The 72,089-nt window shown below is 35.1% G+C and overlaps 4 protein-coding genes across 8 annotated transcripts; 1 reads left to right on the top strand and 3 right to left on the bottom strand.

The window, feature by feature from the left end:
• Window positions 1–1,809: 1,809 nt before the first annotated feature.
• Window positions 1,810–2,502, bottom strand: LOC142639642 (putative mitochondrial protein AtMg00310). The gene has a single exon (XM_075813791.1). It carries the CDS (start codon window positions 2,500–2,502, stop codon window positions 1,810–1,812), a length of 693 nt encoding a protein of 230 aa, XP_075669906.1.
• A 3,581-nt stretch (window positions 2,503–6,083) lies between these two features.
• On the top strand, window positions 6,084–10,339 carry LOC142640884 (beta-glucuronosyltransferase GlcAT14A). 2 transcript variants are annotated; one of them, XM_075815198.1, is made up of 5 exons: window positions 6,084–6,305; window positions 7,169–7,863; window positions 7,988–8,063; window positions 8,182–8,297; window positions 9,367–10,339. In XM_075815198.1, the coding sequence occupies exons 2-5, from the start codon at window positions 7,299–7,301 to the stop codon at window positions 9,864–9,866; spliced, it is 1,257 nt and encodes a 418-aa protein (XP_075671313.1). In that variant the 5' UTR covers window positions 6,084–6,305; window positions 7,169–7,298; the 3' UTR covers window positions 9,867–10,339. The 2 variants fall into 2 exon arrangements, with proteins under 2 accessions (XP_075671313.1, XP_075671312.1); XM_075815197.1 differs by having other exon boundaries at window positions 6,216–6,305; window positions 7,128–7,863.
• Window positions 10,340–13,582: 3,243 nt separating this feature from the next.
• On the bottom strand, window positions 13,583–30,838 carry LOC142639114 (protein SPA1-RELATED 3). Of its 4 annotated transcripts, none has more exons than XR_012845128.1 (8): window positions 30,712–30,838; window positions 29,315–30,382; window positions 28,989–29,146; window positions 27,175–28,147; window positions 26,783–26,975; window positions 26,386–26,697; window positions 24,212–24,271; window positions 13,583–14,112 (listed from the first exon to the last, which is right to left on the bottom strand). XR_012845128.1 is itself a non-coding variant. In XM_075813211.1 (8 exons), the coding sequence occupies exons 2-8, from the start codon at window positions 30,221–30,223 to the stop codon at window positions 13,924–13,926; spliced, it is 2,748 nt and encodes a 915-aa protein (XP_075669326.1). In that variant the 5' UTR covers window positions 30,224–30,382; window positions 30,712–30,838; the 3' UTR covers window positions 13,583–13,923. The 4 variants fall into 4 exon arrangements, 3 of the variants coding, with proteins under 3 accessions (XP_075669326.1, XP_075669327.1, XP_075669329.1); XM_075813211.1 differs by having other exon boundaries at window positions 26,829–26,975; XM_075813212.1 differs by having other exon boundaries at window positions 26,829–26,975; window positions 30,552–30,771.
• Window positions 30,839–49,161: 18,323 nt separating this feature from the next.
• On the bottom strand, window positions 49,162–59,964 carry LOC142639235 (putative serine/threonine-protein kinase At1g54610). The gene is made up of 8 exons (XM_075813375.1): window positions 58,714–59,964; window positions 56,341–56,625; window positions 55,758–56,075; window positions 54,745–54,972; window positions 54,357–54,457; window positions 53,405–53,519; window positions 50,083–50,553; window positions 49,162–49,677 (listed from the first exon to the last, which is right to left on the bottom strand). Exons 1-8 carry the CDS (start codon window positions 59,119–59,121, stop codon window positions 49,471–49,473), a joined length of 2,133 nt encoding a protein of 710 aa, XP_075669490.1. The 5' UTR covers window positions 59,122–59,964; the 3' UTR covers window positions 49,162–49,470.
• Between the last annotated feature and the right edge of the window lie 12,125 nt (window positions 59,965–72,089).

The following is a 72,089-nucleotide window of genomic DNA, read 5'->3' as shown; positions in this document are numbered from 1 at the left end:
TCAACACGAAATTAGCAGGTTATGGGTTGAGGCTTAATGTGTTTGTATTATATTCAGGCTGACACGACTGACCCGTTTAATAAACGAGTCGGGTTAGTTTCCAACCCATAAAATATGTTTGACCCGTTAATTAAATGATATTTTACTAAAATTCCCTTTAAACCCTAGATATATAAACTTATTAGTTTTTTTGGTTTATGTTCCTTAACATATTTGTGATTGATTATATGTGATATTGAGATATGTTTTAATTTTAAATGATTATTTGTGATGTATTTACTTGTTAGTTCTAAATTTTATATTAAAATTTTTTTTTTGTTTTTTTATAATTTAAATCAATTTGGTTAATACTAAAATTTGTGTGTGTGTGTGTGTGTATATATATATATATTTTGCTTTGATAAAATCTGATAAATAGATCAATATGATTGACCTGTTTAATAAACAGGCTGTGTTAGGGTTGATTAATCTTGTCTCGTTTGATAAATTTTGATAAATGGATCGATATGACTGATCCATTTAATAAATAGGTGTTAGCGTTGATGAATTTTGACTCGTTTAATAAACGTGTCGGGTTAGTGTTGACTTATATAATCGAATACTCATTCATAGATACTACACCAATTACACACGCAAACACAATTACCACCCCACATTTTACTACTTTTTTTTTTGAAAATGGGTATGATTTTCATTAAACCAGAAAAAGAAATACAGACAAAGCAGGTCTGCATAGGCAGAACCCAAGACTAAACATTATGATACATCTAATTGAATTAACAAAGAGAGAAAAGGAGGAGCAATACACCTTGAAGCGGGGCCATAATCTCCACTAAATCTGCAGAATAGCATGCTTTTAAGGGCTTGCAGTGAGTTGCAATTGCCTGGCCAGAACAGTCCCTGATAATGACTCCAACACTAGAATTCCCTCCTTGATCTGCTATTGACCCATCAACATTTACCTTGAAAATTCCTGGTGGTTGGGGGGCCCATTTGGCAGTAAGAGGTCTTGGTTGGAAGAAGTCCCAGTCAACTACATTGCTGAAATCTTCCACTACACTCTTAGCCAATTGCTAAACTTGCTGGTGGGGGAGGCAAATATCCTCATGGACTACCTTATTCCTGTTATACCATATGGCCTAAGCAATGCTAAAGAACAGCTCCAGATCTTGCAGAGAGTGATGGGAGATGATGAACATGGCTAAATCAATGAAAGACCACCGAACCTCCTGTGAGCCTAATGGATTTTCAGGCCATTGATTCCAGACAAGGTTGAGAAGTCGCAGTTGAGAAGGGCATGTTTAATACTCTCAGGGGCTTTTCCACAGATTGGATATCTGTCATTGTTGCTAATTCCTCTATTGCAAATAGCTTCCATGGTGGGGAGACCATTGGCGCAAGCCCACCAGGCAAAGATCTTAACCTTGGCAGGAAGATGAAGATGCCAAAGTCTCTTCCAAAGAGCTTTAAATGGGTCCCCCGAAGAGCATTCACCATCCATCTTTGCTTCAATCAAGTTATAGGCTATTTGGTATGCGTTTTTCACAGTAAATTCTCCTTGGTTATTGCCCAACCAGATTATCTTGTCCTCAGGCATGCTATGAGTCAAAGGAATCCTTAGAATAGTGTCAGCTTCAAAGGGGAGGAATGTTGCTCTGACCAAGTTGACATTCCACCACTTTGTGATAGGATCAATAAGAGCAAAAACCATGGGAAATTCAGGAATGCCGTTTGGGGGGGAGATGACCTTATAAGTGGATGGGGTAGGCAGCCACCTGTCATCCCAAATGTGAATCAGCTTCCCATTGCCTACTCACCAATGATATCCATCTTTATGACTTCAAGGTTGCTGTGTATACTTCTCCAGGAGTAAGAAGGTGAACACCCAAGTTTAGCACTCAGAACATCACTTGTGGGAAAGTACTTTGATCTAAGGTCCCGAGCAACTAGGGAAGTTGGGTTTGATAGGATTCTCCATGCTTGCTTTGGGAGCATGGCTTGATTGAAAGCTCTCAAATTCCGGAACCCCATGCCTCCATATACTTTGGAGATACACATTCTTTTCCAGCTAACCCAACTCATTTTTGCTTCATTTTGCTTCTGACCCCACCAAAAGCTTCGCATCATACTTTCCAAATCATCACATAAACTTTGTGGAAGTTGGAAGCAGCTCATAGTATACACCGGGATCACTTGGGCCACTGCTTTGATGAGGACTTCCTTCCCACCCATTGAAAGGAGTTTACCTTTCCAACCAGCTAATTTCCACCCAATCCTTTCTTTTAAAATGGAGAAAACCTGAGTCTTAGACCTTCCAATGAAAGAAGGGAGCCCCAAGTATTTTGTGTGCTTCGAGTCTTGCATTGGCCCTAGAATGTCCAAGATTTCCTCCTTAGCATTTTGGCTTGTGTTTGGGCTGAAAAAAACTGAGGATTTGTCGGTATTGATTTTTTGGCCCGAGGCTTCTTCATATCTACAGAAGATCCGCTTTAATTCCGGCATTCTTCAGGGCTTGCTTTGCAGAAGATGATGCTATCATCCACAAAGAAAAGATGGGTCACTCTTGGGCAGCCCCGCGCAATTGAGATACCAGTCAAGTATTGATTTCAGGTAGCTTTATGGATGAGGGCAGAGAGACCTTTAGCACAGAGAAGGAAAAGGCTGGGGGAGAGGGGATCACCTTATTGTAACCCACGGGTTGGTTTGATATTTCCATAAGCAACACCATTTATGAGAACTGAATATGAGACTGAAGTTATACATTTCATAATCAAATTTATCCATCTAGTACTGCAACCCATTCTTTCCATCACACCTTGAATGAAACACCATTCCACCCTATCAAAAGCCTTACTTATGTCGAGCTTGGCTGCCATAAAGCCCTCATTTGCTGCAGATTTATGGTTTAGAAAATGCATTAGTTCAAAAGCCACAATCACATTGTCAGTGATGAGATGGTCTGAGATGAAAGCACTCTGGTTCTCAGTGATGATATGTGGTAGGAGGGCTTTTAGTCTGTTGGCCAAAGTTTTTGAAATGAGCTTATACACCACATTACATAAACTAATGGGGAGGAAGTCAGTCATTTTCTTTGGGCTGTTTGTTTTTGGAATGAGCGATATATTGGTTTTGTTTATTTCAGCCACAAATACATTATTATTGAGAACATTGAGGACCATGTTAGTGATACCATTACCCACAATATTCCAATATTTCTGATAAAATAAAGCAGACATACCGTCGGGGCTAGGGGCTTTGGTAGGGTGCATCTGTTTGAGAGATGAGACTACCTCTTCTGTGGTGAAGGCTCGGTCCAAGCTTTCATTCATGTCATCAGTTACTCTTAAGGGTATGGTTGCAATTACTTCATCAATTTGTGTTGGGTGGGTTGTTGCATAGATGTTCTCAAAATAATTAATGGCTGCATGGGCTATGCTGTCCTTTTCCTCACACCAGTTACCATGTTCATCCCAAATTCCAATAATGGTGTTCTGCTTACGCCTCTCTGAAGCCTGAGCATGAAAGAATTTTGTATTCTTGTCCCCTTCCTTGAGCCAATGTGCTTTGGCTTGTTGACCCCAATAGAGTTCCTCATCATCCAACAGGGAGTTAATTCCTCTCTTTAATCTATTGATTTCACTACTTAGGACACCATCTTTGTTACTCCGAGTTAGACTGTTCAAAACATTCCTTTTTGCCTGAATTTTTTTCGGGATTTGTCCATATGCTTCTAAACTCCAAGTCCTAAGGTCAGCAGCACATCGATTGAGATTCTCCATAACTCCTTCCGAAGAGCTTAATGGCCTGTTTGGGAGTTTAGAGAAGGAGGAGAGTAGAGGGAAGTAGAGGGGAGGGGAGTAGTGGGGAGGAGAGTAGAGAAGAATGATTACCCTCCACCTTGTTTGGATGTTTTTATAATTAGTAAGGGGGAAGGGAGTAATTAGCTCTTCCCCTTGTTTTTAACATTGTAATTTTATAAATATAATAAGGGTAAATTAGGTAATTTACTTTATCAATAATTTTATGTGCTCTACTCTCCCTCCAAATCTCTCCAATTTGGGGGAATTAAAAATGAGGGGGTTGGAAGTAGTTGAAACCCCTCCAAACCCCTCCCCCTCCTTCCTTAAAAAACTTCCAAACAAGGTAATTGAATTACTCCCCTTCCCTCTACTCTACTCCCCCTCCTTTTTTAAACATCCAAACAGGCCATAAATCTGATCCCATGCCCCAGGAAGATTCTATAACAGCTTTACAATCATTATTCTTTGCTCACATTGCTACGAAATGGAAGTGTTTTTCATTGGTATATACTTTTTTTTTTGGTTGAGAAGATTGCATATTACTACATGATTATCATAAAACGTGTACGGTAATTAGACCACGCATTACGATGACTATGAGTGCATAGAAGAGAAACACACGGTTCTGTCATGTGTGTACATTGTGCAGCTTCTCTTTTCTTGTCCCGATGATGAGGACATCTACAGTACCTTTACAAAATATTATTGAAATTTTCCTGGATCATCGTGAACTTATATCCATTGTCCCAAAAAAAAAAAAAAAAAGGTTAAAAGTTGCCTAATTATTATTGAAAAATTAAAAAAAGTTAAAAGTGGCCTATTAGTCTCTTCTTCTTCTTCTTCTTCTTCTTCTAATTTTTTTTTTATATTTTCCTTTAATCAATTTGATATATATAATTTTTTTTGAGAAGGTATTAGTCCCCTCTTATCCTCTGCAAAAAAGAAAAAAAATGTATATATATATTGGACACTCCTAATGATATTGTTGATATATATATATATATATATATATCATTTATTCAATTAGGCATCTCGTTTGCTTCCGTTAGGAGACTGCTGTTTTTTATTTTTTATTTTTTATTTTTTATTTATTTTTTTTTATAGAAGATAGAATTATACTCTAGCCTAATCTAAGTGTATATGTGTGTGAAACTCCCTCTTGGAAACTTGAACCCCGACCCTTACCCCCCACACTCCACAAACACTTATACTTGTGGAGTGACCATTGCACTAAGGGTGTGTGGTGTTTTGAGTGTTTTGGCGAGTCATTTTAATTGCAACTTTGAGAATCGTAACATAAAAAAAAAAAATAATAATTGTATGAATTATTATTGTATGTGAATGGATTGGACTACCATCCTTTCTTTTAAGGCACAATTTCATATATATAATTTTTTATTTTATAGGTAAAGATAAGAAATATAGTAAAAATCCAATATTTCTAATTTTTATAAACCTTTTTTTATTTATAAATAGTTATTAGCATATTAGACTTTGAGCAAGACCTAGTTACAATACTTAAGTGTTATTTCTGAGGATTCCCTCTTAAGATTTTGCCATGTGGATTTTTTACTCATAGGATGAAAATGTAATTTTTAGTTAAATAGTCATATGGCAAAATCTTAAAAGAGGAATTTAAGTAACAGCACTATGGTACTGTACGCCTAAGTTTTGTTGACTTTAGTAAATATACTAATGGATGAAAAATTCAACCTAAAAATGCATAAACAAGTGAAAATTCTATTAATATAAGTTATATAACTGTTGGACATATGTTAACCCCCCAACCCCACTTTTTGGTATCTCAATTATAGTCTTTGCCATCATTGATTGCTTACCTACATTCACAAAACTGATCACAACCCATTGATCTAAACTACTTCTGCTTTGTTGATAAAATAAAATACATATATGTATGTATCTTATCAAACAAAAAAAAAATACATATATGTACTTCTGTTTTGGTGGCACCATTATACAATATAAAATAAAACCAAAAAAATAAGAAAGCCAAAAAAAAAAAAAAAAAAAAACACAAAACACAAAACATAAACACACACGCAAAACGTATAAACGGTTTTTTTTTTTTTTTTGGGTCAAACGTCAAAGAAGCCCTAACGTAACAGAAACGCCTATGTTCATGTCAAGTGATATCATATGTTTATTTTATTTAAAAAAAAAAAAAGAAGTGATATGAATGATATCATATGATATGTGAATGAGAGAATATGAGAGATCGCTTTAACTAATAAAATAAACCACTTCTCTGATCTCTCTCTCACTGACACAATACACGTCCTCTTTTCCACAAAAGCACAAAAATACTATTTTCTTAAAATTCCATTTTTTTTTTAAAATTTTTTTTAGAAAATATATATAAATAAGTTTCTCTCTCTAAGTCCTGCTTTTGTTTTTTTTTTTTTTTTTTTGGAAGTATATTATTCTCTGTGTTTTTCTAAACGTGCACAAACGCTCTGAAAGTCTCTCTGCATCGTCAAAAAAAAGGTTTTTTCTTCCCTCACAACCTCTTTCTTTGTGTCTGTCTGTCTGTCTGTCCGTCTGTTTCTATGTCTGTCTGTTTGTGTATATCTATATATATATATATATATATGTCTGTCTTCTCATCTCACTTAAATCTGTTGTGGTATTGGTGGTTTTAGTTATATTGGGTTGCCTTTTATTTCACTGATTTTTGTGTTTTCTATTTTATTTTTCAGCTATTTACTCAGCTGTGTTGGTATGTGATATTTTAATCCATTGCATATATTTTGAGATTCTTTTGGTGGAATGATTTGAAGCCTTGATTTTCTGATCTGGGTTCTGTTTCATGAACGTTTATTTTTCTCCTTTTGTTTTTTTTTTATACGAATGATTTTTTCTTCTGATTTGACGCAATAAATGAATTTTCTATATATATTTTAGGTTGAATATGAAGTTTGTGGTTAGGATTTGTTCCCTAAAATAACAAGTTTCTTTTTTTAAAAATAAAAACTCGTCATTTTCAAGGGAGTTAACCGGGAAGGAATTTTTATTAAATTTTTAGTTCATGGACAGCAAAGAATTTGGACAATTTTTTTTTTTTTGTTCGATTTTCTTGATGTGCCATACCTGTCTCTTGTAATATATTCTATTCTATTCTATTTTATCTCCCTTTCTCTATCTATATTGCTTATGCCTTTAGCTTATGTGTGTTTGTATATATATATATATATACATATTGTTTGTTTGTCGGTTATTGGTTACGATTCTTGAGCTAGCTCCAATTTCTTCTTTTTACCTGTAATTTATATAGCAGCCTTTGTTTAATGTTTGGTTTTGATTCAACAGCTAGTCTTTAAAGTCCAAATTTTTGGAATAGTTTTGAAGAGGGTCTTGATCCAAATATCAACACCTTGATTGAATAGTCACTCGCTATTCTGTTCTGATACATGTATCTGGTGAGTAAGGAGATTTGCAACATGAGAAATAGTTGATTGGAACCCATGATATGGTTTGGTAATGGGGTCCCTAAACATGGAGAAGAAGTGGATATTTCCCCTTGTCATAAGCTCTCTCATATGCATATTCCTTCTGGCCACTACCTTCAACATGGGTCTTGTTTTTTCACTCAATTCAATCATTTCAATTTTTCCTTCTCGCATAGCTACAAATCAATCAAGCTCGGCTTTTGCTGAATCAAAGGTTACACAATCTCCACCCCCTCCTGCTGGCCCAACGATTCCTCGTTTTGCTTATTTGGTTTCTGGGTCAAAAGGTGATTTGGATAAGCTTTGGAGAACTCTTCATGCTCTATATCATCCACGGAACCAATATGTTGTTCATTTGGATCTTGAGTCACCAGCAGAGGAGAGGTTGGAGCTTGCCTCCCGAGTGGAAAAAGAGCCAATTTTTATTGAGGTTGGGAATGTTTACATGATCACCAAAGCTAATATGGTCACTTACAGAGGACCCACCATGGTTGCTAATACTCTTCATGCTTGTGCCATTCTTCTCAAGAGGAGTAAGGATTGGGATTGGTTTATCAATCTCAGTGCCTCTGATTATCCTCTTGTGACACAAGATGGTTAGTATATATCATTCAACTTGTGACAGAGTTATGTTGTTATCAATGCTGATTATCTAATTGTTATTCTTTTGGGTAAGGAATGTGATATTTTGTATTAAATGGTTTAGTTAATTTTTTGCAGATCTTCTTTACACATTTTCGAATTTAGATCGAAACCTGAATTTCATTGAGCACACAAGCCAGCTAGGATGGAAAGAGTGAGCTCTCTCTCTCTCGCTCTAACGCGCACACTCAAAAACGCAGACAAACATGCAACACAATGTAATGTTCATAGGCATGATAACAAAGCACTCTATCTTTGGTTGTGTTTTGCAGGGACAAACGTGCAATGCCTTTGATGGTAGATCCTGGACTATACAAGACAACCAAATCAGATGTCTTCTGGGTCAATCCTCGGAGAACTTTGCCAACAGCTTTTAAATTATTTACAGGTTAGATTTCACCCATATTTCTTTAGCTGTGTGATATCCTCTATGATTCTCCATGTGTAATTCTTTACTAATATATATTTCGAAGATTTGCATTTTTTAGGACAGAAAACCATTGAAACTCTACTTATCAACAAAAAAAAAAAAACCATTGAAACTCTGTGTATCATAATTTCATTCAAATTTGCTTATTTATTGGATTTTTTTTGCTTTTGGAAATTTATCAGTTCTAGAAGAGTTTGGAAAGTAGATTGTGTCCTACTGGCAACTAGAATTCTATTTTTTTGGCACTTTGGAGGACTTCATTTAGAAATACAAACTATAGTGAAAATGTATGTTCTACTTAGTTCACACTTCTTGGTTTTTACATTTAAAGCATCTCTTTTTTATAATTCCCTAGAAGTAGGAAATATAAAAAATTTTAGGAGTAATGTCAGGGGTGTTCTTTGTATTAGTTGAATTCAAACATTGTAGTGGCACTAATTTGATAGTTTCTTCTATTTGTTTCAAATAATTCTAACCATCAGCTATATATTGTCATTTGGTCCTAGCAGTACACAACCATCTGGTTTTCATATATAAGCTCATGAAAACTCTTATTTGGTTTCTTTAACAAACCAACTGTGTCAATTCCAATCATCCATATAGTCAGATTCATTATAACCCTTGTGGTTTTGAATGCAACTATTGTTTTGCTCAAAACAAAATTTTGAAACTTTGGCAATAATTAATGGACCAGCAGCAGCAGCTCTCACACTGAAAGTCCAAAATATCTGCATTCGTTTATCAGCCATTCTGACCTTAAGGATTTTTTATTTATTGCTAAGTTACGCACACACCTAATAGATCTTGAACCCACAACTTCACCCTCCACCTTTTTCTTACAAGGGAAGGAGTTGCGATTTGAGCTAGATTTCATTGGCAATAACATTCCTCCTCTTCTCTTTTTTTCCCCAAAACAAGAAAAGTATGAAGAGAATTGGTGTCAAGTCACAATCTTTTTCCTTCTGGTGCCTAGTTTAATGCCCAAACTTGTCGTCTAACACTAAGTAACATGTTTTTTTTGTTGCAGGTTCAGCATGGATGGTTCTGTCACGTTCATTCGTAGAGTATTGCATCTGGGGTTGGGATAATTTACCTAGGACCCTTCTCATGTATTACACAAACTTCGTGTCTTCTCCTGAGGGCTACTTTCAGACTGTTGTTTGCAATGTGCCTGAGTTTGCTAAAACTGCAGTCAACCATGACTTGCATTACATTTCTTGGGACAACCCCCCCAGACAGCACCCTCACACCCTTACCCTTAATGACACAAGCAAGATGATTGCTAGCAGTGCTGCATTTGGTCGAAAATTCAAAACAGATGACCCAGTCCTGGATAAGATTGATAAGGATCTATTGAAGCGGAAGAATGGGAGCTTCACCCCAGGTGCTTGGTGCTCTGGCAACCCGAAATGTTCCAAGGTTGGGAACATGAACAAGCTCAAACCAGGCAAGGGAGCTCAAAGGCTTCACCGCCTTGTAACTAGGTTGACATTGACAGCTAAGTTGGGGAAAAATCAGTGTAAATAGATTTTGTGGAACTTTCTTGCTTGCAGATGGGAAAAGATTTTAAAGAAGAAAAGATAATAATAAGAAAGAAGATCTATTTACAGGCACAACAGTTGAATGGAAATTTCTACTGAGGGGAAGATTTCTGAGGCTGTAAGTGCAGTTATGGACTCATTCTTGTTAAACTTGAAGGCATATTAGTGTAGGTATGAGCATAGCCATTCATTGTTGCCATGGTCAGCCAAAGATGGCACCCAGTCATCCTTCCTTTGGTAGGCTCTGATTACGTTGAACATGTATACTTATTTACCACAAAAATTTTCTCAAAATTTTTTCTCCACTTCTCTATGACACTTCTAATCTTTTGGCTTAATGATATTTGAGATCTTCTTTTTGTTACAGACTCCAGAATTTGTATCTGTAATTTTGCTGGTAACGGTCAGAATTAGAAACTCAATTGATTACTATAAAGAGAAACATTCTACCTTGTTTCCCTCGGCGTTTTAAAGCTCAATTTCAATATATATAAAATCGATTACTTACTATTCCATTTGTATGCACTAGTGCAGAAATAATGTCAAGTACATACACATCTGTTGCATATGTTTGAATGTATGTATATTTTAACTTGTATTTAATGTTTGTTATAAAAATCAAATGAGAATTCAATGCAAAATTATCTGTGAAATCTTGAACAAAAAAATGTTTCCAATTACAATAATATAGCAGTACTGTTATATATGCTTCCCGTTTCAGAGAGAGAGAGAGACTATGGAAAATGTAAATGGGAACATGAATTTGGTGGACTTAACGTGTGGGTGGAGTGCATGAAAAGACTGATATTTGGCTTCAGTTATGAACTCAACCTGCATCATATTATTCCAAAGGAAAATGATCTCCTAGTAGTAATATTTGTGCTATTTTGTGCACATCAGCCACAGCCTGTCTTATTTGGGTTCGGACTATTTATTTGGTCAGATATTGATCATAAGAAAGAACAAATGGAGCCTGCGTCTTTGAGCGTGGATGTCATATATAGCACAGAAACAATAGGAAACTGAAGCAATTCCTATGGAGCTGCTACACCTGAGCCAGCTTTACATTTGACATTATAGTCTAGTAATTTGAAAACCATTGATGCTGTAGAAATCAAACAATGGAATTCTGAGACCAGGGTCCTGGACCCTATAATAAGATAATGCAAGTCCAGAATTCCATCATCTTCTACTAAATAGCTTTCCATATTTTGAAACATAATATGTGCCAAATGGAGAATTTGCCAAACCTGATTACTTAGATGTCTTTTAACCTTGGTTGTGTTGTTTCTCTTTTAAGTATTTATTCTTTAGCTTTCGAATATGTCTCTAATATATATCTTAGTTTTCCCAAAACTCTTGTTCAACTGCAAAGAGTTCTAAATTTTGCATGTTGCTTTGCTTTTAATAGAGATGTCCACACACTACAACTTTAAAATTGATATAATGCAAGTTTTGTGATTAAAAATTTTATAACGCTAATCAATTGTTAGTATGACCAGATTTTTTTTTTTGGAGAGTTTCAGCAAAAGAGTTTTAAGGAAAACACCCTTGCGTGTGTGAGAGTTTGGTTCTCATTAGAGAAAGGAATTTATTTTGTTCACGTTTAAGGGGTTGCTTTATTAGTTAATTGAGCTTTTCTTTTAGGACTTTTATAGTGCAAACGTAATTTCTTCACCAGTTTGATTCCTCAGCTTTAATATGACAAGAACCTGTGCTTTTTGAGTGACCACTCTTTTACTGCATAATCTCTCACTGCTTCATAGTCTTGCATCAAGGAAACCTCACGTGCTTGAAAGAATTTGGAGATTTGTGGGATTCTCCAAATTAGAAAAGACTATTTGGAGATAATTCTGATTTTTATAGCAATGACAATAGTAGAAAATCTGTTTCTAACAATTCACAATATGGGTAAAATATAGTTAACACCCTTGAGATTTGAGCTAATAACAGCTAGGTCCAAGACTTTTTAAAACTGACTAATTTGGTTCCTAAACCCAACTAGGTCCCTAAACCGTTACCCATTTTTCTACTATTTGTCATGATGATTAGGGACCAAATTGGTCAGTTTTAAACTTGGCTAACATTAGCCCAAACCTCAAGGGAGTTGACTACTTTTCAGTTTTCACCCTTCATAATAGATTCCTACACAGACAATCAGACATGGCTCAAGTGCGAACCGGAATTTAGAACCCCAACAAGCAAAGAATTGTACTCACGAACATTGATATTGACCCTATTTCGGATGCTGAAACTAGTGAAAGTTGCTATTACAGAAGATATTCCAGTAATTGTAATAGTAGGATTCTGGTCTTGGGATTTTGCATGTCCCCATGGGAATTAATTGATTAATTGTTTTATAAGCCTCTCTAGTCTCTAGCTACTTGGTTTATTCTTCTCCCACAATGATCATCTTACTGTACTGTTCATATAACATCATTAGAAAAACAAGAACTTTGAATTGTTCCAGAATTATCTACGATTTTTTTATTATTGATCTGACCCTTAGTGGACTAAGAATGGGAGACTCAAAATAGTAAGCTCCACTTCATGAGACGTTTCAAAAACGATTATGATGGCCCTTGAGATTACTTTGTGTAATTATTTAGTCAATAAAATAGCAACTAAAAAGACAAAAAGGTGCTACTGATTCCATTAAAGTAGGTAATAAACATGTATGCAACTTGTATCCATTTCCCTTAAAAAAACGTGAGAGGTGTGGGATTCTAACTGAGAAGAGCAATAGTAAGTATTATTTTAGTATGAAACAACAAAAGACGCTAGATGAAAAATAGAGGAAAAGTACAGAATCCCTTAAAATGTTATTAATACAATACTAGTACTAGTGCACATTTCTTTAGAAGGAGAGAGTGTTAATTTCTTCAAAACTTAAAAGTGTAACTGCCCTTTTTTATTTTATGCTATTGGTATATATCATTTCACTAAATTTCTATAAGAATCTTTTTACAAAAGTTTAACCATGGTTAGCAAAAAAATAACAGATAAATTTAGAATAAAAATGCAAAAAAAAAAAAAAAAAAAAAAATATATATATATATATATATATATATATATATATATATATATATTAAGCACCAAAAACACTTAGAATGGCAAATCTCTTCATAATCCATTGAAAAAAAAAATCATACTTAATATTTTAAAATAAACTTTAATTAAAATTTTAAAACAATAAATTTTAATTATGAAATTGAGGATAATTTTTTAAACCTGCCTTTTGCCACACAACAATTTTAATATTAATTTAACAAAATTTAATCAACCGATATCAAGAAAGGGCATTCTCAAAAAACAAAGTCACAAAATGAGAAGTATTTGTTCCTTTCAAATTTGAAGTAGAATGTCATTTTCTCAAATATAATATTAAAGGAAGGGAGTATAATTACTCCAATAAAAATTACTTCTTTAAGAGAAGGATTTGGCATTGTGAAATCCACTCTATAAAGTGAGTGGCGTGATATATTTACCGATGACATCAAATAAATAAAATTTACTTCGAGCTTACAAGGCAAGAACAGTGCAGACCTTTTCTTTAGGTTAAAATATTGCAAACCTTGCATAAAGTGTAGCACTTAAGACTTTACTTTGTTTTATATTAACTTTTAACAATGCAGTGTGGCATCACAGCAAAACTGCAAAAGGCAGCCCCATCAAGCAGAAAATTAAGAAAAAAATGGTGCATTTTGAAGATCGGTGATGTAAATTTATATCATATCATTATGAACTGTAAGCATTACAAAAATATACAAGAATTCTGATTTTTATCCCTTCCCTTCCCTTTGAATATTTTTATCTACATACATCTGAACAAGACCATTCTCACTCTTCACGTAAACTGCATCCGCTAAAATCTAATGCCAAAAATTTCTTATATTGCTCGCAATCATCGAGCTCCTATAACATTTCAAAGCCAGTCTTAGCTACACAAGCTTCTCTGGCTCAAGATTCGTTCACATCATCTTTCTGCCCCACAACTTCTATCCACTTTCCGAGAATATTGAACGATTTGAAAAATAGCCAAATCAAACCATCTCCAAAATTTTGATATTCCCTGTGGAATTTGCAGCAACTAAGGTTGAGGTCTGGCCACGCCAACAAACAGAAGAGATGAACTGTGCAGCATCATCCATTTCATGGCCGGAAAGTGGGTCTGTGTTGTGATACTTGAATGACAATGCTGGCATGGGGAAAGCTTTGTGGTAGATGAACACCTGAGCCATAAAGAATATGAACATAACTAGCTGTAAATTAGCAAAATTCAAGAGTAAACCGCATGGACAAGTATGTCTCTATTATTGGACTCACGCGATACATAAGAATATATAATTATTTTGTAATTGTGATATAATGTATAATTTCTTCTCTAAAATTTGTTAAAGATAATTTGTTCTCCAGGCCTAAAAATTAAATAATTTCTAAAATTATTTTTCATCTTTCTATTTCTATCAATATATAATTTTTTTATTTTATTTTGGGTGTGTTTGATTAATATTACTTCTTTATGAGGTGGTCCATATTCTTTGAAATTATGTTATATTGTGCTATATGTATATATTTTCTGTACAACTAAATTTTTTAAGTTTCAAATAAATTATTCAAATTCCTTATTTTCTTAACGAAGATTATCATGATAATTAAAACTCATAACATATTACTTTTTAATATTACTCAAATAATTGATAGGCACATAATTAATAGTAAAGATTGTGTTTCAATATAAATTCAAATTATATTCTTATATACTATCATCATAATGCAATAGGATAACATCTATGAAATCAAAGAAAAAATAATAATAGCTTAAAAATAAAAAACTAAATTGTATCAACCCAAAGTAGAGTTCTAAAGAACAAAAAAATTAATCAACCTAAAGTAGAGATGTAAGATAAAAAAAAATCCACCAAAAAATGAAAACATTTGAGAGAGAAAAAAATGTGAGAAAACTATGCATAGAATGGTAAAAAGAATTACAAATTTATAGTAGGTGAATGGGAATAAGAAGAGCCAGAAATAATGTAAGATAATGGGGTAGAGGAGGAGTGATATTAAGATAGTAGTGTGCAGACGGAAAGGTAAAAGAAAAGGAAAAAGTTAGAAGAAGTGTACAATAAGTTGGGAATTAATAAGTAGACAAAGAAATAAATAAGAGAGAGTGAGTTTGAAATAGGTGGTTACTCTCCTTTATATATATGAAAATGATTTTTTTTTTTTTTTGGAGAAAGTATGAAAAGAAAAATTGGTTACTCTCCTTTCATAGCAAAGAAAAAAGAGTCTTTTTTTTTTTTTTAACTTAGCATAATTATTAAAAAATCTTTTTTAAAAAAAAGACTAAAAATCTCAAAATACAAGTTTTTTCTCTTTTTGATTTTGATTTTCTTTCTATTTTGAAGACACTTCTTTTGTGGCCGGTGGAGGGGGAATAAAACCCGTATTAGCATCCAGAAAAATGATAGTTTGGTAGTAATTGGGAACAGAGAAGTGGAAATCTTGACAGAGAAACTGAGAGTATTGAGTTAGGTGTCACAGTTTGGAACAACTTCAATCTTCAATTGAGTAAGAACCCAATACCAATGCAACAGAAGCAAACAAGGTAGCATATACCGACCTAGTTAGTAGTTAGTATACGTGATCATGATTGATGCTTAGGCGTATATAGATTAGGAGCTGCAAAGTGGAAAGGTGACAAAATCCAACATATAATCGTTAGGGAAAACTTTTTTCACAAAGTGATAAGTAGTAAATTGTAGGTGAAAAAAAGAAAAAAAAGAAAAAAAAAGATGGCTCTATGTAAAAGTGATTGTTCACCACTCACAATCAACCACTTCATTAAGTTGTGGCAAAAGTTGTGTTCCTAGACTTATTGTTTCTTAAATAAAATGCCTCACTCTTCCCCTATTGTTTCAAACTTAATACAACTATTGAAGATAAATTTCTTATTACTTCACAAATTTATCTATTCAAGACTTATTGTGAAGTCCAAATTAAGTAAAGTCATGTGATTTTAAAGGTCTATTTATATGTGTCCTAGGGTTATTACAATTCTTAATTTGGATTGTTACTTAACAAGTTATGGTCATTTTCTAATTAATGGATAAAACTGTAATTTTAAAAATATTTCATGAATTTAAGAAATTATATTAAAAATTTGCTTGACTAAAGGATTTTCTAGGAGATCGTAAGAGTATTTTATTAGTTGCTAGTTCATTTTCTTATTAGGTTTTTAGTTTACAAATCAAAAACTAGGAGTTTAGTACAAGTATCAATCCTTATATATATTTGTAGTCAATGCACTTGAGGAATATATACAGTTGATTAGTAAAAATATTGAGTGTTTTCAATGTTTGGGCACTTTGGCCTCTTATTGTTCTTTTTCTCTCTACTCTTCTTTCTTTTCTTCTTCTCTTTCTTGTGGTATTGTTCACAACTACTATTTATACAACAATGAACACTATAAATATCTCTTTTTATTTTTTTCTTACAACCCCGACTTAAGTGCTTCCTATTACCTCTCAAAACCTAAAAGTAAAAACCTACGTGTTGTCTATCAAATTGTCATGCAGGAAGTGCAAAGAAAATTTTATTTAATTTTGGAAGCCAAATGTGTTTCTACTATTGGTCCATTGGATTTTATTTAAGTTCTTGTTAGTTAATTATCTTATGACTATTCTATTTAATTTCATAGAGTCAATAATTTGGTTTCCTAAGTCAAATATTGTATTGCTATGAAGACAAGTTTATAATGAATTAATTCAATGGGAATTGTTTCCAATGGTTTGGTGCTGATTTTAGTCAACCCTAGTGTTGATTCCTATGTTTTGATCCCACTAGGTGTTTTATAGAGTTCCTATTGTTATTTTTCTATTCACTTGTTCTTATTTTATATTAGCATAAGGCTATTCTTGAAATTGTGCTATATTGCTCTAAAGTCTGAACCTTTCCTCTCTCTGTCGCTCTCCATTATCCTCTTCCCCTCTATTCTCTCTCAACCCTAATTCTTCATATTTCATAATTCAACTTGGTATCAGAGCATCCCAATTCAACCCTAATAACCACTAAAAACATCTAGAAGTAGTTTTGAGATAACAAATGGTGCAGAACGTCAACACCGGTACGGACCTCCATCCGGAGACTACCTATTCTCTCATGATAATTATTGTGATTTTGTGAAAATTTCTGGAGCCATTTAGAGTGACTTTTGGGATCTGTAATTTTGGAGATTTTTTTGCTGTTTTTGTTGGGTTGTTGAAGTTTAACTTGTTTGGGGGATTGAGTTTTTGGAGTGGTTGGTTGCTATTTTGAATCTTTAGCTTAATATGACTAAAAGGAAAATTTTAAATATGTGCTAAGGGAAAAACATCATTTTTCAAGGATGATGATATGCCTAAATCTATTACTTCGAACAAATTGAATGGTACAAATTATCTTAGCTTGGGCACATGCTGTGAAAATCTTCTTACAGGAGAAACGAATGTTGAAATATTTGGTGGATAACCACCCCCCCTATACGAAAGATTCAACTTATGAGGACTGGATGAGTGGGGATTCAGTACTTATGGGATGTTGTGGCATATAATGGAACCTCACATTCCTACTACAGTTGAATTTTGTGACTTGTATAAGAAGATTTGGGACTTTACAGCAAGATCCTTTTTGCGTCAAAGCAATGTTTCTTGTGTTAATGAGAAAATTTTCACTACTAAGCAATTTGGAAAATGGTTGCCCTAGTACTGTAATACTCTAAAAAAATTAGTGGGATCCATTATTGCAGTATCAATCTTTTATTATTGATTGGAACAACAAAAGAATCGTTGGGAAAACTTCGTGATTGCTTCTTTGCCATCTGATTAAGACTCTGACTTACGTGCGTTCAAAGATCAAATCCTTGCTAGCAAAGATCAAATCCTTGCTAGCGAGACCTTACCTACCCCTACTAATGTCTACCTCAACTATCGTGCTCCTCTTGGGGACAAAACCCCACTATCACTTCCTTGGAGTCTTTTGCTTTAGTCTTCAGTAGTGGAGGTTGTGGTAATTCTTCCTGTGGTTTTTATGGTGGTTGTGGAGGCCTTGATTTTCATGGTGGTCGTTGTACTTATGGACATGGTGACAAGAAGTGTGATCATTGTGGCAATACCAATCATATTGAGCCTTATTGTTAGGTGAAATATGGCAAGCCAGATTATGTGAATCGGTCGTTAATGGTGCTACAAAGCCACAACCTACTTCTACTCCATCTAGGCACATCACTTCGAGTTTCAGTTCTTATAATGCACTCACTACTTAGCTTAGTCAGCACTTCCCTCTTCTTATGTTGCTACATTAGTTGATCCAAAGTAATGTTGCATTTGTGGCTCATTCCTCTCCATCCTGTTTCATTGATTCCGACGCTAACATATATCTAGTATACTATCTCTCTTCTTTAATGTACTTGCTATTGAAAATCATATTTTTTTAACTAATGGTTCTCTTTGATGTACTTGCTATTAAACATCACATTTTTTAACTAATGGTTCTTCTCGGCCTGTCTTCAAGAAAGGTTTGTTCTTCACCCCCACTAAGTCATTATCTCTACCATCTAACTGGAAAGCATGGGTGTGCCGATTGGGTCAGCGCACCCGAGTCCAGTACGCACAGATGCACTGTGCTACCATGGACACAGCTGCATGCGGATCCGTGACCGATTTTTTTTTTTTTTTTTTTCATTTTCTGATTCAGTCCGAAATAAGCCCCGAATCGGTCCAATATGGGCCGAAATAAGTGTTTAACAAAAGAATTGTCAAAACACACCGTTTTAACATCGTAGTTTAAAGAAAAATCCCTAAACTCATCTCAAACTCTCTTTGACTCTCTCCCGTCCCTTCTCCTCTCTCTCTCTCTCTCTAAACCACAGCTCTCCACTCCCTCCAACTCTCCTTTGCCTCACTGACCCAAGCTCATTCTCGCAGCTCTTCATAAAATCTCAAACCTTGGTCTCAAATTGGTATATGTTTACCATTATATGAAAAAATATGCTTAGCAATATATAGAAAATATAAATAAAAATATATTTAATAATTTATTAATAAACGTATCTTGCTACGTCCGCACCCAACTTTTTCAAAAATTACCGAGTCGCCCCACCACACCACACTTGCACCCATGCTTCCTAGCCATCTAGTCTTTTTGTCTCTTGTTCTCCCTTCAATTTGTTTTACGTTAGTCAATTGACTGAAGCCGTACATGTTCTATCACCTTTGATCCCACTTTGTGTGCTTTTCAGGAGCTTTAGATTAATAAGATGATTGGTCTAGGACATGAGAAAGGCGGGCTCTATTGTATGGATATTGATGATTCAGCCACCCCCATTTTTTAACTTTGAGTGCTACCGTGTCTCCTCTTCAATGGCATTTTCATTTGGGTCACTCCTTGGCCAAGCTCAAGTCTAACATTCCTGTATTATTATGTGCCCAGTCCAGAATGTGAAGCTTGTCAGTTAAGGAAGCATCATCGTAATTCATTTTCGAGTAGTAGTCATAATCATCAGTTTGAGTCTTTTGATGTAGTCCATACAGAAAGACGTATAGGGCCCTTCCCGCATTTCTACTTTGAATAGTTTTCTTTATCTTTCTTATCTTTGTGCACGCTTATTCTCTAATGATATGGTTGTTCTTTTATGAAAGAGACATCTGAATTTCCTTGTATTTTTTCCACATTCTATAATGAAATATATATTCAATTTACCATACACCTTAAGATTCTTTAATTTGATAATGCAACTGTTAAATTACTGATTCTCCCAAAAGCTTAAGCTTTTAGAAAATGGTAAATTTAATCATTTAACCATAAGTCTAACACTCCCCCTCACTTGTGAGCCTAAACTTTCACTTTATAAGTGGGGGCCCAACAAGTGGGAATTTAACTTTTTAAATGGAAGATAGAGTAAAACTAGAGATCTAACTCAGGATCTCCTGCTCTAATACTATGTTAAATTACCGATTATCCCAAAAACTTAAACTTTTAGGAAATGGTGAATTTCATCACTTAACCATAAGTTTAACAACAACAAAGTAAATGCAGTCTGTTATGCATTCCTTTTGTACCGATCATGGTATAATACACCAAACTATTTTTTCTCACACCTCTCAACAAATGGTGTGGCTAAACAAAAACATCATCATTTACTGGATGTTACTCGTACCTTGTTATTCCATATGCAATTACCAAAATCATATTTAGGGTGATGATTTTTTACTACCTGCTATCTTGATCAAGATAAGCAATCTCCTCGAGGTCGTAAGTGTATTTTCCTCAAAGGCTAATACTTAGAAGGGTTATTGTTGTAATAGTTTTGAGTTTCATCTAAATTTTGTGAGTGCTAATGTCACCTTTTTCAACTCCACCTCATTCACCTTATCAGTGTTTGTCTTCTAATCTCATCTCTAGTCATATGTCTTCTACACTTCCAATACCTTTATCTTCTTCCCCTCTTGCAAAAGCTTTGGCTTCCTAACCCAACCCTCCCTTAGAGGTTTATTGGCAATCTCAAGATAGGCGCATTGTGTCTTATAGCCCCTATGCTACATCTTCTGTTTGAGGAGGCTCCATCCATTTTTCTTTTAGAGTGATGATTTACCTATTGCTTTATGGTGAGGTAAACGTACTTGTACTCACCCAATTGCTAGTTTTTTTTTTCTTACTACAACCATGTTTCACATTGTCTACATTCATTTGCTTGTACTATGCCATCTATTTCTATTCCCTCATCTTATAAGTAGACCTTGTCTTCATCTAGATATAAACATGTTATGGATAAGGAAATGAGTGCTCTTTACAAGAATCAAACCTGCAGGCATATCGCTCTCTCCATGGAAGCAAATAGTAGGTTGTCGTTGGGTTTATAGTATCAAGTACCTCCATAATGGTTCTATTGAGTACCGTAAGGCATTGTTGGTTGCCAAAAGGTACACATTGACATATGGTGTTGACTTTCTAGAGACATTCCCTCCTATGGCATGTCTCAATTCAAATAAGATCCCACTCTCTATTGCAGTCAGTCACTTTTGGGCCTAAGTTGTGATGATGCGAAGAAAATCAGTAGACTGGATGCTTCGGACTTGACATGACTGCTTGCTTTTTCGATGGCTTGGAAAAGAAAGAAAAGCGATCAAAGATGACCAGGATTGCCAGCCAAGAACCCTCCGATGGCAAAGTTAGTCTTCTCTCTATATTTTCGGAGTTCCAACTTTTTGGGAAATATAAAGCGTACATTTTTCTAGTCTGAATGAGTGTTTATATAGTGTCCTAAGAACAGTTATTGGGCTTGTAACCTCCCTTGGATTTGAGGAGGTGCGAGGGTTCAAGGATAACTTCCACAACCGTTTAGGAGTTATATTTTCTCATATAACGGTCATCGGAAGTTATGCGTATGTTACAGAGTGGTGACATGTACTCAGGAATTCTGAAGTGTAAAGGGCTCGTCCAGGGGTCCTCTTGTGGACGAAACCCTTCAGAATGAGGTTGATAGCTTTCCTAGGACAAGTAGATGCGGTTGTGCCAAATTTGACTACGGGTGTGTTTTCGTCTATGGATGACCATGGACGTTAGCCTCGTCCTGGTGCCTTCTTTTGGACGACTGCTGGTGTCGATGACTATGGACGGTCTGGAGTACTTTATTTTTCTTCATTCCTCATCAAGTTGCATGGACATGGCAATTTTGGCCAAGTACCCGTGTCCAACATGGGTACTAGTAAGACACTCAAAATTCGTACCCAAGGAGTACCCTTTCTTTCTTTTCTTTTCTTTTTTTTGTCTTTTTTTTTTTCAATCTGGGTACAGCCCAGACACAGTTGCGACACTCCGGTATGTCCCAAACACGGCAAATCTATAAAAATAAAAAATAGAAAATAAATTGACATCTGGTCAACCATTCACTATTGATCTTGTTTTAAGCATAACAATCGACTAAAAGCCCTAAAACTCTGACTTGTGCCTCTCAGTTCTTTTGAGTTCTCTGAGACCAACGCCTCTCCTCCTTTCTGTGTTTCTAATCTGATCTGTGCTTTGAGAGCTTCGCCATAGATCGGCAACAACCAAACCACCTCCGGCAACCCAAAAGCTTCCTTTCTTCCTCCACGATTTCTATCTTCTTTAGATTTTGGGTTCTTTCTCTCTTGGTCTTTCAATGCTTTCATTTCTTAGTTTCTTTTTCTTTTTTTTTTGGTTTTACATGTCTAGCTCATGCGTGTTCTTTTATATGGGTTTAGTATTTATTTTCTTTGTTTGGTTTTGTACTTTTATATACCTTATGCGAGTTCTTTTATGAAAAATGTTAACCATTGCCCTAAGAGCATTGGTTTATGAGCTATTTTTAGAAACATTGTATTGGGAGAATAATAAAACAATAAATATTATTGACAAATTTTTATATTTCCCATGAAAGTAGTGTCAAAACTTTCCTATTATAGTTTATTAACAATTTCCCTAAGGATCTGTTAACATGATTCTTTATATGGGCTTGCTACTATTATTGTTTGGTGTTTGGTTTTATCTGCTTATGCATTTTCTATTATGGATTTAGCAATGGAACTTAGGAACTATTTGATTTGTTGTTTAGCATTTGTTATTTCATATTTTTGGGTTGTTATTGTACCTCTTTGCTGTTCTTACTTAATTTAAATCCTAAAATAAACATATATTATGTCTAAAAATATTTTAAAATATCTAAATATAAGTATTAATTAATTAATTTGTACCTCCAACATGTCGTACCGTTATTTTTCAAGAATTGCCGTACCCTCGTACCCGTCCTGTATCGATGTCAGTGCAACTTAGTTTTGGGCTTTGTATTAGCTTAATATCAAGAATGTTTTCCTTAATGGAGAACTTCAAGAGGAAGATATGTTGTTACTAGTAGTGAACACCTTGTTCAATGATTATGAAGGTGTGGTATGGTTTGAAGCAATCTCCTCGTGCCTTTTTTCATCAATTTAGGGTTGTTTTATTTGGGTATGGTTTCCAACGTTCTACTTTTGAACATTCTATCTTTGTTTTTCACTCTTCTGCTAACACTATTATTTTGATTGTTTATGTAGATGATATAGTGACTCCACTAGTATTGTTGATTTCACTAGAACCCAACATAATATGAATTGGGTTTAGTTTGAGTATTCTATATAAGCTAGTTATTCCACTTCTATAAAGACAAGTTTATGATGAATAAAATTGTAATTGGAACCTTTTCCAATGACTTGGTGCCACCCTAATTTTGAGCCCTAACCCTTTCTTCTACAACTCTAAACGCTAGATTCACAAATCCTAACTTTAACCCTTCACTATAACACGTGGACAAATTTCCTAATTTGTCCTACGTTAGAAATAAATGGGTTTTTCTGGTTCCAAGTGCCTTAACTTACAAATCTCTTCTCAAATTTTAACACAAATATAAAATTGGGAATTTCATAAAAGAAGAATAAACATTATCAAAAGCCATAAGAATTGCCCATCATGATGTATGGAGAGATGGGATGCTTATTGGGTGCTAAATCCTAACAACTTAGAAGCTAATTCCTAAGTTTTCTTGCTTGGCTGAGTATAGAGATATGACACACACATCATGCGAGCTTATGTGGATTAAGCATTTCCTTGAAGAATTAAAATTTGTTGTGAAGGTGCTTATGAAATTGCATTGTGATAGTCAAGCAGCAATTCACATTGCCTCCAATCCTATGTTCCATGAGCGAACCAAGCATATAGAAGTAGATCGTCATATTACTCGGCAGAAAGTAGAAGATGGTGTAATTGCTACTCCATATGATTCTACAAGAGTCCAAATTGCTGATATGTTTACCAAAGCTTTATGTAATGACTCAATTGGGTTTATTATGTAACAAGCTAGGATTGTATGATATATACTCTCCACCTTGAGGGGGAATGTTATGGGTATAAGCTAGGGGCAGAATAGTGATATCATTGTACTCCTTTATATATAAATAATATTTTATGTGTTAGGGTTAAGTTATCAAACCCTAAACACTTTTACTCTGATAACACGTGATACCTGATTTTTCTTTATTTAACATTTGGGTTATGCTTCCAACATCTACAATGGATGCTTTTTAGTTCATTTAACAAGCATCTAATATACTAATACTTGAGTTTTCTAGGAATCACTTGAGCAGTGATGCCAACTTCTTGTGTGATTTAATTGGACCATAACAAGTAAAGACAACTTCCCAGCCAAGAAAGATAAGGAAAAAACTCACCCTTGTCACAACATCAATGTGAAAAACCTAACAAAAACATAGATATCCCAAGATGATATGTTAAAAGTACCTCGTTTGTCTCTGAACCAGTAGCAATGTAACCATCAGAAACTGACAAACCCACAAAGTTCTGCAACAAGGAATAAAGTATCAAGTAACATCAGCAATAAACTTATATCAACCCTGGCATATTTCTACACATGATAGTATCACAATCTTGCATAATACATGCATGCATATATGGAAATGATAACCCAGAATAACTGTCACAGAAATAAACAACTATTATCACATGATAAGAGGTTCCTGTTACTAGAACTGCCATGGTGCCTATCCTAATGCCATTTCTATGGGATCCAAGGTGACATATGAGAACAAGACTTCAGTGGCTGACCGAGGTCCTTTAAACGTGTGCACGTTTTCCAAAAGATAATGTAGCTCTATAAATTTTCAGCCAATCATGGCTTGCCATATTAGCAAGACTCAACAGGTCCACATTACACTATATGACTAGGTCCAAGGGTTCACATCCCATCTAGAGCCCAGATTGATGCCTTGACTCATTTTGTATAGCCGTGGGTCCAAAGCAAGGCACAGGAAGCTAGAGAAAGCCAGCATTGGCAAGGGGAAGCATAATTACCACAAAGGAGATGGGATTTGTTCCAGATTCCCCATAGTTTTTGAAAGGGATGAGATTTATACTCTAGAGAAAATAGCTACAGTTGGAATATATTGTTTTTCTAAATGTGCAACCTCATGTTTTGCTTTCTTCTTGAACTTTCTTTTAATCAAGTATAGTGGTATCTTCATTCTCAACAATAGGCAATATATCTAACTCATCAACTGGCAGAATCGATTCTACTACACATGGTTCAGATATTTCACCTTGTTGTATAGGCTTTTTCATGGCTGCACAGGTGTTGAAGCAACATTTATTGGCACTGGTACCTCTATCTTAGCACAAGAACGTTGTGAAGATGCCAGGAGGAAGATGCCAGCAAAATCAGAACGTTGTGAAATCTGAACAGCCAGTGAGTGCAAAGTTCACAACTGAAGTTAGGAGCTGTGTTAACTGATGGCAGCACACAGGAACTAGGGTGGTGGGTTCGCCGACATAAGGAGGGTTGTCTCAGCTATTTGATGGGTTTCAGATAAGGCTTGATGGCTCGGTTGAATCACTTTGTGGCTGGGTAATCAATTTGTGGTTGAAGGGGTTGGTTTGTGTTTGTCATATATAGAGAACCTAGGAGTCAACATAAAGGCTTGCTTAAAGTTAGTGCTAAGTGAGAGAAAACCTCTACAAATCAACACCTAGGGTTGGCTGGAGTCAACACTAAAACATTGGGACAATTTCAAGAGGAATTTTATTCATCAAAATAATCCCACTTCCTAGGAGAACATTATTGTGCTTCTATAGTCTACTAAACATTAACTATATAGGAAACCTAATTCTATCTTATGTAGAAACCTAATTCTAAACAACTATTGAATTACAAAAATACAATTTACTTAAAAAATTAACAAAAACAACAAAGTCTCAGTCCAAAATTTTGGGGATCAGCTATAGACCCTTAACAGATTAGCTAGGGTCAGCAGCATGTATTCTTTTCCTCCATACTATTCTATTGAAGTCATACTCCGCATTACCTTTTTAATTGACATGTCCTTTTTTATTATTTCAACTAAAATTATTTTTGGTTTTCCTCTACCTTTTTTCGTTCCCTCAACAATTAACTTGAAAAATTAAATAACACTTAATTAAAATAAATGTCTTTGAGCCTTCCACATCATTTCTTTTTGCAAATAATACATCTATTCAGTAATGTACATACTCTATTTTTGACGCTCCTGTTCACATATGTTTGATAAAATGATGGAAGTTTTGAATCACAAGTCTTAGTGGTCAATGTTGGTGGGGAACCTTGAGGATTTCAGGAATTTCAGTGATAAGGTTGGTCAATAAAAATAAAATTTTAATTTGATTTCACCATTGTTGGTGTTATAGAACCAATAACTGATTAGAACACATGTTTTTATTTAATCTAAAGTGTTTTGAGTCCTTTTTTTCTTCTTCTATTATTCTCTAACTTGCTTGGACCAACTAACCATTTTGTAATAAAAAGAACAAGATACATCAATATACCATTTAAAATGAAACCAACCTTGACAAAATAGCATTGGAGAAAACAATATTTCAACATATATATAAATGTGGATGCCCAACATAACAAAGAGTTAGTGTACCTTTACATTCATGTGTCCTGTGAATGATTGAACCGGAGTATCGTTAACCCGAGATGTGCACATTGACAAATCCCAAAGCTTCAAAGTGTTATCCGTGGATGCAGAAACAATACTCGTTGCATCCACAAATTTGATGTAACTCACAGTTTTATTGTGTCCAATAAATGTGTACAGAGGAGTTTTCAAGTTACGGAGATCATAGTAATAAATTTTATGATCTGCTGAACCAAATGCAAGGGAGCGACTAGAATCCAAGGGAAACTGAACACAGCAGACATTCGCCTTTGTTTTGATGGTACCAATACTTACTCCCTGCATTAGCAACCCATGTAAGAAAAAAACTTATCATACATCCAGAAATAAATGTACACAGCATGCAATGATATGACTGCAGTACGTTTAGTTTCAAAGCTGATATCCACCAAGTGCAAAAATAGAATTGCCTGATTGATACTCCATAGCTTAACAGAACTGTCATCGCTCCCGCTGGCCAACATTGTTGGATCTGCTGATGAGTAGTCAATGGACCATACACGCCTCTCATGCTCTCTCATTTCCATTAGTGCTTGACTTCTTGTAACGTCCCATACCTGAAACATGATAAGCAACTGAGCCAATAGAAAACTTACAAATGGAAAGAAAAGTTTGGTACATGTGTTTAAACACATATTTTAAGTTTTTAAACAACATTACACATTTTCACACACTTTTTCACCCACACGTATTTCAAAAAATACAAACAACATTACTAGAATAACATTACTAAACAGGCCCTAAGGTTTTACCAACCTGCACAACACCTTCAAAGTTACTTGAAGCAATCTGGCTTTTGATGTAACTGTTCCAACATATACTGCTTAGCTTCGACCTACTAGCCATTTCAACTACAGGATAATGGATATCACGGTCTTCATTTATGATTGTGTCACATTCGAAAACTTTAATTTTCTTATTTACACCAGCTGTAGCAAAAAACTCTCCATCACGATCAAAACTGAGAGAGCATACTAGATTGGAAGAATTTAACAGATCCCCTTGCTTCAAGTCTGCTTTGACTTTTAACTTACTGAAAGATAGATACTTGCACAAACCTTCAAGGAATGGATTTATCCAACCTGTTTGTCTACCCTCACTGTACTGCTCTTTTGGTGCCAAATTATTAACAGAACTCCTTTCAGTTAAGACAATAGACCCCTTACCATCACTACTTATAGTTGAATGTCTAATCAGTGGTTTCCCTGACGGCTTGACAGGCCTGCATCTTGTCAAAAAGTAAGCAGCCTCCAGCTTCTTAAAGTTCTTCATTAACCGAGAACTTTTGGAAAGAAGGCTGCCAATATTTTCATTGAGTGTATCTGACTTTTGACCGTCATCTAGATTATCATCATATTCCTCGATGTTCTGAATCTGCATTCCTGGTCTAAATCGTTTTCTAGACCCAAAGCTGGTAGAATCACCACTATCAACAATGTTCATTGGTGGGAGACTTGACATTAAAAGATCATCCTTCACCATTTCTGGGCATGAGCCACCCTTCTTCTTAAGAAGTGCTTGCTGCTTCATAACTTCTTCAATATCAGCACACAAAAAAGAAATGGTATCTTGCAACTTATCAGCAGCTTCCTGTTTTCTTTGTTGTATAAGCAACAGGAATTCTAATAACAACTCCTGCTCCTCTATTCTTTCTCTCAGCTCAATTGCTGCTTCCCGTTCTTCCAAATCATCCCTTGGTTCATTAAGGAACTCACTCTGTAACAACTCGCTGTTACCCATGGCATAAAAAGTAAGAGTGTGAAACTTTGATCTCATAAATTTCAATTACTAAAAAAAAAAAAAGAGCCTTTATATGTCAGCATCATTCTTCTTTAACCATTAAGGATTCCATGACAATAATTCAATGGAAGAGGATACTTAGAAAGATATGATGGGATTTCTTAATTGCGACTGGCAAAATAAGTGAAAACTACATCAACTTTTTCAAGGAAAGAAACCAATAAAGTGATTATAATAAACCATCAACAGAAAGAGAGTTAAATATACAAAAAATTGGTCACTCCAAGAAACTGACGCAACTGAATGCATGTCAAATTAATTACAGTTTTTCAGATTATGTATGCAAAGATTTCAATTTGCTTGATTCTGCCTTCAACTGCAAGGCAGGCGTGGATACTTGATATTGTATAAAGGAGAGAGAATTATTTAATGTATAATCATTATCTTCCTCAAAATGGTCAATTATTGATCCAAATACAATCCAACGTGATCCATCTAAAACAATGTGTCAAGCAAACTGTCCTATAACTTCTAGTGATATTCATTTCAGAATTATCCCAAACATATAACTTATTCCCCCACAATCAAAAGCATAAATTTATTTTTACTCATACAACTCCACAAAATCGACAGATCAAAGGAAAAAAAAAAATTTTAAATCCAACTCCAGCCACATTTCTTCAGAGATTAATACATCAGTTTCCTTCATTTGTTATGTAAATATATTCTATAAATCATTAATATTTTTCTTGTTTTGTCCTCAGTATCTTGACCTATTTGAGAATTCTTCATGTAATCATATATATCTTTCAAGTCAAAGAAGAAATTACCCCATTTTTGGCCGACCACTAGCATCAGGATGTAGTAACCATAGGCAAAATGAAGCTTCTTTTGGCCACTTCAGCAACAGTTGAGGAGGAAGAACTCGATGTCTAAGACTTGACATAGTTCTGCTTTTTTCTTCTCTTGAGCTAAATGGGCAGAATAACTGGTTGCAAGTATAATTATCTCTTCAGTGTGCAGAAAATATAGAAACATAAAAGAGTTCTAGAAACTCTTACTTTTTAATAACAATATGAAATACATGAATCAAAAACTTAGAATCCTATTTTAATTTGAACATTTAATAGAGAATTTGAGAATATTTTCTAAGAACCTCAAACAGAAGAACCCCCAAACGATAAATGTCTGAAGCACAGGAACTTGGAGAACCTGCAACCTCCTCAGGACTAGTGTACCAATTGGTCTCCATGAGCAATATCTGTTTCATTGGAAATGGTTGCTTCTTTCCTTCTACTTCTTCAACTTCCCCCCGATCTTTTTCTTTATTTTCTTCGGTCACTTCTATTAATGCTAAACGTGCTGCATAGATGGAGCTTGACTGCATGCAAGTAGTCTCTGACAAAGCATTAGTTGGTGTCATCACTGATCGAAAATCTTCACTACCTAAGCCGCTTCTTTCTTGATGCTCATCATGGGGCAAGGAAGAGGATGAATTCTTAACCTCCACACTTCGGCTATTCGACCCTTCTTCCAAAGAATCAGAACCAGAATCCGAACAAGATGCCGACTCAATGAAAGAGACATGATTGAAAGAGGACATAACAAAGCAGGAAGGTCGGACATTATGAACAACAATCCCCTGTAAATGTGCTACATTAACTATCTCCACTATTTGCCTAAATATGTGTAAGCATTCAAAGACATCAACTGTTCTTTCTGGTTTGTCCAACCACTGCCTCAAACTAACGTCACCCCATTCTATGGCTCGGACAAAAGGGTCAACAGCTACCTCATCCTCACAAACTCCAGACAAACCACCCTGGTTTTTAAGATGATGATCAGTGTGTGCCAACACAACCCTACCTCTCTCTTTCCTAAACACAGAATCATTCGATGTATCACCAGACAAGCCAATTCTGTTGGCACTAAGAACCCTACGATTCCTATCTGAGACACCAGAACTATTTAATCCCCTAGAACTATCAGACCCTTGCCAAGCAGACTCAGATGAACCCTCCATAACTATCCAGCAAGAGCTGCATGAAGACCAGAAAATGCACATCCAAAAAATGGAGGATTTATCCCACTACTATGACACTCTCTCAGTTCCACCATTACCATTTCGAATCAAGAACTCGTTTTTGTTGGCCCAAGCATATAAAAACACATACCTTCTCATCAAGATCAACACTTTAGCTTGACAAACATATTGACAAATATCCTGCAGGGCAAAAAAAGTAGACAACCTCAGTATACAAAATTTCAGCTAAGGACAATAGCACATGCACCATTACCACCAACACAATTACTAAGCAATAATTGAACAAAAGTCTTAAAAAAAAAAAAACAAAAATAATTCACAACACCATTCATTCAAAACACATACTCACATCCACATATGCACCATTTCAAAGCAACAAACTACACAAGCACCACTACCAGCAAATTCCCATCAAAGAAAACTCAAAAAGAACTCTTTTTGAGCAAATAGAGAAAAACCCAACACCCATCAAGAGAGATAAGGAGAGAGAGAGAGAGAGGTTCCAGTACCACTACCACAATGAGAGAGTTCTCCAACTGTTTCTGCTAGGCCAACCTGAGATACAGAACCACACAACAAAACTTTATTTGCAACACTTTAAGACCACACAAAAAAAAAAAAAAAAAAAGTTTACACAACCTCATAAAGAAAAAAAACAGAAAAAAATTCCCCAACATTTTTACTTCACAAAGAAACAAAAAAACAAAAACAAAAAAAATCTCCCCACAAAAAACATAGACCGTTTGTGAATATACAATAAATAGAAAAAAACAGTTCCCCTTTAATTTCAGGGCCTTATTCTTTGTATCCTTATTGGGTCAATAAAATATATTGGTCTATTATTACTTTATTGCCTTTTTTGGTCTAAGTGACTATGCGAGGCCAATCTTTAGGAACACTTGTTCATTATCTTCCCGCTTTATTCCTAACTACATACGTGGCTAAACCATGGCCTGGAGCTAGTTTAGGAACAGTAGCAAGCATGTAAATCTCAAAAACTGTGGTGGACCATGGTATAGCATTTTTTTACAAGAAAAAATGACATGGGCTTTTGTAAAATAACCATTAAAAAATTGGTAACATAATGGTTGAATAAGTTGAACTTACTTTCCCAAAGCGGAAATATCATTCGGTTAGAATACAGAAACCCAGATCAAACAACTTGTTTAAAATTAAGTAAACATTAATCTAGTCCAATCAAGACGTGGGATCCAATATTAAAGACAAATGAATAGTGAAAGATTCACTGGGGTACGTTGATATGATAATTTTGTAATAAAATAATCTGCTTAATGTATCATTGTCATGAAAAAAGTGTGACCAAACAATGGAACCTAGCTTATAATTAATTATTTCTTTAATGATTTTTATATTAATTAATTAAGGTTGTGAGGATACTTCCCCAATTAATCGGATTTATCCGCTTTGGGGAGCCAGTCCCTCACGGTTTATCGGCTCGTCCCCGAGTGCAGGCAGGATTTTCACCAGGAGCAAGGGCTAGACCTTGGACTCGCAGGCTTGACACCAAGTCCCACATCGGTTAGAGTTCCCTCCCACACATGGTTTATAAGCTTCTGGAGCGACCATGTGTGTACCATTACTAACACTCAGAGTGCTAGTAATGGTACACACATGGTCGCTCCAGAAGCTTATAAACCATGTGTGGGAGGGAACTCTAACCGATGTGGGACTTGGTGTCAAGCCTGCGAGTCCAAGGTCTAGCCCTTGCTCCTGGTGAAAATCCTGCCTGCACTCGGGGACGAGCCGATAAACCGTGAGGGACTGGCTCCCCAAAGCGGATAAATCCGATTAATTGGGGAAGTATCCTCACAAAGGTTTTCTAACTTTTATTAACAAAAATTAATTAAGCTTCTCAAACACCAACTAGCAGTTTTTTTTTTTTTTTTGATAAAACGCCAACTAGCAGTTGATTTTTTTGGGGGGGGGGGGGGGGTTGTAAAAATCATATTTAATTTTTTTTTTGTACAATTTATTAAATTAAAATAATGCTTAGTGCTGTTTTGCTATGCATGAACCCCCAATCTTATTGGATTCCTCTAAAATCCTAAAATTGTATATCCAAATAAAAAAATTGAAGCTTGTTTCTACTTTTTATTAAGAAGCGTTAGAAACCCCAATCTTCTAGGTCAAAGAAGATGATGATTTATATTTAGAAAGTAGCATTAGCATTGGGGTGTAAGACTCCATAAATTGCGATCTTAGCAACCAACACGCTAAGAGCATTAGCATTCGGGATACTAAAATAGTTCTATTTTACAATCTCAAAATCTATTTTATTTATTTTACCATCTCATTTTACAACTCATCCAATATTTCAATTTCTATTTTTATATACAACTCATTAAAATAATATAAACTACGTGTGCGTTTGGATACCGCTTATTTTGCTAAAAACTAAAATTGAAAACTGAAAATAAAAAATAAAAAAATTATTGTTTACACGTTTGGCACTGTTCATATGTCTAATTGCACTGTTCATAGGACATGAACAGTGCAATAGGCGCTAATTAAAAATAAAATTAATAAAAAAATGAAAACGCAAAGGCGGGGGAGTATCCAAACAGAGCTTACACCATCAAATAATATTTTAAAAAAAAAAAAAAGAGGTCAAAGTTTGAAGTGAGAGGAAAAGAGAGAAGAGATTTAAAAATTATATAATCTTTACATCCTCATGAACAATGAGGTTGCATATATGCAACCTCACTATAGCTAGGATGCCAAAAAAAAAAGTTTGCATACCTGGATATGGGGGGTTTTTAAGGCTTAGTGGGTAAAATAGCAACTGGGGGGATTTACACCCCTAATGCTAATGCTCTAAAAAAAAGCTTTACTAAGGTGTATAAATCTAAAAGTTTTTAGCAACTATGAACATAATAAGAGCACTAACATTAGGGGTGTAAACACCTCTCAGTTGCTATTTTACAACCTAAGCCACCCAAAACCCACTCTATATGGGTTTGTAATATTAAAAAAAATTGTGACCTTAGAGCATTAGCATCCGAGGATGCAAAAAAAAAACCTATTTTGCATTCTCAAATACTACTATATCTATTTAACTAACTCGTTTTACAACTCACCTTACATCTTAGTTTTTATTTTTACATACAATTCAATAAAATAATATAAAGTGCTATTCTCTCTCTTTTTCTCCCACTCACTTTTTCTCTTTTACACACAACCACAATATTAAAATAATTTCTTTTTACAACCGATGAATAGTAAGGTTGCATATATGCAACCTTACTGTCCATAGGTTGCAAATTATTTTTAATTTACAAACATGGATGGAGTGGGTTTTGGGTGGCTTAGGTTGTAAAATAGCAATTGGGGTTGTTTACACCCCCAATGCTAGTGGTTGTAAAAAAAAAATTATATTATTTTAATATGTGGTTGTATGTGAAGAGAAAAAGTGAGTGAGGGAAAAAAAGAGACGATAATACTTTTTTATTATTTATTAGGTAGTTTATATTATTTTATTGGATTGTATATAAAAATAAAAACTGTAATGTAGGGTGAGTTGTAAATTAGGTTAGTAAAAAAGATAAAGTAGTATTTGAAGATGCAAAATAAGGTTTTTTTTTTTTTTTTGCATCCCCGAATACTAATGCTCTAAGTACTTATATTTAGACACTATTGCTCATGAGTTGTAAACTTAAAATATTATATTTTATTCCTTTTTCTCTCTCACTTTTATTGGGTGGTGTATATTATTTTATGAGTAATGCTTGTTCCATAATTTTTGCCACAACTTGCTCACGTGGCAAGTCATGAGTGGTGGAGTTGTGGACTTACCACTTTTACCCACCACTCACAACTTGCTACATGAGTAAGTTGTGACAAAAGTTGTGATGGAAATTGTGGTCTGTTAGGAACATATTTTATGTAATTGGTTAATCCTTTGACAAAATACATTTTACTTGTAATTGAATAGATCTATAATGGGTTTAAGAATTCAAGAAACATGTTGTTCAAGTCAAGTGCTAAAGTCATAAAGATCTAACCAAGAAACAAGTAAATAAGAGTTATTCATTAAATCTCGACAGAAGTCTCAATAGAATCCTTTATATCGAGATTTAATGTTGAAGCGCAACACAAGCTTGACACAAGCTTGACACAAGCTGTTTATGTCGAGACTTACGAAATTAGAATTTTCTAATTTGATTTTCGGCCCATGCTAAAATATTTGTATAGGGTTTCTTTTCTCATAATTCTAAAAATATATAAGGCTTATTTTAAAGGTCGTCGTGCATGCAGAAAGTGTCCTAGTTCATTATTCTCTTTGAAGAAACTACTATGTCTTTACGCCAAGGGTTTTGTGACTAAGGAGCTTCCTGATCTTCATTGTAGATGAACTGAAGAACTTTGCAGCCAACAACCTTTTCAAGTTGCTGGAGTTAGTCACATACTAGGATTCATGTATCATTGGTGAGTCATGTACTGAGATTCGTGCATTGAACGGAAAGATTGCCGCTACAATACAAGTCCAATTGGGTATTAGAGTAAGGATTCAATTGTAGGTTGGTATTTCAGGATAGGCCAAAGGGTTTGGTAAGATTCTTTATACTTGTAATCGCTTGTGATTGGTAATAGTGGATTCTTGGTAATGGTGACTTTAAAATCACCCAGTGGAGTTTTGTTTCAGTGGTTTTCCCCAATCATAAACAAATCACCTGTGTCAAATTTATTTCCCGCTACATTTAGTTTAGTTGGTGATTTTTTTGTGCTACCACGCCATTGCATGTAATTGAACCTAATTAATTAACTTGAATAATTAATTAATTAATTAATTTGTAGGGGTGTCAATTCATTTTTAACCTAACAAGTGGTATTAGAGTGGGCACTCTCTTATTAGGTTTTAATATTTGTTGTGTGATCCATTGACCCCTGTTTGTCATGGATTGAGGACAGTTTCTTATTATACCTCCTTTATTTGATGGCATTAACTATGCATACTAGAAAGTACGCATGAGAGCTTTCTTGTAGTCTTTAGATAAGAAGGTCTTGCAAGTTGTGAAAATTGGCTCGAAGAAACCAAAGAAAGCGCCAACAGCAGAGCATTGAATGCCCTATTCAATGCGGTCACCATTGAGGAATTCAAGAAAATATTCTCAACTGAACCTACAAAGGAAGCATTGACCATTCTCTAGACAACCTATGAAGGGACTAAGGTTGTCAAGGATTCAAAGCTCCAAAAGCTTAAGACTAGCTTTAAGGAGATAAAGATAGAGGAGGATGAGACGTTCAATAAGTTCTATGCCAAGCTGAAGGACATAGTGAACTTAGCATTTAATCTTGGTGATCATATTTTCGAGCCCAAGATTGTGAGAAAGGTGCTCAGATCTCTCCTTGAGAGATTTCATGCCAAGATAACAACAATTGAAGAATCAAAGGACATTGACACCATTCCTTTGACGAAGCTGATTGGCAATTTGCAAACCTATGAATTGGGTTCAACTAGACTTGGGGAAAGAACCAAAAGTAAGAATATGGCACTGAATGCCAAAAGTAATGAGATTGATGTGTCTTCAGATGATGAAGATTTCAGGATGAAGTCCTACATCACTAGGCAGTTCAAGAAGTTCATGAAGAATGCCAATGTGAAATGTTTTGACAAGGACTATAAGCAATCTAGTTCTTCTCAATTCAAAAGTCAAGACAGAGAGAAAAATGATGCTAAGGATGGCAGTCAGTGTCAAGGTTTTGGACACATGAAACAAGAATGTCCAACATATCTCAAGTCGCTTGGAAAAAGCAAGGTCTTGCTACTACCTTGAGTGATACCGAGCCTGAAACTGATTCAGATGACAGTGATGATGAGGGAATCTTAAGTGCTTTCACTGCCACAATGAATCCTACTGAGGGGATCGTAGAAGCAATGGATGAAGAAGAGGACTTGGTGGAATCCAAGTTCGAGAAAATGAATGAACAGGATGACATCCATACAGCCTATGCAAAGTTATACAAGAAATCTGAAAAGTATGAGAAGTTGTGTAGGCTGTCTACTAAGAAGCTTAGTGAAGTGGAGCTGGAACATGAGGAGTTCTCTACCAAGGTTGATGAAGCCAATCAAACCATTGGAGCAATACGATTTGAGAACAATTTCTTGACTGAAAGGACCAAGAAGCTTGAATCGGAGCTATTTCAAGTCAGAGTTCAATTGGGGCCTTCCAATGCAAAGCTCAATGAGATGCTAAGTTTTTAGAAAGTTGCTTCTGACAAAACCGATTTGGGGTATGAATTCTCTTCTCCTAATATTTCCTCTTCTTGTAAGATTGCTTTTGTCTCACCTGCTAATGATAATGATGCTGAAATAATGAAGCTAAAACTGAAATATCTAGTGAGAGCATAGACAAGAGAAAATCTATTCTAGGAGCACCCTCTAAGGTTGAAAAGAAAGAGACTAGGAACCCTAAGACTAAGAAAGACAATAATAAAAAGTTTCAACAAAAGAAACCGCATTTCTTTCATCATTGCGGAGCTTCAGGGCACACTTGTCCAAATTGCTATAAGTGGTTAGCCACTTAAGAAAACAATAGTATGCTCTCATCTGGAAACCAGAATCAGTTTTCATCCTCTCTTGCTCCTCTTGGAGATCTTCTCAAGATTCTCATGTTTCTGTCGAACTTGAACGATTTCAATTCTTCCCCCTCACCTCTGGAACAAAGGTTCAATTTTAGGAAAGGATCTTCCTCCAAAACCAAAGTTTGGAAAGAAAAAGGCTTAAAGTGATTTAGTCATTTTTTCTCTCTCTCCCTTTATGATTTTTCATTACTTGTTTGTTTTGCTTTTTTGTTTTTTAGTTAGTCTAGTTTTATGCTTTGTATGTTTACATGTTTTTATTTGTTTGTTTTCATTTTTGTTTTATTTTGTTTTACATAAAAAAATTGAAAAATCAGAAATATATAAAAACAGTGTGTGTTTGTGTATATTGGTACTTGTGTACCATGGATGACCATTTAAAAAAAGTTTTCTAAACTTTGTATCTCTTGTAACTTAGAGGAGCATCTCAATGCACAACTAAGCAAGTGAGCTTTGTGACTCGTGTTTGTGATAAGTACGATTAAGATTGTTTTTTATATCTCATACTCATATCACTTTTTTTGACAGGAATGACTAAAAAATTCTAAGAGAAAGGCATAAATAACCATTTCAACACTAAAGCTCGTCAATCATGTATAACATCTGTGTGCTTCGGCATAACAAAATTGTGATGTTTTGGCTTACATAATTGGGTATTTCTTTTCTCTCTTATATGCCCATGTGTGATATGTTCCAAAAGAAAATATGCAAAAAATATAAAAGCAAAAATAATCAAAATGATTTTAAAAGTTTGTAAGCGTGTTTCTATAAGATGTGGGAGTTATATAATGTACCTCGAAGGTGATAATTCCCATCAAACAGTTATGATTGTGTGTGAGTGTATTAGATTTTCTCATATCTCAAATCATCATAATATGAGAAACTTGTGCACACTTGTTATGTTTTCACACACAACACGCAAACTCTTTGCTACTTTTGGTACATGTGCAGGTACAATGTAATTTGGTCATCATAGATTATACGTGTTAATATATGCTCACTAAACTGTCTTAACTAGTTTTTAAAATATAAAATTGGTTAGACTTGTTGTGTGTGTGTGTTTTTAGATCTATATGTTTTGTATCTTTTTTAGATGAGTTTTGAGAGCTTAATATGTTGCTTGGATCTTTGGTTGAGTAGCTTGCTTGTTGCATTCATCTTTATGTGTTTTTTCTCCCTTAAAAAACTCATTTTCTTCAAGCTCAACAGCTCCTCAACAAATTCTCTTTCTATCGAGCCTTCTTTCTCTTTTCTCGATAGCATCACGATAGATTCTCAATCCATCGAGATTTCTAGGTTCCTGCTCGACACATTCTCGACAGCTTCTTCAATCCATCGAGCCAAATTTCTATGCATTCTATCTACTCGATAGATTCTCAGTAGTTTCTCGATCCATCGAGGTGAGTTTTGCCGTCAACAGGTCCTCGACAGCACCTTGACAGTTTCTCCTTTGTCAAGATTTAGTGCTCGACAGATTCTCGATAGCTATCTTGATCCATCGAGCTGCGTTTTCTATATATATAGCTGAAGCGCGATTCAGATTTCATTTTCTCTTCTCTCTCTCGATAGATTTTCTTTCTCTCTCGATCCAAACACTTTTCTAACACTCAAATCTCCTTACCCACGTGATTTTCGGCCTACATCAAGCTCAAATCACTTGGTAAGCATCCTAAATCCCTTTTTTTCATGCATTCATGCATTTTTAGACCTAGGTTTTGGGTTTTTGAAAAAATTTTGGGGTTTTTGAGATTTTTGTGAGATTTTTTGGGTTGGGTTGTGTTGATTTGTTGTTATATGCTCATGCATTGCATCCTCATTGCATTATAAAAATTTTTCATGCATATTTAGATGTATGTGATTGATTTTTGTTCTTGAATGCTGTTAGGTTTGGTTTGGGTGACCCCCATGATGCTCTTAAATTCTCATGTCACATGTTTATGCATTTTTCATGCATACATTCTTTCCTTTCTTCCTTTTCTGAACTTATGTTGTGTTTCTATTCTTTCTTTCTCTCTCTCTCTCTCTCTCTCGGATAGATTGCGTTATGGCACCCAAACAGCGCAAATCTACTCCGGCTCGAAACCCTCGTCAAGGTTTCAGGTCATCTTGTTCTTCTAATCCTCTCGTACCCTTTCACATTCGGTTCCATGATGAGAAGGCCCAAACGAACTTCTTTGATAACTTCCAGAAACGTGGCTTTCATCCGAAACGCCAGGTTATTCTATCGGATTTTGCTGACACTCTTTTCCCCAAAGTCATTCAGACTCGGGATTGGGCTTCTCTACTTGAGAAACCCTCGAGATGTCCCATTGTGTTTATTCAGGAGTTTTACTCCAACATACACGGCATTGATACCTTTGTACCTCAGTTTGTTACTACATTCAAAGGTACACATATCGTAGGATCTTATATCCGAGGTATTACACATCCCTAGGGTAGAGCATCCTAACTACTCTAGTTGTGATTGTCTACGGACTGTGTCCAGAGACAAGTTTATCTCTCACTTTTGTGAGACTCCTTCCATATGGAGTGGTAGGCTAAACACTTCATGCTCGGGTTTTGCTAAAGGCCCAAGATTCCTTAACATGGTGATGACCTTCACTCTCACATCACTTTCACACTACAACTCCATCACCGAGCCTCGTGCTCGTTTTCTTTTGTCTTTGATGGAAGGTCTCACCGTTGATTTTTCCTCTCACTTCATCACATCTATTCTAGATGTGTATCAGAACACTACTACTCATGATAAGCTCATCTTCCCTTTGACTATCATACGTATCCTCACACATTTTCACTTTCCCATTCCTCTCTCTCCTATTTTCACCATCATGGGTGCCATCAGCACTGGTTCTGACCGGCAAAGTGAGGCTCAGCTTCGACTGAAGTGGCCACGAGTGGAGACGACCGAACTTTCAGCTTCTACTATTCCACCCTCTTCCTTAGCTCCTTCTACCATAGCTGGTGGTGTGACCCTCAAGGCCATCATGGAGCAGCTTCAGCGGATGAAGGCTGACTTTGGTAGTCGTCTTGACTATCTCACAGATGAGATGTGTTAGATGAACACCAGAGTCAGTTGCATTACCCACAAACAGGCTCGCATGGCTGGCTTTGCTCCTTCACCCTCTCCAGAGTGACCCGTGGCCTCTCCTTTTATAGATGATGTGGATTATGAGGATGATGACTCTTTCGGTGATGACAAAACGACGACCTTTCAGTGACTTGCCCTTTGTCATTCGTGACAAAAAGGAAAAGTAGTTTTGCTTTTAAGAGTAATCTTGTACTTAGGGGGAGAGTTAGTATCAGACTTTTTTTGTTAAGGGGAGTGTGTATAGGTTTGAGAGATGTAGTGAGGTTTATATGTATTTTTCTTTCTTTTTAGTTACATTAGCCTCTTGTACACCAGTCTTGTGACCATTATTATTATGACATACATTGTACTTTATTTTCTTATATATGATGATGATGTATGTCCATTTTATTCACTTACTTCTACATGTGTTGTTTGTTTTCTCTCTTTATACACATGTTTCTTTATGTACACAATCTTTATTTCTGTTTCACACATGATGTCTTGATGAGTTTTGTTTAAGTGTTTCAAAAAGACAGGTTGTGAAAGTCTATCCTGCCACGAACTCTCTTCTTGCAAAGTTTTTCAAGAGTTTGTAGTAGGGATAGATTTATTTTGTAATACAATAAGTGGTTATGAGTTTAGTGATTTAAGACTTCTCTCATAATTATTTGTTTTGTTGTGGTTTTGTCACGGATTGCCAAAGGGGGAGATTATTAGGGACGTATTTTAGGTAATTGACTAATCTTTTGACAAAATGTGCTTTACTTGTAATTGGGTAGATCTAGGATGGGTTTAAAACTTCAAGAAACACGTTGTTCAAGTCAAATGTTAAAGCCATAAAGATCTGACCAAGAAACAAGTGAAGAAGAGCTATTGACTAAAGCTTGACAGAAGTCTCAACAAAATCCTTTCTATCGAGATTTAATGTTGAAGCTCGACAAAAGCTCGACAGAAATCAGAATTTTTAGATCTGATTTTCGGCCCATGCTAAAATATTTGTATAGGATTTCTTTTCTCACAACCCTAGATATATATAAGGCTTATTTTAAAGGCCGTCGCGCATGGAAAAAGTGCCCTACTTCATTATTCTCTCTGAAGAAGTTACTGCGTCTTTACACCAAGGGTTTTGTAACTAAGGAGCTTCCTAATCTTCATTGTAGATGAACTAGAGGACTATGCAGCCAACAACCTCTTCAAGTTGTTGGAGTTAGTCACATATTAGATCCGTGCATCAGTAGTTAGTCACGTACTAGGATTCGTGCATTGAACAGAAAGATTGCCACTTCAATACAAGTCCAATTGGGTATTGGAGTAAAAGTTCAACTGTAAGTTGATAATTCGGGATAAGACAAAGGGTTTGGTAAGATTCTTTATACTTGTAACCGCTTGTGATTGATAATAGTGGATTCTTGGGAGTGGTGACCTTAAAATCACTCGATGGTGTTTTGCCTCGATGGTTTTTCACATTCGTAAACAAATCACCTGTATCAAATCTATTTTTCGCTGCATTTAGTTTAGTTGGTAATTTGTTTGTGCTACCACGTTATTTCATGTAATTGAACCTAATTAATTAACTTGGGTAATTAATTAATTAATTTGCAAATGATCAATTCATTTTTAACCCAACATGGTCCTAACATAACTCTTATTTTATTGAACTATACAGAAATATAGAGAATGAGATGTAGAGTATATAGTTTAACGAGTTGATAAAATAAATAAAGTACCATTTTGGGTTATAAAATAGACACTTTTATAAAAACCTTGATGTGAATGCTCATGCAAAGTAGTTTTTTATTTTTGTTATTATTCATTTTTAGTGTCACAATGTCAAGGACACAATAAATTTCATAATATTTTTTGCAGTATTTTTCGAAGTAGATTATAATTATTGTAACTGTGGGGAGTAAAAAGACCCTGATGGAGATATGGGCCTTTGGGCCGTGCTAAAGAAGGCCGACCTGCTCTTGAGTTTAGAACTTGTTAGTACTACGGGTCGGCCCATACGCCGAGGATCCGAGGATCCAGCCGAGGGTGAATTTCTCTTCGGACGGACACCGGAGAACCTGGGACTTCATGATAAACGTTAGACAATGACATGGTTAAAACCAGTGGATAAAAGGGGTAAACCCTTGAATGTCCTGGAAGCACCGATGTAAGAGAAACACTAAGGATAAAGGCTGTCACCTCCACATTAAAGACCCTGCACCTACCACCCTGGCCGCATTAATGGGGAAATGACACCTGAACAGTGGAAGGGAAACTTCTAGTTACTATTCAAAGGCACTGAGAAAAGAAATATCTAGGCTAAGGGGGAGTTTGGGGCAACACGTGTACAAAGCATCAAAAAGAAGAGTATTTAAGGAGCAACCTAGAACAGAAATAGGGGATCCCCCCTTCTTTGTAACCTAAAAGAAAGAGAAAAAAGAGAGAGAAATAATATAAGAACAGTTCTCGGCTTACGTCCGAGCAGGTTGATTTACAGTATTCATTGTTGTTTTCAAGTGTTTACCATCTTTGGCTTGTCATTTAATCCTCAAACACTTTTAACCTGGGTTTCAAACTCACGCTCTACAAATCATATTGTTTAAGGCTCATTGGGCCTGAGCCCGTAACTGTTCTTGGGGCCAGGTGCAATTGTGCACTTACAGTAACATTATTTTTACATTAGACTAACATTAACATTATTTTTATTATATATCAATCACTTCGATAATCATTATCAAAATAAATAAAGAAAAAAATTATGAATTTGGTTGTGTATGCAAAGTCCAAACTTACTGTTTCCAAGTGAGGCGTGGAAGTGTATAGGCTTCAGTAATCATCTATCAGCATCAACCCCACCCACTTGTCTATTTGAATAATTTTCGAAGGTAGGATACTTCCCCTTTTTTGTGTGAGATTAACCTAGATGGGACTTGATTTGAGATGTGCACCTAACAAGTTGTTTGGACAAAACTTTTAATTATGGACCAATTTTTTACAAAAAAATAGAGGAAATAGGAGTAGAATAAAATTTACCGAAAATTAGTTTGGTGGAAAGGAATTAGAGAAAGTAGAGAAGAATTATTTACTATAATTATATATATATATCTTTAAAGTTTAAAGGATTCAATTTAAATCACACAATCTAAAATTTTTTGAATTAAACCTTACACTTTAAAAAATATTGCAATTCAAACTATAAATTCATTAGCAGTTAAGAAAAAATGCCTTAAATAAAATAAGGTCGTCTAACTTGGATTGCTATGATATTTACATATATAACACATGTTTCGAATAAATAACCATACAATATCAATTTGTATAAAAAAATTTTGTTTAAAATTTCATTTGAACTTTCAAAAGCGTGGGTTTAATTTGAAAACTACCCCAAAACTATGAGTTTAAAATGTAACTTTTTAATAATTTACTGCTAAATCCAAATTGTCTCAAATTAACAGATTTACTTCTGTAAAAAAATATTAGCTGAAATTGCGGTTTCTTCTCTTTTAAGAACAAGGTAGAGGGTGACCAAACGTAGAGACTAGTACAACCAAAGCTTTATTTCATCTCTTAGGTTTTTTTTTAAAACAAAAATTTAAGCAAATTAAGTTGGGTAAAATATGATTTTATCTTTTGAATTATGTGTAAAATTTCAATGTCATCCTTAAACCATTGATCGTTTCAATTATTATTATTTTTTTCAATTGTTAAAACATGCAATGATGAAGAATTTAAACCATAATTCTCTCTATAAAGGATGCTAAGCACTGATATTTAACTATTAAAGCTTGTTTCTCAACAAAAAAAAAAAACTATTAAAGCTCTTGACATTGATTATTTCATTTAATCATTAAAATTTTAAAAATATTTTAATATTATCCTTATTTTTCCTTACCCTAAAGCCCATAACTATGCGAATCACAATTAAAGACGTGCAAACTTTTTTCCATGTGTCTTTATAAATTAAGTATAGTGTTAACGTGGCACATTAAACTATATGGTGGTTTTACAAAATCAGAATTTTATACTTTTTAAAAAATAGTCAAACAAATAGAAAACATTATGATCTCTAATGCTTGTGTCCCGTATCTCTGAACGTTCTGGGTTTGTGAAAGATGAATTTGTGTACGTGTTTAGCATTATCAAGGTGTGCAGGAAAACGTTATGTGATATTAGCAATATGTTTACATAGTATTATAGTAACAATACAGTAGGGTAATAGAGGTCTGATCATAGAAGTATAGAACTAGATGCTTTAGAGGGTGTTTGGATTGATGAAAACTGAATTTCATCGTCCAAAACTCAAAAAATGTGAGACCTACTGAAACTTGTTTGTACAAATTTTTTAGTTGAGTTTCCATAATTCAACTCAAAATTGAGTTTGAGTCATTAAAATTGAAAACACAATTCGAATGTTTTTAAATTATGAGATTTGGGTTTCAATGACACTCTTGTAAATACCCAGTCTTGGTGGGACTTGCGGCAGTGTGTGATCAATTAGTTTAAGTGAGACCATTGGAGACCTTCATTGCTCTTTCTTTGTTTAATTTTTTTTCTTTCTTTTCAGGCACACACTATAGCTTCCTCTTCTTCACTCTGTGGCTAACCAACTTATGTAACTATTGCTCACGGATTGCAATAACCAATTGAAAACCATCTCAAATTGTGCATATTTAAAGATAAGTTAATTAGTGCGCTGACCAAGTTCGGCTCTAATCTATCTCGTACTTTTGTACTTTTTGATAATCCACTACGTGTGATGGAGAATCTGCTTGCCCTTGACAGGGCAGTTAACGTATGTGATAGATCAAATCTTTGTTGTAGTTTAGTTAATAACTTAATATATCAACATTTTTCTACCAAAAATAAATAGGTAATCCCAAGTCCCCAGGTAAAGGGTATGGTGGTTGACATTCATCCTCCTCGTTATAAATGTTCTGTACGTGCAAGTTAGATTTTGCACTTGAGAGAGTAAATAAGTTATCTATAGTATCTAGATGAAAAAGCTCAAAAGTGACAAAAATGCAACTTTTAACATCCAAATATCTAGAGAAAAAGAAAGTGTTTATGAAAATGTAAAGTAGGCCGTGGATGTACGTGGAAAGCCCTAAGAAAGGGATGAAAAACCACGGTTCAAGCAAGAGAGAATCACTCTTGCTTCGTTCAACTTTGTATTACGTGGAAAATAAAGGTATCTCTTGTACAATAAGGATGTTTTTCCTCAAAAGAGAGACCTTATTTTCTACCTTACTTCCTTATCAACTTTCTACTATTTTCTCAAAAGATCTATCTAGGTTCTTGCCCTAATAATCCAGCAGCATGTTCTTCTTATAGTCTGAGGAATATTGCTGAGTACAAAGACAGGTGTCAAGTCATCATTTCCTTATTTTAGACCTTATTACAACTAAGGCCTAAGTACTGTTTGGTGACTGGAGGAGAGAGAATGCCAAAATCAAGACTGTGGCATGGGTAGGTGACCTTGCCATTGCGTGGTGAACAATTTTTGAGCAAGGAGAGGGACATCAAAGGTGCTGAGGATGATACACGTGTTTACAAGGTGGTCCAACATACACTCAGCCAATAAGGGTTGTTTCCATAATACCTAAACTTAGAAGGTCACTATCTCTCTTTTGTTGTCAGATGCATATCTTACTTCTTTCCTAAGGTGGTCACGCCGTTGGCACGGGCCAAGAATAATATCTTGCAGCCAACGTTTCATCTCCCTTGCTCGCAGCCACTCTACGTGTAAGGTCCAGATTCAACCACATCGACACTCTCACATGTCTTGACTGGTATACTGTACAGGTTCGAGTAACCATTAATAGCTAAAGCCATGAGGTTACATATAAAATGTTTTTTTCTCGCTAGATAAGAAGTGACTAACCCCACAATCCTACTTCTTTTTACAAAATAAAAATAAAGATGATGATGACAGCAATAAAACAACAATAGGATGATGGAAATATTGAAGCATTTCTATTAAGTGTAAGGTTTTAAGGTTGCCACGCTTGGCTCAATGAGGCCTTGTTCTGGTTTTAAAGCATCTCTAGGTTTTAGCAGTATATTGACATAATTATATAGTACTAAGTGGCTTCGCTAACATTAAAAAATGTTGAAAATGCGTTATATTTGGGAGAGGAGTTTGTTTTCCATAAAAGAAAGCAAAACGCTGTCAAAAGCTCGATTGCCATGACAATCATGCATGTTATGCATTAAATTTGAATGAATGACAACAATAATAAGTCAGGAAATACATAAAACGTATCATTTGGTTCAATTTTAAAAAACTTTACAATAGAAAAGTAGGGGAAATCACATATAATGTGAATTAATGGAGTAAATTAAGGGAAATAATAGGGAATTACAAAACAAGATTAGAGCATTTTTCTACTTTTGCAAGTCTAGTTTTTTTTAGAACTGATTAGGAAGTAGCTTAAAGACAAACAATGGAAGTGTGGTAAAAAGTGGTAACTATATATGTTATCTCTGCGGAGACAGCATAAATTGCTATACAATTAAGAGAGAGAAAATTCTACTTTACGTTCCTCTCTCTTTCTTTTTTGCTTAAGCTAAATTTCCTCTTTAATTACTCATTGATAAAACAAAGAAAACTAATTTTATTCATTATAAGTTGTCAACATGGTAAGTAGAGGGGAGCGTTCTTTTTCGGGTAAATCCTCATATTTCAAACTTACGAAGATTCCTCTCAGATTTACAGCAATGAATGAGTTAGTCCTTTTGTCCTTACTCTCTCTCTCTCTCTCTCCAATAAGCTCTTGCAACTGCAATAATTAAACATGTTATCATTGCCCCCAACACACGAATGGACCATTGTATTTGTATGACACCTACTAACTTTTACTTTTATCACAAGGTTTGGACAAAAGGGGCAATGGCGATTCATTGAGAAACTCCGCAAGATATTCCTACTCTGGATCATAAGTAGACTAGCTGGTACGAAACCCAAAAAAAAAAAAAATTAAGCTTACTTTTTTACTGGATTATTATTTGCTTCACAAGCAGGTAGTCTTCTATATATTACTTTTTTCGTGCTTGTGTGTTTTAATAAGTATTATTATTTTCTTAAAAAAAATTATAGTACATAATTTATAAGAACTCTCATTTTATCTGGAATAAATGGACAAATACCTTCTTCTTCTTTTTCTTTTTTTATAATTTAGTATGAGGGAATGGAAATTTGAACCCAGCCAACAATGAGTGGGAATTTGAACCCTACTAACAAATCTTGCTAATAATGGAGGGAACAAGAAGATATTAAGAGCAAATCTTGCTAATAATGGAGGGAACAAGAAGATATCAAGAGGAACAAATAGACATGATACAATAATGTCAATAAACCTAGCAATTCAAAATGAGAACCATAAATGAAGTGGAAGCCTATATTTATTAACCATATCACATGGATCCATGTATTGTAGGCAGCAAAAGCCTTCTATTTCTCTAAACAAGAAAGGTTCAAACCAAACACAGTTTCATGAAGATCACACTAGAAAATCAGGTAAACTTTGAATTGCTGAAGCTCCAGCTCAAAATTTGATGATTTTCAATTAGTTGCCCAATCGATGCACAGAGCCCAATAAACATTTCATCAAGAAAAAACCTTGGAAAGATCGAAATCAACCTTGATCAATAGTGTTCTGGGCTTTTTAAAATGTTATCGGGAGCCATTGTTACCTGAGCTGAGAATTTAAGTATTCAATCCTCAAACGATAAATTGCTCCACTACTCAAATTTTCATCAAGAAAAACCTTTGTCCTATTACCATTGTTCTTTCTATCACCGTCAAGCCAATATCCAGCTCTGTGCACAACCAAAGAAGTGAGAGAATTCACATCAACACCAGCATGATTATTGTTAATATCATTGAATTGTTGGTTTTGAAATACATCACATCCGATACCAAAGACATGGTTGTTGGAATCACCATCGTTGGTGATGTTTCAAGAAGCCTAGATGTTGGGCTGAAGCAGCACCTTGGATGCCAGTGGAAGGCATAAAGATGAAAACTAGACCATGAGCAGGAAGGTAATTCTTTTATTGGGTGATGGAGAAGGTGAAAGAGGTAGAGAGAGGCCGGAGTTTGGGGATCTTGTGGGAATTTTAGTATGATACAGAGCTCTGTCAATGGAAAATGTAGTGTTTTGTGTCACAGAAAGAACATGAAAATTCAGAGTTGTAGTGCCATAAGAGTAAGAGGTCTGAAAGATTGAAGCCATCAAAGGTGAATTCAACTGCCCAGTTAGATTGGAGTAAAGAGAGTTTGGTAAGAAATAGCAGAAGAACAAGGAGAGAGTGGATTTGTCCTTTCAGAGGGGGGTTTAAGCAAGAAGAAACACCAGAAACAGCACTAGTCTTTGGTCTAGAACTTTTATCTAATATATAATACTCAGTCCTCTTCGAGAACCAACATATTTGAATTTTCAACCGGCTACAATTACAAACTTGACTTTTCAAACCCTCCCCTTGACTGGAATCAACAATTATCCAGATTTAAGTCCATGATGAAGTATAGTAGATCAAACACAACCTTATTAGATTTTTCAAAACTCTCTCTCTCTCTCTCTCTCTCTCTCTCTCTCCCTCACACACACACACACATACACATTATCATTTTTTTGGGTACATCCAGTACTAGGGAATCCAAAGAGACTTTTCATCACTACCACACATGATTTCTTATTGAATTAGAGTAGAAAAAGTGTGGCAGACCAGCACTAGCAGCCAGGGAAGAAAAACATGAACACTCAAATGGATTAGTTCAATTCAGGATGCCAGCTGCACCATTTACTTTGGCACAGTGCAGGATCGCATACCCATAAGGTAAATAAATAATAATAAACCCACCATGGACTACCACAGAAAGAAATGGTCAGCCTAGGAAGAAACATAGACAGGCATAAGGGGAAGATTAGACAAGTTTAGGTGATGTAATGACAAACAAAATAAGCAGCCACCAGCGTAGCCATGTATGGCAAAAAAGTAGGACCCAGATCCAGACCTGGGACAACAGGGTGGGGAAAAGAGAGAGGACTGAGGGAAAGTGGAGTTTGCCTTAAAATCAAAAAAAAAAAAAAAAAAAAAAAAAAAAAAAAAAAGAAGAAGAAGAAGAAGAAGAAGAAGCAGAAGATAATAATAACAGCATGCAGCTGAATTCTCCTGGTTTGGACAGCACTACAGCCACTACAAGAATTATCTTGTAGGAAGGACAGAAACAAGGGGAGATTAATGCACACTCAGTGTAGAGGATGCAACATCTTACTCTTTCATCACGAAAGACGTCATATTTTCTAAATAATCTACAGCTTATAATAATAAATAAGATCTACAAGAATGGCCCATACTTCAGCAATATCAGTTGAAAAGTAGAAAGAAAATATATGTGATCAATTGCAGAGAGGGAGAGAGAGATTTCTCAATAAGCTTTAAGCTTAGCTAAAAATGGCCACTAGCGCCCCTAAGACCTATACAAAAAAACCCCACCCAATAACTAACTTGCATTGTGTGCAAAAGAAAATCACCAGCCAAATTGTATGCGGTGATCTTCCTGAATCCTGAAGATGCTTGGCTTTATTTGGGGTTCACTTCAACCAGTTCAACGACCAGAAACAAATAATGCATTAGTTGATATTTGATTCCCTTCAACATGTGCTTTTCTGACCTTTGCCTTGTCGAGGCGTGCTCGTCTAACGGCTTCTTGGATTTGCCGATCATGGTCCTTCAGCACCTGATCCATGTTGCCAGATGGAACTATCAATGGGCCAGAGTAGTGTATTTTGTGACCCTTTGATCCATAGCCAAGCTGAACCAAATACAGACAAAAACATGTATCAGGCAATCAGAGAAGCAAAAGGAAGAGACCAGGCTACTCGAAAGGAAGTACTTTTTAAACAGATTAGAAAGAATAATCAGCTTTAAGGAAGTCAAATATTACAAATCATTGGGCTGAAAATTTCTTTATAGTAGACAATCTCACTAAATACAAAGAATTAGGCCTTCTTTCTAGGAGTACTAGTAAACATTACAACAGCTAAAATAAACACACAAATATAAATCTATTTTATATAGCTGACAAGTAATACCAACAAATTTTGAAGAAAAATTATTTCAATTTTTCTTTTTTATAAGAAATCTATTACAGCCTACAAATCTTAAAAAAGAACTGAAAACTAATTATTTAAGGGGAGAAGAAAGTTTAACTTCTTACAAGTATTGGGTCTTTGTTGTTGAATTTTGCATCTTCTTTTTTATGAGAACCTGCAATTCCCTGTGAGTGATGCTTTTGATCTTGTTGTGTCACAAAGTCTGAGCCTTCCTTGAAGGATCCTGGAAACCTGCCTACAAATTTTGCAATTTCTGGTTGTGAAGAATTAGACCTTTGTCTGCGATCTTCAGACATCCTCCTTGCTTCCCCAAAACTTGACATTGTTGACAACTCAGCCCCAGTTGAAATCTTTGCAGCATCCTCCAGGTTTTTCCCAGCCTTTGCCCATGCAGCTCGGTGAGCCAGGGGCCCTGAATGGGAGGCTCTCTTATGATGATGCTCCTGGGTTTCCATACTTCCTTCCACAGCTTGTGATGGTCTAGGTGGATCAATTGGAAATCCAGAAGCAACTTCTTCAGGATGAGGGTTAAACTTTTCGCTACGGCTCTTAGAGTTGGACTGACCTTGTCTTTTCTGTAACAAAAGAAATTATTAACATAGAATTTATAGGATAAAGACAAGATTGATTAAAAAGAGAAGAACAAAACAACAAGAAATGCAAAAAATAAGTTTATATAGATTGCTAAAATAAGGCTTAGATAACACAAACAAGGCATTTGAAAGAGATCAGAATAATAGTCTAACGTTATGATAAAGAGATATGGTATAGATATTTTGACATGAAATAATAAAATTAACTGATGAAATTGGCAGTGGTAAACTTCAGAATACTATCATGGTGCTCATATTGCAGATTTTCATACTCAAGGCAAGCGGCCAAGGATAAATCAAACTATAACTCTAAGAAGTCGTCCATAAAACAAATAAATGGGATTGGGTCAAAATTGGTGAACAACAGTGAACGAAATCAAGTTGTCATTGAGTCTAAGATGTCATCCATACAACGAATAAATGGAGTTGGGTCAAAATGGGTGAGCAGTGAATGAAATCAACTTATCATTGAGTCTAAAAGATGTCATCCATGCAACTAAATGGAATTGGGTCAAAATAGGTGAACTGTGAACAAAATCAAGTTTTTTTTTTTGTATTTATTATTTTATAGGTAATAAGTGTACTTATATTGATAAAAAATATTATTAAAAAAAAAAAAAAAAAAAGAGTTCAAAATGACGAACACAAAGGAACAAAGAAAGCTAAAGGACAAAGATCAAAAGGCTAGTCTAAGAGAAACAAGGAACTCTATGCTGGATGAACAATCCGAAAAACTCCAACACTAAGACCAATTAAAAAGAGTGCACTGGCACAAATCTTTTAAATGATCCTATGATTTTCGGTATCCTCAAACAAGTGCTGATTCCACTCCATCCAAACAACCCAGAACCATATTCCAAATATCTGATATATGCTTCCCAAGCTAGTTTCTCCAACAAAATAATAAACTTGCAACAGTGAGCGAAATCAAGTTATCATTGAGTCTAAATATCACTTTACTCAATTTCTTTTAAGGAATTTACAGAAGTTTAAACAATGAAATATAAGTACAGGACCTTCTCTTTTTTGAATAAGTACAGGGCATATCCAATGACAAGTTGAATACATTCATACTAATTCTTTCTCATATAGTAAGTTCTTTTATATTGTATTGAACTTTGAATCAAACCATTATAAGACACACACACGTGTAAGTGTGTGTGTGTGTATTGTACATATATATTATTAAGTGCATGCACAAAAAGCCATCTAATTTTAACATTAAGAGTACAAATAAAAAAAATAAAAAAACCCGAGCTTTGTGACCAGTCAAAAATGGAAGGCTTTTGGTTCCACAGAAAATTTTTAATCCAGTGAAAAAGAGCAAAACCTATTTATACGAGAAGTATACAAAGAGATACACCCAAAAACTCAAGAAAAAGTAAAAAAGATCAAGAAATTCAAATAAATTGGAAAAAAGAAAAACGCATGTTGGCAGTTCTACATAGAGAAATGGATAATATGTGATTTGATATACACAAATAACCAAGCTATAACTTGAATTTTTAATGATGACACACTTTCATTGAATCCTCATTGCCAACAGAGGAATTTTTTTTTTTTAATGAAAAGGGATACAAATTCAAAACAATGTTATATGCCTGAAAAAATTGTGGTAAACTTATGCTATTCATTCAACATTTGTGCATGTAACGCATAAAGTAGAGCTTTCTTCTCTGTTTATTTTTTTTTATTACTCTTTGAAATTTGAAATTCAGCATGTCATATTCAATTTTTTCTTTTTGAAAAAGAGCAGTAAAGAACCAAAGAAAGAGAAGTTTAAGGTTTTAAGGTTGGACCAGGGTTTAACCGGAAGCCAAACTGTGATGACATCATATTGATTTTAACAATTAATTAAGATACAAATAAATGGATTAAATTTGTAAAAACCAACAACATTGACTAAAAATAATATCTAAAGACATTTAAACAATTTTCAAATGTTTTTCACAACTTTTATAAGGTATATACTATAAGAAAAAAAATTAAGGCATAACCAAAGATGATAAATATTGTGTTTAACATCCTTCAAGTACAAATCATTTTAATCTAAAACAAGATCATTTTCTAAGTAAATTCACAAACAACACATTCACATGCAAAAAGCACATTTCCGAAATTACAAATAAATTCAAAAAAGAACTCAAATTCAATGTTATGTATGGAGAGAGCCATGATAATGATTTCTAGTAGATAACATAATGGAAAAGTATAAATATATTTGCTAAAATCAAAGCAATATAAAAGTTCATTGATTTTATTCGTAAATTCTGTATTAGTTATCAATTTAGACAGTCAAATGTGTTAACATCATAAATGGTAAGGGTTAATAATGAAGGTGGGGGGTGTGTGCGACCCATTTGGCAGAGAATGGGAGAGGATTGAATGAGAAATAAATATAATAGTTATTCATTTAACTAATACGACAAAGGCACATAAACTGATGGCTGGCTGGTAAGCTATTGAAAAGGAGGTAACAGGTTTGATTCTCCATGTCCACGATAATCTGCAATTTTCCAAACATTTCAGACTTGGTCCAACTGCAACCAGTATCACAGTTGACCAGTCTGATAGGTGCTTCGAACGGTTAAAAAAACACAATTTGAATTGTCCAGTTTTCTAAACCTAAAGATCTGGGCAATCAAACCGGACCTGACAGGGCAGTCCATTCTGGTTTTAAAACTACGCGTGTTATCAAGCGAAGGTTAAGGAACCAGGACTAAAATGATAATAGGCAAACACTAAAATCATAATCAGAAACACAAATTATAACACCCACTCCCCAGTGGAAATAGAGTGGTACGAATAACAACTAAAATAAACATGAGGTTACCTGTATTGACAAGACTAATTCAGCATTGGCATCAGGAGCTGGAATGGCTCGTGACTCTCTTGTTCCTCTCCTTTCGAGGTCAATTCTCTGGCCCTTGTTTCCTGCTGCTCCTTGTCTATCCATGTAAAAAAAAAAAAAAAGAGAAAAGAGAAAGAAACAAGATATTAGTGCATACAGCACCTTTGCCAGCTATCACTTTTCATCGACAGGAGTTCAAATGTCAATAGCCTTAGAAACATATGTATAAACATTGCTTTCACAATAATGCATCATACATTAAAGCCTAAAAAGCTAATAGAATTTAAAAGTTGGATCTATATTCACCAATAGAGTTTGTATGAAAACGACAAATTAAATGAATCAATCCTGCTCCCTAGAAACCCTTCTCAACCGGCTTGAAATGAACAGATCTGTACTCTCTCTCGCTCTTGTAGTTCCTAGGCTTCTTAGATCTTGTCTTTTTATATGATTGGGATGTGCTTGTTCCATTTCTGTGTCATATCTCAGGTCTAAAAGGCCAATAAAATTCAGAAGTTGGACCTATAAACATCAGTACAGTTTGTATGAAAAAAACAAACTAAATGAATTAATCCTGTTCCCTAGAAACCCTTTTCAATCAGCTTGGAAGATGAACAAATCTGCTCTCTCTCTCTCTCTCTCTCTCTCACTTTCTGTTAGTTCCTCGGGTTTCTTTCATCTGGTCTTTTATATGATTGGGATGCTTGTTCCATTTCCATGCCATATCTCAGGCCTATCAAGGACATTAATGTAAAATTGATATTTCAATTAATGAATACGATCTGATACATATCTGACATGTCAATATTAATATGTATCAGATACCTATACAACTGCCATTTTGACATATCTGTGCCTCCTAAACAATACCATAAACGTCAGAAGAGAGGTGCTTTGTAGCTATGATTTTTTTTTTTAATAAAAAAAACCTCACCGTCTAGCTTCTTCATCCCTTATTTTTGCATCAAACTCTTTGCTAGGAGGATATTTTGGCAAGATCGAAGGATCACAGGGAAGTGGTTTTGTTGTAAAGAACTGGAGAACATAAACCAAAAAAAAAAATGTAAACAAATAATCACAATAACTTATAGCCACAAGAAAATAGCAAAACAAATATTTTGAAACTTTTCTAAATGTACTGTTATGGCAGTAACATGACAAGAACTAAAAAAGAACAGGTCATGATAATAATTTTTTTTTTTTTAAATCATGGCCAAAGCAAAAAAAATCTGGTAAAAAATTATAAAATAAAGATAAACACACTCAGCAGAAATACAATAAAAAGAAATTCTATAAGACTTCATTTATCTAAAACTTCATACCTCACTTTTGAGTGCAAAAGCTGCAGATCCACGATCAGCAGGATCTATGGAAAGTAAGGTCTCCATTAATGCTAATGCTGGAGCAGGGAAATCCTTAAATGTGTCCGCCACACAGCGTCTATAAGGTTGCTGGGGCTTAAATATGGTCGCATGAGGCAACTTAGATTTTCTCCAATAATCCTCTGTAGGTGAGCCACAAAGCTTGAAAATTTTATGTAATTGCTCAACCTAGAAGGCAGCAAAATGAAGAGTTCAATGATAATTTAAACAACTAAGCTAATTCAAAGTAAGAGAAGCAAAAAGACATGCTGAAAGTGAAGAAGAAGAAGAAGAGCCATAGATTTTAGTTACATGTCATCTGTACAATTATTACTGGGGATGTCTTTTTTTTATTTAAACTATAATTCACCTTAAATACAGTGTGATGATCACAAAAAAATTAGGTAATTTGTGAGTCTGAGAAGTTGAGAACAATACAAAAGTAACAAAACTACAACATGCCTACTATAACCAGTGACCACCAATCTCTAACTGAATGTTCAAAATCAACTCTCCATCACACATCTCCACATTAATGGCATTTTTTTAGGAAACATATTCCTTCAAACTAGATCCAAAGCCTTGCACCTTACTTTTGTATGTAAATATTTATCTCTGCTCATCTCTTAATTAAGAAAAAAATTTCAGCATGTCTTTATAGTTCTCTAAGCAAAAAAATAAATAATGATAACAGTAATTCCAAAAGTCCAAACAATTAAACCTTTGAAACATAAATGGCAATTAGCAGCCACAAACTGCATGCCTAGCAAAAATTAAAAGGTAATCACTTCCTGTAAGCAGAAAAGACAGGTTCTTAACCAATAATATGCTTGATACAATAAATTGTGCAAAAACAGCAGATCGTGCACATTAATCCTATAATATTTATATGTGCATAGCAAAAGTGATGGTTCAATTAATCACAATAAAGTAAGAGATCAATTCCACATGTTTGGTGGGGGAAAAACATATACCTCAGTTCTTCCGGGCATAATAGGCTTGCCAGCATATAATTCAGCGAGTATACAACCTGTACTCCATAAATCTACAGCCGTTCCATAGTAAGTGGCTCCAAGTAAAAGCTCTGGTGGCCGGTACCAAAGAGTTACAACACGGCTTGTAAGTGGCTGACTTTGATGGGGATCAAAAAAACTAGCCAGACCAAAGTCTGCAATCTTCAAGACGCCATTGTTGTCAATTAGAAGGTTGGAACCCTTTATGTCACGATGCAGAATGCCACGGCTGTGACAATGATCCAATCCCTGTAAAAGTTGCTGCATGTAACATTTGACCTGGAAACATCAACTCAATTAGCAAACTAAACAGAAATATAATATCCCAAGATTCTAAATAGAAGAAGATAGATTTCCATTAGGTGCTATTGCAAAATATATGAATAAGTAATATCAATTGACGTTAACATCTCTGAAAAACTATTTAATGGTCACATCATTGTGGACTGCATTTACAGAAAGCAAAACTTAAAGCATGCTATAGAACAGCAAATTGCAGTGTCTAGGGGGAGGGGAGGGGCAGGAGAAAAGGAATCTATAATACCTGTGCTTCTGTAAATTTGAGACCAGGGTGTGAAGCCAGCCCTGCCAAATCATGTTCCATGTACTCAAAAACAAGGTACAAGCTGCAAGACATCCTTGATGTAACTAGACCTTCCAGTTTTATTACATTTGGATGATCAAGCCTACGTAGAATGTGAATTTCCCTAGCCATAAAGCGAACACTCTCAGGTTCCAGGTTATCAAACCTTACTTTCTTTAAAGCAACAGTTTTATTATGTTCAAGGTCACGAGCCATATATACATTACTGTAAGTTCCCTGGCCAATCTGCAAAACAAATAAATAAAAAGAAAAAAAATAATCATAAGACAAACCAAAACCAACCAACAGGTAATATCAACTTAAAGTGGACAGCTGAGAGAGAGACAGAGACAGAGAGAGAGAAACTAAAAAAAATCATAAGACAAACCAAAACCAGCCAACAGGTAATACAACTTAAAGTGGACAACTGAGAGAGAGAGAGAGAGAGAGAGACTAAAGCACCACTAGTAACAGCTAAATAGAATAATCTGATCTTTGTGAATTCAATTAAGCTACCTTACCTCTATCCTGCATTATAGGCATTAGACAGCCCTTTTTTTTTTTTTAGAAGAATAAGCATTAGACAGCTGAAATATCATAGTAAACAAATATGAACAACAGGAAGAATAATATCCTTAACATTGGTTTGTTCAGAAATTCTATAGTTCCAAGCCAATGGGCTCTGGTGCAAATGCACGTATTTCCAAATTAGCAAAATGGTATTAATAAAAAAATATTTCCAAGTCTGTCTCTGGGGGTATCCAGTGATTAGCTGGATGTAATAACTCTCCTTAATCAAACCTATTTAATGATTCTGTTTTGCTAATAAGAACAACAGTTAGCTTGCAGTTGCCATTAATCAGAGTTTCATCACTGATTCAAGTTTTAGCCAATGAGCTATGGCACAAGTGTACATATTTCTGAATCAGCTAAATGGTATTAATAAAAGAATATTTCCAAGTCGATCTCTGGAAGTATGCAGTGGATAGCTAGATGTGATAAATCCCCTTGATCAATCCTATTTATTGATTCTGTTTTGCTAATAAGAACAGCAGTTCCTTTTTTCTTGTTCTTTTTTGATAAGTGCTAATAAGAACAACAGTTAGATTGCAGTTGCCATTAATCAGAGTTTCATCACTGATTCAAACTGCCTAATACCCTAGCCCTTACTATATCCTAGGTCAAACCTAACCTGATGTTTCATAACTAATCTGGCCTTTTACTCTTCTTCTTCTTCTTCTTGAAACAGGCTAATCAATTTTCTTAAACAAAAGGATTAAGTTACAAATTTTATTTATTTATTATTAAATAAAATAAAATAAAAGAAGAAGAAGAAAAGGAACAGCAGGATGTGTATTACATCCTTTCAAGCACTTAGAACCTAAGTTTACTAGAGCAAGAAATCCAAGAAAGCATCACAACGGATGCGGCCCACAGCAGACAGCCGGTCAAATAGAGAACATAGAAAGATAATTAAGAGAATTTCCATTCAGTTCTTTTTCATTAAAAGTGGGATTATTCCTCTACAGATAGATAGTACACATAATGCAAAGGAACTGCCCCCCAAATCACACCACTTTTACACTTACCAAATGTCCCTCTCCAACCTACAAACAACTCCTTTCCAGTCCTAGGCATTGCCAAATGGACCTTTAATAAAGACAAGGCTAATGATCACGACTCTCACGCAACTATACAATGTAGGAGGAGATGGTTTACAAATTTAAAATGAGCATTCTTTTATATGAGTCCTCTTCTGTTGTATCAAGTTCACACGCCAATAAAAATATGTGCATCTTTGTTCTCTCCTTTAGCTTTAGAGTCTTCATTCTTTTCTTCTAGTATTCCACAACACACCCTCCACTCCCCTTTTATAAGAAGATGAAGTGTCATTGAGCTGAAACTCATTGGCTTATAACCCATTGCCAAGCATAATATTAGTCAGAACAATGCCATTAGTTGACGGAAGTTTAGATGCCAGTAATTAACTCACTCCCTATAGAAACAATTCCATATGAGTCTTATTTCTACATGGATCCCTATCTAGAATACGTAAAAGGTGAAATAAACATGCTATGTTCAGGAAGTCTTATTTCCATATGAACAAGGAAAGGACTTTACAATAAAGTCTTAAATACTATATATAAGGCCAAATGCACTTCCAACATAAAAACAATCAATTCACTCAAAATTATGTGATTGGGCTGATTAATAAAGCAATAAAATTCAAAAGAAAAATGATCATCTGCAAAGTAACATAAGAAAGCATTGTCAGTTTCCCTCAATACCCAACATTATGTAACTTCAAAATGGCAAATAAGGAAAGGATCATACTTTATCCAGCTTCTGAAAAGAATCTGCACGCCGTGGTGTCCATCCCTTAATAGCCTCTCCAGCAACTGCAGCCAGCCATGACGGCCACCCTGCTGCAACCTGCTCCCCTTCTGTTGCTTTTGGAATACTACCCATCCCCGGATGTTGAGCAACAACATACTCCATTTTCTCCCTCTTCCTCTCGAAATGCTCACTGTGTAACCGAACTGAGCCATTCGCATGCTTATCAATCAACATTGTCCTCCCATCATTACTATCGTATCGATCCTTTGCTCGATGCACTTCCTCCCTTCTCGATGAGGTCACCCTGGACCCCCGCAAGTCCGACGAGGCCTTGCTCGAGAACCGCTCTCTTGGGCTCTCCTTGCTATCCTCAATAGCAGAGGGCTTGCAACAAAGGCAACCCATTGTGCACCAAAACCACCCCCAACAACAAAACTCACCTCTTGAATGAGTATTCACCCCTCAAATCTTCCAACTTTAGCACTATTTTCCTCTTCTTCCATGCCCATAATTGGCAAACTTCCAAACAAAGAAAGTATCTTAAGTAGTAAGCATTGAATTCAACACTACTATCAAATCAACCAAATTTTCACTACTCAGAAAGTAAGAGTGTTGCAATTAGAAGAAACAAAACCCTAGAATCTTGAAAACCTTGACACAAATGAGTAAAAACCAATCCACAATGCCAACAAAAGCAAAGAACTTTTCCACTAGAATTTCAATCCTCCACTCCGAAGCACAAACTTGCAAAAATTCACAGAAAATAAAACCCCCCAACTAAAATTGCAAAACTCAAACCCTAAAATCCCAAAAGTAAAAGCTTCACACAAAAACTGTGAGAATCTTCAATTCACTTACAGTACACTGAAAACAATAGCGCTACTGCAGCAGAGGCATAGTTTGCAAGCACGAATTTCAGAGAGAGAGAGAGAGAGAGAGAGAGAGAAGGATTGAAACCCTAGAGCACACTCCAGGGTTTGGAGAGGGAAGCCATGGATCTAGGGCACAGAGATTTGAGAGTGTGTGAGGAGAGAGAGAGAGAGAGAGAGAGAGACTCACACACACGTAAGAGTGAGAGAGTTTCAGAAAATAAAATAATAATAAAATAATAAAAATGGTGAATTGTTTGTGTAATGTAATAATAGTAATACAAAAACAATAATGATTGTCGCGGCGCGTATTTAAAGTGGAAGCAGAGGTAGAAGCAGAGGCAGAGGCAGTTATGAGGAGAAGAGAGAAAGTCAGTACTCACTCACTCTACTGAATGACTGATGAGTGAAGTCCAAACCAATGTGTGTAAAAACTAAAAATACAATAACCTAAAATATAATAAGACATTCTTCTCGTATCCTCGACTCACGCGCTCTTAAACTTGTCTACCACCGTAATATTTAGGCTTAAATGAATTTTTAGTCCTTACATTTTGAAATTAATTTTATTTTGGTCTTTATATTTTTATTTTACCACTTTTAATCTCTAAACTAATTAATGCATGACATTTAAGTCCTTACCGTCACCCAACTAACAAAAAATGCTGACATGACTGACAGTACAGTAAAATAATAATTAAAAAATCTATTTTGACATTAAAAATTTGTCATATCACATCTAAATTAATTTTAATTAAATAAAAAAATTAAAAACAAAATTATTCCATATGCATCAAAATCACAACTCACTAACAAACCCGAAATTTTTTCATACAAATTAGATCTGTCACAACTAAAACTAACCCAGCTACCCATATGGCAAACCCAGTACTGTTGCAACCTAGATCTGGTTTTCATGCTATCACAACACTCGTGGGTTTGGATCTAATTGTGGTGGTGTGGTGCTCGCTCCGTCAGATTTGCACAGATGAGAGAAACCAAAGAATAGGAGAAAAGAAAAAAAATGAAGTGAGGGATTTTGTGGTTTAGGTTGAAGATTGAAGGTTAGAAAAGATTAGATCTTTGTTAATTTGTGTGATTTGATTTCGGGGAATTGATTAGAAAAGATTAGATCTTTGTTGATTTGTGTGATTTGTTCAAGTGCTTCAACGGCGTTGACAAAGAGGGAGAGTTCGACGCGCCGCCGCCACTAGGGTTGCCGGCTTTTCGTTTTTGTGCTGGGTTTGATTGGATCTAGGTTTAGAGAAAGAGATGGTGGATGCTGGGTTCGACTGGGTTTGTTGGGATCTAGGCTTTCTCTTCGGCTTTTATCGGTGATCGATGGTGGGTTTGATTGGGTTTGATCGGATCTGGGTTTAAAGAAAGAGATGGCTTCTCCGCCTCTCTCACGCAAAGCGAAGTCAATATGATCGGCAAAAACCCCTCAGTCCTCGTCATGTTCAAGGACCGCCATCGCGAGCTTCACACCACTCGATCTCCTCAGTTTCTCGGCCTCAAGAACTAGCGCAGTCTCTGGTCTGATTCCGATTACGGCTCCGATGTCATTATCCATCATCTCGATACTGATATATGGCCAGAGCGGCGTAGCTTTTCCAATAGGAATCTCGATTCGGCTCCGTCTTGGTGGAAGGGAGCTCGTTGGTGGGTGCTGGGTTCGACTAGGTTCGTCGGTTGGGGTTGCAGGGTTTGTTGTTGTTGTTGGTCTGATCGGTGTGGGTTTGTTGTTGTTGGTTTGGGTGTGGTTTCGTGTGAATTTTTCTGTATTTGCTCTTGTTCATGCTTTTTGATTTGGTGATGTTCATTTTTTTTCCTGTAGGTTTGATGTTCATGTTCTTTGATTCTGGGTTTGATGTCGTTGTTGGGTTTGATGTTCATGTTCTTTGAAGTTCAATTTATGTAATTTTTTGTTTTTAATTTTTTTATTTAATTAAAATTAATTTAGATGCGGATGTGGCGATTTTTTAATGCCAAAATAGATTTTTTTAATAATTATTTTACTGTGCCATCAGCTACGTTAGCATTTTCTGTTAGTTGGATGACGGTAAGGACTTAAATGTCACACATTAATTAGTTTAGGGACTAAAAGTGGTAAAAATAAAATGTAGAGACCAAAATGGAAAAAAGCCAAAATATAGGGACTAAAAGTGCATTTACGCCTAATATTTACCTGTCAAATTTTTCTAAACTCACCTACTCGTACAAACTTCCTCTCTGGTTTTTTTTTATTTATTTGGAGAAGTGGAAACTTGTTACTCATAATGTCTCGTCAAGGTTAAAAAGAAAGAGTTGTGTTAATAGGTTCTCTTAGAGCAATGATTTATAAACTATTTTAAGAAAGTTTTGACACCACTTTTATGAAAAATGAAAAATGGATAATTACAGATTACCCACTGTGGTTTAGCCCGAATTTAACTTACTCACCTATGGTTTTATTTTTGTCATTTTACCCACCCGTGGTCCATTCTGTCTATGCTCCGTAACCCACCTCTAATTTTTTTGTTACTCTAACATGTTTCATCAATAAATCAAACAAGAAATCAAATAACATGTTTCATCAAAAAATCAAACAAGAAATCAGATCAAACACTCCTCTCCCACACACTCTCTAAGCTTGCTCAATCACTAATTGGATTGGATTGCGCCGTCCAATCATCATCATCATCAATAATTCAACAGAGCGAGCGCCAATCTACCAGAAAGCTTGGTGGAGGACATCCTATCAAGGCTTCTTGTGAAATCTTTGAAGCGATTCACATGTGTAAACAAGTCATGGTCTACTCTTTTCCAAAACCCAGGTTTCATTGCCAAACACCACCATTATTTTTCTCAAAAAAACCCAACTCTTCTTGTCAGTCGTGTTTGATTTGGTTTTAATCTTTGGTTGCAATGATTGTGGGTTATGTTCAAAATTTATGGGTATAATTTTTGGTTAATCTTCAAGATTTTTGGGTTTAGTTTTTGGCTTGGGTTTATGTTCAAAAATTCTAGGTTCACTTTTTTTTTTTTTGAGATAATAGATAGAAACTATATTAATGTAAAAGAGTAATCGTATACAAATATACAAATATAAAGAAAAGAACAAACGCCTGGGCTTGCTCTAGTGAGCCAACTCAAGAGACAAATAGGAAAAGATAAAGCGCAAGGCTTCCCCCACGCTATCACCGGATACGGTAAGAAGAAAGACATCAGAACATGGTCGTCATTAGCTTTGAGTTTTGGTTGATTTTGTGGGTTTAGCTTTTAGTTTCTAAATTCTGGGTTGATTTTAGTTTAGCTAATTTTCTAGATTTCATACAAAATGTTCACAAAATGAATATTTAATTGAAGGTCTCCCTAAGTAGGATCTAAGTACCATGGTTCTCCATGGCTACTCTCACTTCTTGGCCCACTCACTGCCAAATCAAACACACTACAAATTGATAGGATTGAAATTGTTTTTACGAAGAGGAAGAGGAAAAATGAACCACGGGTGGGCAAGCATAGAGTGTGTGTGGGAGAGGAGTGTTTGATTTTTGATGAAACATGTTAGGGTAACGGAAAAATTAGAGGTGGGTTATGGAGCATAAACGGAATGAACCACGGGTGGGTAAAGTGTCAAAAATAAAACCACGGGTGGGTAAGTCAAATTCGGGATAAACCACAAATGGGTAATCTGTAATTATCCCAATGGAAAAAGCTGTCAAAATATTAATTGTTTTTTTTTCCCATAGAAACCTTCTTTGAATGGATTATTAACCATTGCCCTATGGACATCCTAGATTCAAATCCTTTAGATTTCCTAGGGTATTCTACCAAATAGATTTCCTTAAATTCTAACCATTCTTTAATGATTTAATGGTCTAATATCTGTCATGTTAGCATTCCACTAACAATATTCTTAATTATTTTGTTTGTAATATTATTTTATTATTTTAAGAATATTGTTAGTGGAATGCTGACATAACAGAATCTAGATCATTAAATTATTAAAGAGTGATTAGAATTTAAAAAAATTTACTAGAAAATCTAGAGGATCTGAATTCTAGGCATCCGTTAGCATTTCCTAAAAAGAATTTACCAAGAGTCTTTATAGCTCAACATATTAACATTTCTTAATATTTTCAGTTGAGACATTCAAGGTTCAAATATTCCCTCCATAAATGTTGAATATAAAATTAACAAAAATGTTTAAAAACCTGATTAATGTAAAGAAATAAATTGTTTTCCATCTCCAAAAAAAATGTTTTCTCTTAAGCTTATTTTTGTGGTTAAAACTTTTAGGCATTATTTAAAATAGTTCTAGTTACACTTCAAATTTTATACCTAATTTCACAACATACTAAGGTGTTATGTTTTGATTGGTGCACTATAAAAGTAGTGTCAATCATAGTCTTCAAAGCCGGTTGCTCTCAGTTCCATAAAGACTTTTGAATATTGTTGAGTTAGTTAAGAATGTAATTAGTGACTTTGACCATGTATTCTTTAAATTTTTTGAGGGAGATGTATTCTTCAATTGGGTACATAGGGAGGCTAATCATGTATCCAATTGGTCCCTTAACCAATCTTTGTTTGGTACTTTTGATCTGGTATTTAGCTCCCTAAGTTTTGTTAACAATATCTTGGCGGAAGCATCCCAAACTATGAGTTTGTTTCCTTTTTAATCAAGTCTTTTATTCAAAAAAAAAATTGTCCCATTGTGAGAGACCGCCCTAATTGGGGTTTGCTCTCAAAAAAAGAGATTTTTTGGTGTTTTATTAGGGCACCTCTCTTTTTGGGTAAGTGGTGTGGAGTCGTCACTTATTTTTTTATACAAAAAAATAAGAAAAAATAAAATACAAATTTACATGATTGAAATACCCATTGTTATTGATTGGATAAAAATAGATACAAGTTTGATAAATTGAAGATTACATAGCTCTGGGTCCTAATTACAATCTACCAAAAATACATGGCTTTTTGTCCTAGTTACAATCTACCCAAAATAAAATAAAGATAAATTTTAGGTCTACCTATCCAAAGACACTAAATTCGGAGGCTAGGTTACGGAATGGGAAGGTGTTAGGCACTCATTCCATCCAGACAGAGTTTGATCTTCTAGACTCTCGTGACTAATATACCCATTTTATACATGGCATGAATGATATGTTGCACATATGAAAGACTTAATTAAACTAAGTCACATAAGTCTATTTATGAATGCATCCTCTTCTTTTGAGAAAATTCAAATCTACCTTGATTAAAAAAAAAAATTGATTTGGTTTATAAAAAAAGAATCAAATCTGTTTTGTTTATGTAAAAAAAAAAATTTGTTTTTTGAAGGAAAAAATTTAGCTCTGTGTTTATTAAATAAAACAAAGTTTTTTTGTTTTAAAAAAAATCATATATGTTTTTGAGAACCAGAAAAATTGGTTTTTGGTTTGTATTAAAAAAAATCATATCAGTTTTTTATATGTATTAACAGAAAATAATTTTTAGAAGAGAATTGCATTCATGAAATAAACCTATGCTATTTACATCAAACAAAACACTACTCATGACTTACTTTTTATTTCAAAATCTGCCTTGTTAAAAAAAAATCAGATCTACATCTAGAGAAAGATATAAATCAGTTTTAATAGAAAATTTTCAGAATTGCATCTAATGAAGATGCAAATCAGTTTTTTATCTTAAAAAATTCAGATCTACATCTAATGAAGATGTAAATCAGTTTTTTTTTGGAAAAAAAAAATCAGATCTACATCTAATAAAAATGTAAATCAGTTTTTGTTTTGAAAAAAAAAAAATCAGATATACATCTAATGAAGATGCAAATTAGTTTTTTTTTATTGGGAAAAATTCAGATCTGCACCTAATGAAGATGTAAATCAGTTTTTGATTGAGAAAAATATGATAACAAGCAGATTTTTGAAATAAGAAAATAGATCTTGGCAACAAATACATCGAACACATATTCCAATAAAAAAATATCAACAACACATGATATGAGCATTTAAAAATTAAAACTAACCAAACATTTATTCATGCAATACCAAATTAAAAGAAAGAGATGAAGAAGAAGTAAAGAAAACTAAATTTTGCATGGACATACTCTATTTCTTGAAAGAATATCTTAGGGTTCAAAGAAATTTATGCAATTACCTTTGAAACCTAAAAATCATTTACTTACAAAAAGGAAATTCTTAAGACTAAAGCCTCCAGAACCTCTTTAACGTAAGAGAGAGAATACCAGAAAAGGGAGTCAGAAAGAGAGGAAATCTGAGAGCGTGAAAAAGTCTCTCCCCCAGAAAATATGTATGCTGAATTTTGAAACCCATCGTCTATTTATAGAGGCTGGGAGACTCGAAAAATTAGCTAGACGATCTGAACACGAGTTGAGATGCATTCTTATCTCTAAAAAAATCAAAATTGATGTATTTTAACTCAATCCAAATGCCCTTGAGCCAGGGCCCAAGTTTGTGCCATTAGGCTCGTTTTTGAGTTTGAGTCCGTTTTGGACTCATTTTTTGAGATTTTTTAAGCTAGGACTTGCACTTGGACGCGTTTTTAATCCGTATTCTAAAAATTAAACTCTTTTCTACATAATTCAGGTCTTTTCAGCAACAATTATCTTATAAATAAATACTCTAAAAAAATCTTGATAAAGTCTAAATTATCTACAATTTTATTGTTATCCAATTATCCCATTTATTCCCACGCAAGCAAGCCTATTTTTTACTCTAACTAACGACCAATCACAAAATTATTTAATTAATTTTAATTTCTTAACCAATCAAAATTAATTTATATTAATCATGCGTGGTTGACTCTACCTAGACACAATGCATGCTGACCGTGCAAACTTAACCATGCGATATCTTTCGATCTAATGGCCCGATTTGGAAACCAGGCATACCGTTGCAAACGTCAGAATCTCAAAATCATGTTTATGATATGCAATGAGTGAATTAATACATGAAATGCAATTATGTATTTTGGGGTACATGAATGGTCATTCCAGTCATCTTCTTTGATTAAATCATGAGTGCAAAATCGAGTGTCTACACCTGCGAATCAATTTTTAATGTTTTTGTATTGTATCATGTATTATAAGATACATAAACACTTTATAAAATTTACATAAAAATTATAGATATACATTTATAAAAAGTATATTTATTAATTTAGAAAAATATTTAATTAAGGACTAATTTGGTCGTCCCCTTCATAATAATATTTGATAAATCTAATTAAATAAATCAAATTAAAATATATTTATAAAATCTACATTAAAACTGGTTAAACTTAAAAGTGATAATACATTATATATAAGTGAAAATAATAATTTATTTTTTCATCTTATTAATAATCCTTCCTAATAATTTCTTCTCGATAGTCCAAGTAAATGCTACATTGTTTCCACCATCTTGTAAATTCAATGACATTTTCTTCTTCATCATGTCCAACATTAATTATTTATTCCTATGCACTAGCATCAAGAGTTGCAAAAAATTGATATTTTCACAAATAAAAAAACTACTTTATTTATTTTAAAATACCATTTTTCAATTCATTTACATCAGATGTTCTGTTATTCTATATAACACATTAAAAAATATATACAACATATTAAAATAACCCAAAAAGAAAAAAAAAATTCAAAATCCACATAACCACCCACAACAGCCACCACCATCACAACCCACCCCAACAGACTGGAACTGCAACACCCACCTCATTTAAATTTAATTTAATTGTTTCTAGAGTAGAGTTGATGAATTATTTAATTTATTTTGAAGGTGATATTATTTTATATTATGATATCTACAAAGAAAATAAATAAAAGAAGATGTAATGTTAAGAGTTATTTTGTGGATTATTCATATTAAACTTCTAGTCTCCTTATCAGTTAAGGAAAAGGACAAGAAATTAAAACCTATTTGGATTAGGAGTTTAAGTATTATTGAAATCCTTTAAAGTTCTAGCCTATCTAAACAACCTTAATTTGAGTTTAATTGGGAATTAAAGTCTTGGAAGCTTATTTAAGTTTTAAGGACTTCTTGGAGGCTAAAGAGATAAGTTTTAGTGGGTTTTAAATTCCAGCCCTAGTAAGAAACATTAATTCCAGCCCAAGTAGAAAATGTATTTAACATGTAAAGCTGAATTTATTTAAGAGTATTAATTAGAGTGTGATTGTTCTTCCTAGACTGAATTAAAGTGTTATTTTAAAGGTATACACACACACACACACACACACATATATATTGGGTCTTTTTAAGTCAGCCACGTGAAAGGTAGAGAGAGACTGCAAGATTTTGGAAAAAAAAATTTAGTGCTTAGTGAGTAAAGGTTTAGGAGCAGAGAATTAGGGTTTCTCTACATTAAAAAGAATAGGATAACGTGATACTAGTAGAGCAGTCAACAAGTTCATACTGTACCGAGTTAAACATCTAAATATACATGCTTTATTGGAATCATTAAATGCATCTTTGATTTAGGATTCATCACCTCATAGTTGCATGGAAGTCTTAGAAATTATATTGATATATTCAAGGGAAAATAGGCTATCATGGAAGTATCAATATAAACATACATTAGTTCATTGATTTTGAAAGAGATCCTAAAATATATGTGAAGTAGTATCACTATTCTTTATAAGTTAAGCCTATATAGACATCCATAGGTGGTGTTCAATGGTATGTGATAAAACGCGATTTTGTCTCATTAATATGTTTCTCGTTAGTACGATGGACGACCTGGAGATCTTGAGTCAGAGAAAACACTAAGTAGATAATAACACCAGTTTGGGGCCTGTCAAGGACCCTTCGATGCTTAAATTAGTTTAAACTCTTTAGAAATAAGTAATTTGTAGAGCAATTTGTGTGTGTCTTCAACATGAATCATTTACCTATCTCTCCTGACTTTTTATAGCCTTTGTGTGAGTAAATGCTCAATCTACTGGCTTCTCTAACATTGTACCACAGCTGGAGGATTTATGGCCTGATAATGACCATTTATCCTCAACCCTTTAACATCTATAACGGACATTAAATGCGCATAATTGGACGGCAGTAACGGCTCCGTGCTCATTTATCATTTGCACATTAAATGCTGTTTGGAACTAATGCGCTTATGCTCGTCCATACTTTTACTTGTCATTAGCATGGATGGTTTGTAAGTACGGACGAGCATGTTATCGCTATCCATCAATTATGGTTCAGCTGGAGGGTTAAATGACTCATTTAATAGCTATTTAACTTCCCCATTCAATGTCTTGTAACAACTGTGTAATGGCCAGCTTGAGGTAGTTGTAACAACTGTAAGCTGGTGGCTGAAAAGGTTCTACGTCCATTACACTTATGCCATTAAAGTGAGGAATTTATATTTGAGTATTAATGTGTGCTTATGATCGTCCTTAGTAATGACGATCGTCCATAGTAATGACGATCGTATTTAGTAATGACGGTTGTCTTTAGTAATGACGGTTGTCCTTAGTAATGATGGTCACTTTATGGATGACCATTTTACAATACTCGTCAGTGTGTGTGTGTGTCTATATATATATATATATATATATATATATATATAGGTATAGCAGACTGTAGTATTAGGGATTGATGATGCACAGAAAATCAGTAGGCTGAATGCTTTTGGCTTCAATGGACTAGTGACTGCTTGGAAGGCCTGAAAAGAGAAAGACACACGATCAAAGGGGACCGGGGTGAACTGGCCAAGAACCCTTCAATGCTTATGTTAGTTTTTTCTCTAGAACTCAAGAATTCCAACTTTTTAGGAGTAGTGAAAACTTAACTATTTTTTGATACGGATGAGTTTTTATATAGTAAGCCTTGGAGCGGTTGCTTGTTTAGTAACTTCCCCAATATTTGTGGAAATTAAAAGGCTCAGACTTAACTTCCACAATTGCTATGGAAGTTAGAATGTTCAACCTTATCTTCTACAACTGCCATTGGGAGTTAAGTACTTCGTAGGAAGTTATAGTGATGGACAAGAATTTTGCTCATGTTCCAAAATAGTAACACGTGGTCCGAATTACTAGCTGTTGTAGATAAATCCATCTTTGAAAATTTTCTAAGTGTTGGGGGGGTTGTCCATGTACTTTCCTGACGGACGACCCTTACGTCCATGGACGACTTTCTTATGCTAGGCTGATCTTTGGCCCTAGACGACTTTTATGGACGAATTGGAGATGGTGAGATTTTTCATTCCCAATCAGTTGCCCCCTTATCCAAGGGTCGTCCAGAGCATTGTTGAATTTACTATTGACTTTTGACACGTGACATTATTTAAGTGGCTAATATTGTGCCACGCGTCACCATTATCTTGGTTAAGATAGACTGTTCCAGATTATGCCATGCATCTTGATCTCATAGGTTGACTTGTCACATTGATTCCATTTTTCAAAGAAAATGCCACGCGTCTTCCCCTGGATGATCCACATCGTTTTGCTAACCTCACCCCTGGGCCCTATAAATATGTACACTCTCTCTCTTACCCCTTACCCTTCTCATCATTTCTCTTTTGCCATCTCGTCCAAGAGCCTCGTATAGTCTTCATCTTCTAGTTTTGTCAGGTATTTCCTCTTCTCTTCCTTAGGTTTTTATCTTAATCTTTCTTCCGAGTAATTATGTCTGCGTCCAGTAGTAGCCTAAAGAGAGTGATAGACGAGTATCCAGATGTTTCTTATGGGAGTGGAGGTAGTTATAAGAGTGGTGAAGGTAGCACAAGCAGTAGTAGTAGCTCCTTAGATGAGCATTATTCATCTAGGGTTCCTGGTTTTTCTTTAGAGGAATTCTAGGAAATGCAACGTAGAATGGCTTCTGGGATGAGGGCTAGCTCGTCCAGAGGACCACCTAGTCCTCTTCAGGACGCGAAGGAGGAAGAAGAAGAGGAGAATGCAATTTATAGTTGTGCCCTCGAGGTAGCGTCTACTTTAGACGAGCCCAAGTTAAAAACTCTTGTAGATAGGTACCAGATTCCTAGGGAGTTTAGGCCTCGTCTACCTGAGAAAGGGGAATGGTGTTGTTCTCCTTCTTCTGGCTTAGGCGTATATACATCTTATCCTTTAGCAGGTCTTAGGTTCCCTTTAAATTCTTTTTGTAAAGACCTCCTCTATAGGTTGGGTATTGGACCTAACCAGCTCAACCCCAATAGTTGGAGGACGATAGTTGTCATGCAAGTGTTATGGCGTGAGGCACTGGAAGGGAATAGTCCAATCATAGTGGACAAATTCCTTTACTATTATAAGCCCTCGGAAATTAAAAAATCCATTGGTTTTTACCAGTTCTCTTCTAGGGGCCCTCATTTTAGTTTAATAAAGGGCCATAGTTCTTCTGACAGGCTTTGGAAGACTGAGTTTTTTATTATTTCTAGAAATTGGGCTGGGAACCCAGTTAAGGTGAATAGTGCCCCCTTTCCTTCTTTTACTAGCCCCCTAGGTTGTCTTCATCTTGAGGGTATGTCTTCCTTCCATTTTTTTCCTAAATCTTTTCACTCGTCTAACCTTCTTTTTGTATTGGTACAGCTATTGCCCGTCCACGTTTGGAAAAATTCCATTTGGACCACATTGACCAAGTCCATGCTTTCCTTGAGAGATCCTTCCACAGTCTAGTGATTTTCAGTCGTCTAGCTGTTTGGGGCTTGGTCCTGAGCCATCTACAAGGAACCTTGCGCACGAGGAGACCACTCGCCGAATAAGTATCGTATATCCTTTTTCTCTCTCTTTTCCTCTTTTTTTTGATTGATTTTGTTTTCTTCGTCATAGGGTTGGCTACCATGAAGGAGAACAAAGAGAAGGCCATTACAAATGGTGACAAGGACGTCCAGGTTTAGGATAATACTACTCCTATCGTCCAAAAGCATGTCGTCCAGGCGGGCAAGAGGAATGGCATATCTAGCTTAGTGGACCTTGGTGACCTTCCAAGTCATCGAGGCTCCAAGAAACAAAAGTCTCACAAGACTCCTCCTCCTAAGGTTCCAAAGTTTACTCCCCTAACAATAGACCTGGACAACCTGACAGTGAATGTGGTGCCCGTCCAGACCGCTCCACCTATCCAATTTGAAAATCTTCCCCCTCCAGCCAAAACATCTCGCAAGGCTCATCCTTCTAAGCCAAATAAACGTCCTTCTAACCTGGTGCTGGACAAGGGTGATGCATGGAAAACGTTCAAAGGAATTGTCACTGAACATGAGGTGAACTCATGTTATAATATATTAGTGAGAGACTTTGAACATTCTGCAATCCATGACCTTTTCAAGGTATATAACTTTCATCACCTTTGTTTAATTTTCTTCAAATTCAAAGAAAATTTCTAACTTTCCTTCATCCATCTGCAGGCTATGTCAGAGTTTTACACCGCATCCACCCAGGCTAAGGAGTTGTGTGATGAAGCCAAAATGGCCAAGGAGAAGAACAAAGAGCTGAGCAATGAGATCTTCTTGAAGAAAGGGGAGGTGATTAAGCAGACGAAGGAGGTTACTCGTTTTATGGCAGTCGAGACGAAACTAAAG

Source organism: Castanea sativa, chromosome 6 (genome assembly GCF_040712315.1).
Source record: "Castanea sativa cultivar Marrone di Chiusa Pesio chromosome 6, ASM4071231v1".
In the NCBI taxonomy this organism is placed as follows: domain Eukaryota; kingdom Viridiplantae; phylum Streptophyta; class Magnoliopsida; order Fagales; family Fagaceae; genus Castanea; species Castanea sativa.
Note: the sequence above shows the minus strand (reverse complement) of the source record. Positions and strands in the feature narration are given on the sequence as shown.

What these genes read in the sequence shown, in the direction of transcription:
- LOC142640884 (XM_075815198.1), top strand. Translation starts at nt 7,299, where the DNA reads ATGGGGTCCCTAAACATGGAGAAGAAGTGGATATTTCCCCTTGTCATA. An exon ending in TCCTCTTGTGACACAAGATG is followed by an intron (nt 7,864 to 7,987) that starts GTTAGTATATAT and finishes AATTTTTTGCAG; the next exon opens with ATCTTCTTTACACATTTTCG. An exon ending in AGCTTTTAAATTATTTACAG is followed by an intron (nt 8,298 to 9,366) that starts GTTAGATTTCAC and finishes TTTTTGTTGCAG; the next exon opens with GTTCAGCATGGATGGTTCTG.
- LOC142639642 (XM_075813791.1), bottom strand. Translation starts at nt 2,502, where the DNA reads ATGCCGGAATTAAAGCGGATCTTCTGTAGATATGAAGAAGCCTCGGGC.
- LOC142639235 (XM_075813375.1), bottom strand. Translation starts at nt 59,121, where the DNA reads ATGGGTTGCCTTTGTTGCAAGCCCTCTGCTATTGAGGATAGCAAGGAG. An exon ending in TTATGCCCGGAAGAACTGAG is followed by an intron (nt 54,973 to 55,757) that starts GTATATGTTTTT and finishes GCTGCCTTCTAG; the next exon opens with GTTGAGCAATTACATAAAAT. An exon ending in CTTTTGCACTCAAAAGTGAG is followed by an intron (nt 54,458 to 54,744) that starts GTATGAAGTTTT and finishes TATGTTCTCCAG; the next exon opens with TTCTTTACAACAAAACCACT.
- LOC142639114 (XM_075813211.1), bottom strand. Translation starts at nt 30,223, where the DNA reads ATGTGCATTTTCTGGTCTTCATGCAGCTCTTGCTGGATAGTTATGGAG. An exon ending in AGCTATGGAGTATCAATCAG is followed by an intron (nt 26,698 to 26,828) that starts GCAATTCTATTT and finishes TTGCTAATGCAG; the next exon opens with GGAGTAAGTATTGGTACCAT. An exon ending in CTGGTTCAGAGACAAACGAG is followed by an intron (nt 14,113 to 24,211) that starts GTACTTTTAACA and finishes TTTATGGCTCAG; the next exon opens with GTGTTCATCTACCACAAAGC.